The 54,588-nt window shown below is 37.7% G+C and overlaps 2 protein-coding genes across 5 annotated transcripts; one reads left to right on the top strand and one right to left on the bottom strand.

Annotated features, from left to right (window-relative positions):
• Window positions 1-745: 745 nt before the first annotated feature.
• Window positions 746-12,417, bottom strand: LOC126818657 (geminin). 4 transcript variants are annotated; one of them, XR_007679297.2, is made up of 7 exons: window positions 12,298-12,417; window positions 7,429-7,515; window positions 6,182-6,458; window positions 4,875-4,957; window positions 3,395-3,484; window positions 2,762-3,011; window positions 746-1,183 (listed from the first exon to the last, which is right to left on the bottom strand). XR_007679297.2 is itself a non-coding variant. In XM_050546184.2 (7 exons), coding segments are annotated over exons 1-7 (921 nt in total). In that variant the 5' UTR covers window positions 9,013-9,211; the 3' UTR covers window positions 746-1,181. The 4 variants fall into 4 exon arrangements, 1 of the variants encoding a protein (XP_050402141.1); XR_007679299.2 differs by lacking the exon at window positions 12,298-12,417 and adding an exon at window positions 11,738-11,822; XR_007679298.2 differs by lacking the exon at window positions 12,298-12,417 and adding an exon at window positions 11,677-11,799.
• A 9,042-nt stretch (window positions 12,418-21,459) lies between these two features.
• Window positions 21,460-51,193, top strand: LOC126818607 (D(2) dopamine receptor). Its single transcript, XM_050546114.1, has 3 exons — window positions 21,460-21,623; window positions 31,048-32,467; window positions 49,723-51,193. Exons 2-3 carry the CDS (start codon window positions 31,660-31,662, stop codon window positions 50,550-50,552), a joined length of 1,638 nt encoding a protein of 545 aa, XP_050402071.1. The 5' UTR covers window positions 21,460-21,623; window positions 31,048-31,659; the 3' UTR covers window positions 50,553-51,193.
• Window positions 51,194-54,588: the final 3,395 nt, after the last annotated feature.

Genomic DNA, 54,588 nt, shown 5'->3' with positions numbered 1-54,588 from the left:
CCAACACGCATGCGTTAACCATTCGGCCACCCACATGGCAGGACATCGACTAAATGAATGGTATGTGGTTTAATTTCCTGCCAACATCAAACATTAGTAATTTTGAACAATTATTATTTCTATGGTTACGTTTTTTGGCCTTCAGCTATGTGTACTCAGTTAAACATCAGCATCCAAGCATTCTTATTCATCAGTGAAAATTGATTTCATGCATAGGGATCTTCAGCTGTGGGGGGAAACCTAGAGGTGACCCGACTTATTGCCACATGTAACCCTAGGATATTGCCACATGTAACCCTAGGATAGAAACCATGCAACTGTCTCAATGACCAACTATTCGACACGCTCCTCCAACCCATCTTTGCAAATAAATTAGGCTTTACCATCCTACTGTTATGCATCAGCTGTCAAGAGTTCTTTTACACGCATGTCATGTGCCCAGGGTTTTTATTTTTCTGTCTCTTCCGAATGACTAGAAGTTGTTCCTTGACAGGCCCTTCACCCAGCATCACTGACTAGGTGAACCCACCCCGGAAAATCAGGAGGAACTTTCACGTCCCACACTGAGATTGAACCAGAGATTTTGTGGTTTGCGAGCCAGCATCTTAGTTACTGAGGCACCGTTGCTCCCCTACCCCCGACTTTTAAACCTGGAACAGTCATACCTTCAAGACTAATATGGTGTTTGTAATTTTTAATTTGTTGCCCAAAATGTCACGAGTTGCCTTCAATGAAAATCAGAATCAATGAAAAAAAACTTTATTACAAAAATGACAAAATGGATATGTTTATATACACAATGTAAATTAAAAAAATGATATAAATAGAAAAAAAAATCTTTGATTTCGGTTCTGCTAATTTCAATAAGAAAATCATTTGAAACATAAAAAAAATTATCTTGATTCAATAAATTATTTTGTAATAATCAATTTTAATATAATGTGATCTGAAAAAACATTAAATTATTTTAGATAATAAATTTGATCTGAGAAAAGTATTATATAATTAATTCATCCTACTTTTGTTTCATTACTGATTAATCATCAATATTTATAAAATTAACGAAAAAACATAAAAATATTTTCACAACTTAATTTTCAATTTAATTAAATGAGATTCTGCCTGTTTAGACTCAGTTTGTAAATCAATCAAATGATGGCTGAATGTTTCTTGTGGTGTTACTCTGAAATTAAAATAAAAGTGTTATTATCGTTTTTGCTCAACATAAATTGATTGACCTCTTAACTATTCAGAGAAAACATTCTGATATTTGACACGAGATAAATGTAGTGCCTTAAATTCGGAAAATGAAATGAAATGGAGTTTAACGTCCTACTGTTCTGCTCCTAACCTGGGCTAATGAAGACGGGCATACGCCATATAGTGTGCTATGAGGGAAATTTTGCCCGGACAGCGGCACTACGGCCTACTCTTGTATCGAATTCCAACTGCCAAGGGATCTTTTACGTGCACGCCAATGTGTACACGGGACCTCGGTTTTTCGTCCCATCCGAACGACTAGACAGCTTTCCTTGTCAGCTCCTCCGTCCTGCATCACTGACAAGGGAGAACCACGCCGGAAAATCTGGATGAACTTTCTCGGCCGATGCAGGGATCGAACACCCGACCTCCAGGCTAGCGAGCTAGCGTCTTACCCACTTAGCCACGTGATCCCCCTTAAATTCGGATGTTTAAATGTAGTGATTTAAATTAGCCTATTAGTGAATTTTTGACAAAATAAAACCCTCCATCCTGCATCAAATCTTGGTGGGTTTTTTTGTCTGGATTGGAGCAGTAGGAATCAAATCTGGAGAGGAGCTTTTATAATTGATTGGCTAGCTGTCTGTGTCATCTTTCCACAAGCAACATGCAAATCTGCTCTCAGCATGTCTTAATCATGTGCCCTATTTGCTACAACATAGCTTGACAATCACAGAGAAAGAAATGGGGTTTATCTTCAACTCAACACAAACTGGGTCATTTCGGTACAATTTTATTCAAATAATTCGCTTGCCCGTAGGAGTCTTTAGCAGTGGAGTAAAATGGATGACCCAGAGAAAATCTGCTAGGTTGGACAGGTGACCCTAGTTTGTACAACCTTGAGGCTTAAACCATGCCACTTGACTCAACTAAGACCTTATGTTCTAAAGCACACACGTTAAGAACCATCAACCACCCACCTTCGTCTCCCATAAAATAAAAACAGAGAATCAATAGTTTTATTTTATGTGAAGTTGTAACATAAAATGGCTGCTTATAAGTATAGATAAAGATATACTTATTTTAGGTACATCAAACCCAATCTATATTTCGTTCCGTTTTTTTTTTATACTTTTGATGGACTAAACTACATGAAGATCTGAGCTTTTGACCCCTATGACGTCAGACACTGATTAATCAATCAGCATTGACGTTTCTAGGGGTTTACCCACAGTTCCGTGCAGAGAACGCCAAGAACTCGCCGTAACAGACCGTTTTGCTAGAACGCCTGTTCTATAACAACTCTTCCCGATCCTAGTGTTGTGAAGACAAGTAAAACGAAATTTTGAAATATAAAAAACGAAACGAAATATGATCTGTGTTTTAATTAGATTGCATCAAACCATACAACTACATTATAAGCTAGTGGGCATTGTTACAAGAGGTAAATAGATAGTCTCTTGTTTATGTGTTACAGTTATAGACTTTTGAATTTAAATATTTTTTACAACAACTTTGATGATAATTATGGTACAGTATTATGTATTAAACCATTTCTTACAAGATTTCGGATTAACTGCTTCTGGTGTTGATGTCGTTATTTCTGTTGATTTTACAGTTTCTCCCTCCAGTTCTATATTCAACCAATCATCATCTCCGTTATCACTCGATGATTTCACAACCGGGTTCTTCTTATTATCTGATGAATATTCATTATCGCCATCCGAGGAATTTTCATTTTCTCTCTCTGATGAAATTTCGTCACCTCCATCTGATGAAATTTCTTCTTCACCATCATCACCAACAACAGACTAAAAAAATCAAAACATTGAATTCTGACGAAAGTTTGTAATAAAATATACAAAGAAGGTACTTCTAGATTTTGTGTATTTAATAATTTTAAATGTCTGAAAACCCAATCTTTTAAAACTGGAGCCTGACAACCTAATCTTTTAGAACATGATGCCTGACAACATAATCTTTTAAAACATGATGCCTGACAACATAATCTTTTAAAACATGATGCCCGAAAACCTGATCTTTTAGAACCAGATGGCTGACAACTCAATCTTTTAGAACCAGATGTCTGACAACCCAGTCTTTTAGAACCGAGACCTCCTACTTACTGAGCCACCGTGGCTCCCGAATCAAACAACGGACAATCTAGTTATAGAAAATACAGTTAAAAACTTACCTGTAAGAAGGAAACCATGTTCTCTGCTTGTGAGGCCACTTCAGTTAATTTTTCATTTTCTTCTCTTAATGATATATTTTGATTATGTAACTGAAAATACAAAATATAATGAATATTTTGTAACAGATTATCAATTAACAGAATGGGTTTATTTACCTTCTACCGGCAAAGAAATAAATGGCTAATGAAGACGGAGCAAAGAAATACAAACAAAAGAATATCCATTGAAAAAAAACTTGGCTGTAGAGTGAGCACAAGCCAAATGTGAATGGACTGATCGACGGACAGAATAGGTGATCACAATATACACCCATACTAAGTGGGCGTATAACAAAGGAAAGTATCAATGAAATAGACAATAACTCAGCAATAAAAATAAATACAAAACCCTCATATAAGATAGGATCCCTCCTTATAACCAGCCAAACAATTTACTGATTACAAGAATTTGGGTAGATATGACAAAAAACGTTGGGCACAGGGCAAAAACGGTTTATATAACATACAACTAGGGCAATAAAAAAAAAAAATTATTCTGGTTCTCAAAGAGTGAAATTAAAATTATGTTTTTTGAAATTATCGTTTTTTAAATTGCTGTGCAGATTGCGCTAATTAAAATGAATTAAAATCTATTTTAATCAAACAGATAAAATGTCTTTGTTTCTCATATTTCTCAGTGCAAGTCCCTATATACTCAAGTTTCTGGGGGGGGGGGGGGGGGGTCATTCAACCACAGAGTTAGCACCGGGAATCACCAAACTTATGTACTACTGCTTTGAAGCATTGGATATTGAAAGGTATCGTTTCGATAGAGAAGGAATTCTGTTTATTACTGATTTAAGGTTTTGGGCGATATTGGTTGACAGTTAGTTAGAACTAAGAGAACATCATGGTATAATCTTTGGTGACAATTGGTTACTCATGTCATTCATGGCTTCTAGTTCCTTGTGTTCACCCTGGAACTGATACACAGGAGATTTTGAAGTAATATTATTGCTGAACTCGCCATGCAATACAGCTACTGATATTCTTTTAATGAACTATTCAACCAACACTTCTTTCTCCGCAGCAGACCAGTTTGGATACCTTAAACACATTCTCTACTTATGAGAAATCATTATGGGTGAAGTCAAAGCCCCAGAAGATAACCACTGGGGCTTTTTAACTTCGCCCATAATGACATCTCATAAGTAGAGAATGTGTTTTAAGGTATCCAAACTGTATAACAGCTTAAAATGAGGTTTCCCAGTGAAATGGGTTTTCCCCTAAGAAAACCTTTTGTAAAACTTACACCCATTGGTTAAATTAAATGACCCAATTGAATGAAACTTTAAGAAATTCCCCATACACTAAGGAAATCTCGCCTCCGGGAGGATTCAAATTTGACCTTAGATTTAAGATGTTTTATGCATATGGGCCCGGAATATTTTTTTTCTATCTGACCAAACATACAACTAAATTCTGACTGTAAACAACATACCGATTCATTTTCTTCAAGTGTATCATTTAAAGCTTGACGTCTTCGTTCAGCAAGTTCTCGCCAGTAATGTTCGGATGGTTCACCTATAAATACATAACATTACAATTATCTCTTCTCCTGAAGCAAATTGGTGAAATTTAGTAGAAAAATGAAAGTCTCTGTATATTTGAATTAACAGAAAATATCAAATTTTCCCTGGTTTAACCCACACTAAAATGTACTCAAATTGATTCATTTAACTCAGGAAACAATCAAACAAGCCAACAGTGAGGCTGATGTCCCCGCCGAAATCCCAAAATAAATAGATGACATTAATTAATCGCACATTTATTTTTTTCAAAAGTATTGAGCAAGTTTCATCACTCTCTATCAGATAGAATCAAGATTATCTTGTCCCAAAGCATCGACCAAAGAAACTGCTTAGCTCTGTTTAGCTTTAGCTCCAAATGCCAATCATTGAACTCAGTCAAGATATTCACCTAATGAACATCTACATCAAGTTTAAACATTCTACCTTAATTAAAAGAAGAGTTATGTTCCGAAGTCTTGACCAATCAAATTGCTTCTTGCTCCTTAGCCTAAGCAGAAAATTCGCACCATCGAACTTAGTCAAGTTAATGATATAATAAATCTATCTTCGGAGTTTCATCACTCTCACTTCATTATAACCAAAGTTATCGTTCCCCAAAGCATCAACCAATCAGATTGCTTATCTCTGCTTACCATAAGCAGACAATGTTCATCATAGAACTCCATCAAGGCATTCATCTGATGAACACCTACACCAAGTTTGAACATTCTACCTCAATTAGAAGGAGAGTTATTGTGTTCCAAAGTCTCGACCAATCAAATTGCTTATCGCTCTGCTTAACCTCAGCAGAAAATGTTCATTATCGAACTTAGTCAAGGTATTGATGTAATAAAGCTATACACCACACCAAGTGTCCTCACTCTCACTTAATTAGAGAGAGAGAGAGAGAGAAATGGGTTTAACGTCCACTCGACACAGACTAGGTCATTTTGGGACTAACATATGGTTTAATTTTATTTCAATAATTAGCTTGCGCGTAGGGGTCTTTAGCAGTGGGAGGAAACCAGAGGACCCGGAGAAAAACCACGAGGTTGGACAGATGCACCTAATTAGAAATAAAGTTATGTCCCAAAGCATCAACCAATCAAATTGCTTATCTCTGTTTACCCTAAGCAGAAAATGCTCATCTTCGAACTCCATCAAGGCATTGACCTAATAAACACCTTGTCCTGAACAATACAACTTCCGTTTGTGTTCAAATGGTTTAAAATCCTACCTCCAAGTAAATCATCTTCTAATACACTTTGCTCACTAACATCTATATTGCGAAGTTTTAATGATGAGGTTAAATTTTCTTCTCGTGATCGTCCCAATTTCTCTAAATCTGTTTTCTGTATTTTAGCTTCGATTAAATCTTCCAATAAACATTCATCTGTTTGTGTTGCATTGTTGTCACATGATTTCTTTAACATTACTGGCGATATCGGTTTTAAGTCTGCAAATATTTTTATCGGTCTGGATGTGTGTTTAATACTCGTTTTACCGCCATTTAACTGGAAAGAGAAAAAGAGCGTAAATCAAGCTATATGTGGCACAGCAAGTAAGGCGCATTGGCTTACTAACTGGGAGATCAAGGTTTCCATACCAGTGTGGGACAAGGAAGTCCCTGGCAAAGAACAGTGTCAAGTCCGTCGGATGGGATGAACAAGAACATTGTGTACCAACGTTACGAACCAGGATTTGAGTATGACATCATTGCAGCCATCTCGAAATTGTGACATATCAATTTACTTGTGCAATTGTCCATGTAACAAGCATGCCAAGTTTCGGGTCGATCGTACATGAATTGACTGGGTCTTAGGCTTTTTATGAAGAGCTTTAACCCCAAGAAGAACAAGATGAGTAGCCCTTGAGGATAAATACCTGGTCAAATAAACTGTGTACATATATAATAGCATGAAATGAAATGAAATGGGGTTCTGCTCCGACTGGGCTAATGAAGACGGGCATATGCCAAACAGTGTGCTATGAGTATGAGGGAAATTTTGTCCAGGCAGCAGTACTATAGCCTACTCTTATATCGAATTCCAACTGCCAAGGGATCTTTTACGTGCACACCAATGTTGCACGGGACCTCGGTTTTTCGTCACACCCGAATGACTAGACAGCTGTCCTTGTCAGACCTTCCGTCCTGCAACAATGACAAGGGGAAACCACATCAGAAGATCCCTATGAACTTTCTCGGCCAATGCAGAGATCAAACATGCAACCTCCAGGTGAGCAAGCCAGCATCTTACCCACCGTGGCTCCCCATGCATGATAATCTGACGTTTACAATTACGCCTGGACGTAGTCAGAATTTGTCAGGTACAAATTATCACACAATGTAAATATTATAATATAATTGTTGTGTCACTGTGTGATAATTTGTGTCGGATGAAACCTGTTTAGAGGTGCCTTTTGCCCAGGCTTGTTTAAAAAATTAAATATTATTTAGTTAGACCAAAGATATATTCCATGTACCTTATTTTCATTATTCTGTCTGATAAGTTGGTTATCTCCCTTTGATGAATACTGTAAAGTTTGTAATGTTTTTCGGTTTGTCTTGTCCTAAAAAAAAAGAAATAATGGATTTGGTTACTAACAATTTAATAATCTGATTTTTTCAATAACTGGCAGGTGCACAGCCTCCTTTAAGATGTAGCAGACAAGTAAATCACACAGAGAAAAGGTTAGCAAGGCAACTGTACATATTTTCACGAAATGAAATTGAGTTTAACGTCCTACTGATCTGCTAAAACAGACAGGCACACATCACACAGTGTGCTGAGGGGAATTTTGCCCGGACAGCGGCACTATGGTCTGTTTTTATGCCAAATTCCAACTGTCAAGGGATGTTTTACGTGCATGCCAATGTGTTTTTCATCCCATCCAAATGACTATACCTTGTCCCTTGCCAGACTCTCCATCTATCACCACTGACAAGGGAAACGCAACCGGACGTCTAGGTTAGCAAGCCAACGTCCGACTCACGACAAGCCCAGATTAATCTTATTACCTCTGGACAGCCTGAAACTTCAGCTCCAGTTAGTCAATGGTATAGCTGTGAACTAGTTCTGTGACTGTCCATGGAACAGTGGTTTCTGGAGGTATCAAAATGAGCTACCAAATTCAATGGAAAAAAAAATCACTTGTGATTCAAAACTTTTTACATGCATACACTACACAATGTATATGAACACAAAACCGGCCATGATGTCACCGTATCCATCTTGACACTGTGATATCATTACTCATATCATAATCTACAATCTAAGCACAACTGTCCGAAGAAGAAGCCGGTCATGTTTCATGACGATCGTATTTGGACTGATGTCACCTCAAGAACAATCACTATGAGAAGAACAAGAAAAAGATGTATCAACCAGTTCCTGATTCAAAATTTATAGTGAGAAAATTGTCATGTATCGCATTTATCGATTTCCGAAGTCTACATGTAAATGAAGAGTTTGGAAAACTTTAATGTATCCCAGCAATATATCTGACAAGAACTCTGACCTATAGTCATACAGTATTTACAAGAAATAATGACTGGATTGACAGACACAGAGAGAACAGGTGATGAGCCTGGATGACAATCAATACCAACAATAAAGAGATAGAGAGAAAAATGGAGTTTAACTTCTAATCGACAAAAAATAAGGCATTTCTGGACTAACATTTGGTACAACTTTATTTCAATAATTCGCTTGCACATGCCACATAGGGATCTTTATTAGCAGTGACAGGAAACAGGAGAATCTGAAGAAACCCACAAGGTTGGATAGGAGACATTATTCCTAGTCAAGTACATGTACTTGCTGGGAATCGAAACCACCACACCACTTGACTCAAAGACAGACTTCATGATATAAAGTGCACTTGACCTGGCCAACCACCCCCTTACCGACAATAAAACTAGCAATGTAAGCCTACCTGTTTGTATGCCATATCACCTGGCCTGAATAAACCACTTAATACTTTAACAAATAAACACGACATAGTTAGTATATTATTATAAATAAAATCTTTCAAACTTCTACGATTGGAAACGATCTTTTCATCCATCAATCAGTAGCTACATGCACAGAATTAAATCCGTTTTGATCACGGCAACACATGGAATACCAGTTCACTACTACACAGATAATAGGTAAAAACATAAATCCAAATGCAGAGAATCTTTAAGACATGTTCACACAAGAAAAGCAAATTCACATTGAGAGAAATCTTATCCAACTTCAAACTTTTACAAGTCTTCACATGACATGATGTACAACTAGGTTAACCCTTTGCCTGTAACTAACTTGAAGAAAAACAAAAACTGTTTCTGACATGTGACTGGGTTTTGTATTAAGATCAAGGAGTAATTAATTAATTGAGAAGTATTATGTATTTATAATGATAGCCTACTGTAAGATTAGCAATTAGTACACTTCACCTGTAAATATTTAAGCCAAGGCCACACCAATCCATACAATTGCTTATAGCAAGCTTGACAAATGACAATTGAAAAACTGTTAAATCATAGGGGTTTTGATCTCAAATCTTGAAAATTGTCTGTCCCATCACCTTTGATAGATTCAGACGTTAAGCCCAACAAACACAGATTCTGAAAGCTATTAATTGTATAATTTATTGTTCAGTCACTATGCCTGGAAACAAGGCACCAATCACAAATATTGTCAGGCACAATCCATCTTGTGCATGACAAATTTGTTTTTTTGCTGTGTTTTATTGATATTTTATATTACATGTCTATGTCGATCAGGTTTTCATAATAGTGCTGGACATTTTATCATTTACAACTAAAAGCTTTATCAAAGCCTGCATGTCAGAAATATTAGGTGGTTCTATATTCACAAGACTAATAGTACAGAGTGTAGTATAATTAATGAAAACAAGTAATTAGTTTCTATTGGCCTAAGATATAAGAAGTATGTGTTAATTAAGACCAAAGCTACCTTATACATGTAGATAATTACACTATCTGTATTTACAGTAGAGGCATGTAGTTATTAGTATACCAGTATTACATCATACTGCCCTACATGTACCAGCAATGGTATTGGATTAAATATACACTTCTTGCATTAGTCAACAGCTCAAATACAAGATGGGTTGCCAGGCAACAAAACACATGCCCATGTAGGTAATCAATAATAGAGTTTTTCATCTCATGACCTTAAAAACTATATAAATTTCGTCAAGGCAATCAGACAACTTTAGCCTCTTCATCTACAATATTATTTAAATTAATCAAGGGCCGTAACTCAACCAGTAATTAGTGGAAATTGTTGAAAATCCAACAGGTTTCATGACCATAAATAGGGCAGTCCACGACCACAACCAGAAAAAAATACAATGAACAAGCTATATTTCAGGCTTATCTTAAAGTGAGAATTTCAAATTTTCTAAGAAAGTCAAAACATAATTATTTCTATGTCTTTTGCTCAATACGTTATCAAATCACTATTATACGATCATGGGCATTGTTTCCCACCCTTAAAAATCTATGACACAGGAAATAACAACACAATTACCTCCCCTGTTTTGCTATTGACAACATGGGGCAGCCATTTTCCAACGTTGGAATTTGAAGTTAAAAATGATATTTTTGCCAATTTCTCAGCTGGCAATAGCGAATTATAGGATTAATAGGATTATTCTTTAACAAGGTAGGACTGTTTATGGATACCATCTATTTTAAGGCTTTATTTTAATACATTTTAAAAAAATAACTTGAAAATTTTCAATTGCAACTTTAACATATATGATAAGACTTACCATAAAAAACACCATTCATGAACAATTAAAGTATTGCTAAGTTAGATTTTTGTGTAATGTTGCCATTTGAATGGGTTTTTTTTAACTTGTTGAAAAGTAGACTGGGACCTGTGGCATTACAGTGGTAGATTTTTTGTCACAAAGACTAAATAGATAAGGTCCTTCATCACATTAAAATTTCAACCTTCATCCTGTAATGAATACTTAATTACCTCAATCAGGATACTTTGTTTTGTTTTTTTAAGTACATGCAATTGCAAATGACTGAATTTGAAATTTGAACACATGCACAACCCTTAGTTTTTCAACGAGAGCTATATAGATCTAATAATTTAACTCTTTAATAATGAATATAGATGTATATGATGTAGATCTAATAATCTAGCCCTTTAATTCAGTACAACGGAACGTTCATATAAAAAAAAATTAACAATTAAAAAATACTGATGTGAGATTGGAGAAACGATGGTCATTTAAGAGACTAGAGAGAAAGAGAAATGGGGTTTAACTGTAACGTCCACTCCTGGTCTACCGCGATCCTTAAAATAATAAATGAGTATGACATTAATATCAATAATCTTTCCAAATATAATATAAAATCCTTGTTAGAATCTAAATTCAACTTATTTTATTCAAAAACCTGTAATATGAAAGATAACTATACCAGCCATTTATAAGCCAAAACTTAGAACATACAGCACTTTTATGACAAGAATTTCAAAACCTCCAGCATATCTCCTGTCCGTATCTAACAAACAGTATAAATGTTCAATGACATCCCTCCGCCTTAGCTCTCACCAACTTCAAATAGAGAGAGGTCGGTACCATAACATTGCCGAAAGAGACAGAATTTGTAGACACTGCTCTAACAATATTGGGGAGGATGAGTTTCATTTTCTAATGGAATGTACAAAACATGAAACCATTCGAAATAATATTTTGTACCCTGCCTTATACGCCAACAGTCTACCATTCTCCTTCGATGTCATGTTTGACCCACCCTCACCAGTTGAAAAATTTGTGTGCTCATTTGTTTTTCATGCTTTCAAAAACAGAGAGTGATGCATTATCTGCTACACCTTCTGCCTTATTTACAATAAATAACATAATTTAACTCTGAAACGAAAGAGTCCTAAAGGAAGCACATGCCTATTATCCCCCCTTGCTATTTAATTCATTTCTAGCTTTATATACATATAATACGTTTGTTATTTGCTACATACATGTATATGTGTTGCATTGTATTATTAGGCCTAATGTTCGTTTATTTGTTACATGTATATTTGTTGTATTTATGTAATTGTATGCTGCTCCTCGTGGGCGTTTTTATGCAATAAAATTTACTTACTTACTTGCAACTAGACTAGACAAAATCGAGGACATTTTGGGACTAACATGAACCTTCATTCAATTTTATTTCAATAATTAAATTTACTTGCACGGTCGGTTACGGGAGTCTAGCAGTCTGAACTGATATTTTATTCTGGGACAGTCGCAGTTCTTATAGCCTAAAATTATTTTGAATTCGGAATTGATTGGTTCAAGAACTTATTGAACATATAGTACCACGTTATTTTCTGCTGTTCGTTTTCCTTTCAAACGATTTAAGGCAGGGTTTTCAGCAGGATAATCACGATTTTCTGTTGTCGCCATCTTGAATTTCCCGCGAATGAAGACTGGATTATCAGGACGTGCAAAGAACAGCACAGGGAATACGTCTGGATAACCTAATCAAATGTAATGGGAATTAACTCTGGTTACCGTACAAGGATTCAGACTAACAATTATTTGCCCATTGACTTCAATGTTAAATGACTATAACAACACAGGGTGTAGCTTTTTGCTCAACATTCCGTTGGTTCCAATATTTATAGGACCATTTTTGGCAATCTTCTCATCATAATTTTGTAGGGGGTTGACCGTTTAGATTTTTTGCTTAGGAGATTTGATGTTGACTGGGGTAAAAATCTCACTTCCGACACAATGATTGCTCTGCAGAAAGACACTTTACACTCCCTATCAAGCCCTAATATATCGATCACCAATAATGATAATAATCAGTTTTTATTTGGAAAGGCTAACAAATTAGGCCTAGGGTATTTCAGACATTTTGCTCTTTTAACAACATCAAGATCAGATTACTGTTTGCTTAGAAGAAAATGAGATCTATTTACAAAAAACGACAGATGCAGCAATAGTTGAACATTTATTTAAACATCCCTAATAGAAATGAAATGGGGTTTATCGTTATATTATAGCCCGTTCAGACGCTTAAGTTAAACTGGTTTAAAAACCCCGGGGATCTTTAAACCAATTTAACTTTGTCGTCTGAACGCATATGTGCGGCAATTTAAACCAGTTTAAAACCCCAGTTCGAGAAGGCTTTTTAGTTTAAATTGGTTCATCTTGGCCGTCTGAACGACTTGGCTTAAAAATCCCGGCTCCAGCTCGCTTTGGACATGTGTAGTACGCAGTAAGTTACATTCCTGGGAAAATGGAGGCGTCATGCCGTGCCAATGTTATCGAAAGTGTGCAAAAACCGAATAAAGAATATGAAGCTACCCATGCGTAGTTAACTCTAACCTCCGACCGAAGTGGTCAGAATAGTTAAACTGGTTTGGCTTAAAGTACGTTTGAACGCAATAAGACCCGGTTCTTCGCTAGTCCTTAAACTGAATTTTTAAGGAGTTATTTGATAGGTTGGATAGTTGAATGGTTAGCGTGTGCGCGCTGTATCATAAAGTCTGTCATTGAGTCAACTGGCGTGGTTTCGATTCCCCAGTTGTACGTGACAAGGAGTAGGATCGCCTGTCCAACCTCGTGGGTTTTCTCCGGGTCCTCCGGTTTCCTCCCACTGCTAAAGACCCCAACGCGCAAGCAAATTATTGAAATAAAATTAAACCATACGTTAGTCCTGATGTGACCTAGTTTGTGTCGAGTGGACGTTAAACCCCATTTCTCTTTTCTTTTGAGAATTAATGTAATATTCTAATTCCGCTAAACTTTCATTCTATTTTATTGTTTGCTTATTTTTGTTGTGAAGTTTTCTTTATTCCTGAGATCAGTTACTACACGTTAGAATTATTCGCAGCATATACCTGACAAATAACGATAAAGTATTGTGTAACAAGAAAACAGAAAGAACAAAGAAATCGAAAAACAACAACAATGAGTTAGTGCATAATATCATGCACAAACACACTAGGCCCAATATTTTTGAAGTCAATGGTGATTGCATTATCAGCGACATTGAATGACAGAATCGAAAGATATATAAATTACTTCAATGACATTTAGTAAAAATAAACAGGAGTGACAGGATACAGTTCCATGGAATATAGCTACTGTTCATAATAGAGTGCCGTTTCCAGTAGGTGGCTCAATAGATACGACTTTGGCTCGCTAACCTGTAGGTCCAGGAAATCGGATGGGACGAAAAACCGAAATCCCGTGTACACATTGGCGTGCACGTTAAAGATCCTTGGCAATTGGAATTCGAGGTAAGAGTAGGCCGCTGTCCGGGCAAAATTGTCCCCATAGAACAGTGATTCCCAACCAGTGTGCACATTAAATATCCTTGGCAATTGGAATTCGAGGTAAGAGTAGGTTGAAGCGCCGTAGCACAGGTGTGCCGCGAGATCTTCCTAAGTGTGCCGCAAAATTTTGAACGGTACACTAAGAAAATGTGAAAAACCACGTAATCCCAATTGAGTATTCATTGGTGTCTACTGATAAGTTCATAGCTGGGTTTTTCTTTATTTAGTTTGACTCATTCTATGTCTCTATGACTATTCTCTATCTACGGCTGTGTTCCGTATGACTTACCATGTTTTTATTTTGCTAACTTCAAATATTTTTCATATATATTTAGCCAGGTGTGCCGCTATTTTTTCATGTGTTCCAAGGTGTGCCGTCGGCAAAAAAAAGAAAAAAAGATGAGAACCACTGCCATAGAACAATGTATGGCATATGCCATAGAGTTATATATAGAACTATATATAACTCTATGGGCGTATGCCCGTCTATTTAGCCTAGTCGGAGCACAACTGAAGGACGTTAAACCCCATTGCATTTCATTTCCAGTAGGATTCTCCAGTCTCTATCATCATTACTTTTATCAATTTCGGGCTAGAACGGTTGATTTGTGACAAACGAACAGCCCATAAGAAGAAATGAAAATGCAATGGGGTTCAGGGTCCTACTTTTCTGCGCCAATTGGACTTATGAAGACGGTCATACGCCATGCAGTGTGCCACGAGGGAAATTTTCCCGAAAAGTGGCACTACGGTCTACTTTTATATAGAATTCCAATTGTCAAGGGGTCTTTTAAGTGCACAACAGTGTGTACACGGGACATCGTTATTTCGTACAATCCGAAGGACTAGACAACTGCCCTTGTCAGGCCCACCGGAAATTCCCGAGCATCTTTCTCGGACAACACCGGGCTCGAATATAGGACTTCCAGACTAGGAACCAGCATCATGCTCACTGAGCTACCGCGGGTCCCATATAAGAAAAAGAGTAAGATAGAAGACCGACCGTAGACGGTAATATAGGATTAGATTAGATCATACAATCATGGACAAGTTAAAGAGTTTCCAATAAATCGATTGTAACGATATTTTGATTGGATCAGGTAATGGTGTAATCAATGATCCGTCAATAATGTTGTATTTACACTGTAAAACAATATCGATTAATGTCTACTGAGACGTCAATTTAAAGTAATAAATAACAAGAAAAAATTGAAATAGGGTGTATATCTTATTTGCATCAACCGAGATAATGAGAGAGATAAAGAAGTGGGAGAGATTAATGTCCTAAGTGAGAGAGAGAGAGAGAGAGAGAGAGAGAGAGAGATCATTTCGAGACTATCACATGGTGCAGTTTAAATGTCAATATTTCGCTTGCGCGTAGGGATATTTAGTAGTAATAGAGTGGGAGGAAATTGGAGGATCAAGAGAAAATCCACGAGGTTCGACAGGCGATCCTACTCCTTGACGTACAAATTAGGGATCGAAACAGCGGAACTTGACTAAGGACTAATCTTATGATCTAAGGCGAAGAAGAGCGCGCTTTAGACCCGGGCTAATGAGATCTTAAGGGTGGTGTCAAGGATGCATGCACAATACCTTTTTTGTTCGTTCGTTCGTTCGTTCTTGGTGTTTAACGTCTGCTTCCACATAAGTGATATCGCAGACAAGACATAGGAGAGCCGAAGCTGATTCCTGTTTTTTAGAATATGATTTTGCAATCTTTCCATTTGGCCTTAGGCCATGGATTTGGTTTAGTGGGAAGTTCTTCCCTTTATTTAATACAAAACATATCGTTTGGTAGATGATCTCGTCTGCTTCTGGATTGGTCGATGTCATCGTTTGGGGTTAGTGTTTAGGTGCCAGGCCCGTCTTATCGTGGCCTCCCCTTACTCCACTGTCCCACTCTCTGGGTTTGGTATCAGTTTTATTTGCGGAATAGTGTTTAGGTGCCAAGTTCGTCTGACCGTAACTCCCCCTTACTCCACTATCCTGCTAGTTTGGTAGATGTCATCTTTGTGGGGTTTGTGTTTAGGTGCCAGGCCCGTCTTATCGTGACCTCCCCTTACTCCATTATCCCACTCTGTAGGTTTGGTGTCTGTTTTTGGTGAAATAGTGTTTAGATGCCGAGTCCGTCTGATCGTGACTCCCCCTTACTCCACTATCCTGCCAGTTTGGTATAAATCCCCTATGTAGTTTAGTGTTTAGATGCCGGGCCCGTCTAACCGTGACCCCCTCTTACTTCACTATACTACTTAGTCCAACTGTGTCCATTAGGGAGTGGATTTGTTCGAAGATTTGCAGTTTCAGATCAGGTCTCGGGAAGAGTAGGTTCTTAGTGTTGAATGGTATGTTGTTGGTCTCCATTGTTCTCACTAGTTCCCTTCTCTCCTCCTCGTATACCTCGCAGTCTACCAGGACATGGTTGGCGGTACATTCTTCTCCGCACTCACAGATGATGACTTGGTGTTTGTAGTCTCGCAGTCGCTCTTTCACCCTTAGCTTCGATATAAGTCTACAAATATCTCTTCTAGGGTGATTGAGTGTTGTCTTTGTGTAGATCTTGTCATCCAGCCGGAATCTGTATGTGTCAAGTTCAACGAGATTTAATTCCCAGATTGAATTGACGTGTCTTTTGACCATACTGTAGATTTCCGTGGTGCTGTAGTCTATGGTGCGGAGTGGTGCTGTGTCCCTGAGACCTTCATTGGCGAGTCGATCTGCCTCCTCGTTTCCTCTAATGTTGACATGTGATGGAATCCACACGAGTTCTACTTTGCTTCCCTTCTCTAAAACCCTCTGGTACAGCTGCCTGATTTCCAAAATGACTTCTGGTCTTGAGTCCGAGTTGTCATTTTGGATTGAAATCAGACTGCTCAGAGAGTCGCTTGGAATGACGAACTTACTAGTCTTTTGATGGGAAATCCATGATATAGCGTCACGAATGGCCACAAGCTCTGCAGTGTACACCGAACAGTTATTGGGCAGTTTCCTGCTTATTCCCTGTTCCCCGTTTGGCAGGTATATTCCAAACGAGCTGGTGCCCCTTTCAGGATTGCGTGAGCCATCCGTGTACACATGGTCCCGGTCATCAGACGGCCAGTTGTCTTCCAGGTGTTCTAGAGAGAAAGCACGTGCAGCAGTGGGGTTGTTTTTCTTGTCGGTTTTCTGTAGTAGATCTAGATTAACCGGCGGTATAGGGAGCGTCCAAGGGGCGATCACTGGGGGGTCGTGTTCATTTATCACGAGCTCCCCCAGTCGCAGTTCCTTGATTGTTTCCCTGATACCCTGGCCGAAGCTTTTCTTTCTAGGATCTCTCACATATCTTGTATTTTTTAGACTGACAAAGGTTGGGGATCTTTCGCCCAGTTGCGAGATATTAGCCCAGTACCTTGTCGCTAGTTCTTTTCTTCTTAGGGATAGGGGCAACTCCCCGACTTCCTGCAGTAGTGCCTCTCTCCCAGTCCCTTGCCCTACGCCAGTCGCAATACACAGAGCTTTGTATTGGATGGTGTCAAGCTTCCTTAAGAGTAATGGCGCGCAGTTCATGAAGGCCAGAGAGCCGTAGTCTAATACAGCTCGTATTAAAGCACGATACACCATCATTAGTGTGACTCTGTTGGCCCCCCCAAGTGCTGCCCGTTATTTTCCTCATTAAGTTTAGGATTTTGGTGCATCTATCTACAGTCTCGTCGATGTGCGGTTTCCAGGTCAGCCTTCGGTCAAAGATTACGCCAAGGAACTTGGTTTGGTCTTTAAACTCGATGGTTTTCCCGTTCATACACAGAGTCATTCTGCTTATCCCTCTATCCCTGCTTACAAGCATTACGACTGTTTTCTTCTCCGAGACTTTGAATCCCCAATCGTTTGCCCATGCCATGAATTTGTCTAAGGCCTTCTGCATTTTCTTTTGTAGTTCACAGAAGTTCCTCCCTTTCCTCCATATGGTACTGTCATCAGCAAATTTAGCTAACTCAGTTTTGGCGTCGAGGTAGGACGATTTCTGTATGTCGTTGATCATGATATTGAAGAGAGTGGGACTGATAACCGATCCCTGAGGCGTGCCATTTTCTAATGTTTGTACGGCACTCAGGAATCTGCCAACATTCACCTGTATCTTTCTATCGCTCAGAAAGCTTTTGATCCATGGAAACATTATGCCCGTTATACCAATACGTCCTAACTTGAAGAGCAGCCCGTCTAGCCAGACTAAATCGAAAGCCTTAGTTAAATCTACGAACACGACACATAACAGGTTCCCAGAGAGGAGTGCCTGCGACATGACTTTCTGTAGTCTCACCAAGTGGTCCGTTGTTGAACGCCCTTTCCTGAACCCGCTTTGATTTTCGTCGATCAGTCGGTTGCTCTCCAGATAGAACTGTAGTCGTATGTTAACCATTGTTTCCATTGTTAACCTTTTTTGTCTTCACTCAAACGCTTTAATCTGTCAGATCCTGCGTCATTGACAAGGGGAACCAAACTGGAAAATTCCGAGGAACCTTCTTAGCCAATTAGAATTCGATTGAAAAGTCGGCGAAAACGCGTGACATATGTCAGTAGCTTACCCTTTTTGTGGACTGATTGGATTTTGATTGATTGATCAGCTTTAAGCCTCGAATCAAGAGCGGGTTGGTACGATGGGCATTTGAGCGCACTACTCGGTGGGCGGAAACCACTGGGTTAATAATGGGCCACTGGGCTTGAATAAAAGAAACTTCTGAAAAAGTAATATTTTGTGTGGTTTCTCATACCTCTCGGATTGGATTCAGTCAGATTTAAAAGTGGCTGATCACTTCTGCCCCCAACACCCACTCAACAAAATGACGACGGGCTTGGTTTGATGTTTATTTCTTGCAATCTCTTTGTAGTTTTTCTTGTCCACGGGTTTGTCTTATCTGTTTTGTTTTGCGTGTAGTGCGGCAGCCTGCGGTTATATAGGAAACAGCATAGATCGATGAAATTTCAATTCAACATATCTTTGTAAATATACTGGACCATTTATTGATTGATATTCGTTTTAGTGATTAATAATCTTTTACAATATTGTAGTTTGCAAGTGATTTCTATTACACTAAAATGACACAATGAAACTAATGAATAAGGTTCTGGCCTACATCTAGAAGGCGGAGGATGCCTAGACTGGTTTTAAGACCAAGTCCACCTCCTGACTTAAAAAGTGTCATTTTAATTTCTTAATCGAATCAGTAAATGAATTAAAAATCTTTTTTATTTTAAAAAAATAAAGTTTGTTTATTTGTGGTTTGGTTATATAGGAACAAAATGCTTGAACTCAGAAGTAACCAATTTTTACAAGGAATTTAATGGTGCTACTATTTTTGTACTTGGTTCAGAATGTTTGTGTGTTGGTTCATTATATAGTAAACCAAACGATTAAAGACACGATGCGCCATTTTAAGAAAATGAATCACTTGCAAATTACAATAATGTGAAAGATGAATCTCTAATACGAATATCAGTCCATGATTGTTCAATTCCGTTCAGTATTTACAAAGATGCGTGAAATTGAATTCCATAGAAGCTGCTCGCTTTGCAATAAGCCCGCCGCCATTTTGTTGTCCACGAGAATTTAATGATAGACCTGTTTTAAATCCGTTTAAATTCAATCCGGGACATTATCTAGCTTTAGTATTTGATTTTGTTTTCTTAATTCAATGTTAAATAATCAAGCCGCGTACATATTAGAGTGGATTAAGCCGTGAGAAATTTCATATTTTAGCGACAAATGCCAATGATGCATACTTTACTTTAAACTCAGGAGTAACCTATTTTATACAGGAAATTTAATGGGGCTTCTTATTTGTGTTCTTGTATTTAATGATACAATTGACAAATAATGCCACAGTCCTCATTAGCCCGGTCGCGGATTTTTTTCCCCAACCATCATAGCCATTGCACTTAGGCCTCTGATTGGTCAACCGTTTCCATGGAGTTCAGATTGTTTGTTGGCAGTTAGTGTGGAAGTTAGTGTGGTGCGGAACTGAATCCGAGGCGGCCTGGGCCCCGAGTCCGACTTGTTGATTTTTTTCTTATTATTTTATTTCATTGTATTTCCCTTTTTATTTCTTTTTCTCTCATTGTAAGTTTTTCTCCATTTTCAGTTATTTTTGCACATGTAATACGATGATAAAGACGGACTTTTAAATGTCCTACTTCAGTTCTAAATCGGATGGTTCTTATGCAATAGAGTGTCTACGAGTATCCTTCTTGTCTGTCATGGTGGGTTACATGTAGGTTTTTTTCCAAGTCAAGCCAGTCTAGTATAATTAGCTTTTAATACTTTTTAAATAACAGAGTTTGACTAATATCAACAAACATAAAAATCTCTTTGATAGACTCGACTGTCGTTCAGTAGTTAAGTGAGTACAAATGGTTGGACATTGGGGGAGGGGATGGGGTATACTATTACTACTACTAATGAAACAAAAAGTTGCCTAAGATTCACATGCTATACTCATAGCCTACATAACTGGACCATATAGGCCTAACATCATAGAAGCTATAATGCCAAAAGTTGCAGGCCTCTAGCTTTTTACTTGACTGCAATAAAGGCATAATGGCATAGTCAACACTATACTGTATGCGAGCGTAGTGCATCGCATGGGTAGTATAATTGCTGTAAATGTAATGTAAATGAGCCTTGGAGCAGTTGAGTCGACAAAATAACTTACCAAATTACACATTGTTTACTTTGAATATGACTTGAAAACTTTCAGCCAATCAGAGGCCGAATAGACGTACAATGGCTACGTCAGTTGGGAACAAAAATTCGCAGCCCGTTCGGTGCAGAAAAGTAGGACCTCAAACCCCATTTAATTACATTTCATAAGAAAGGAATATTCTATAATATAATTATATTATTTTATAATAATTATATAATAATTATATTACAATTTTACCAGTTGGTTCAGAAAAGTAGGAAGTTAAATCCCATTCCATTTCCGTTCCTTTCCTGTAATAATGTTATAATTTTCTATAATTTTTATAATTTTATAATACACGTGTAGCGAGCGCTTATATAAATTAATCAATGAGTTTGTTATACGTGATCTTTGATGCTAGAAATCGTGTAATCCGATTGGATGTTTGACTCTATTCAAGTCGTCTGCATTTATCTATATAAGGTAGGAGGTATTTATTACCAGTTATAATAGAAGCACTTCAAAATATTGACACAGTAACCATTGTTTTGAGTATTCTATAAAATCGCTTTATTGGAATAGGAAAAAATTACGCTTTTGTAGTTGCTGTGTTCAATACGTATGAACGATGAAGTTTTTGTAAGCTATATCATTTACGATTGCAAGAAGCTTGCACCAAAAGGAGTTTAAACCCAGTACAGTAAGTCCATTTATAGATCTCGTTTCGAAGTTGTCAATTATTCATCGAGTTAGTTAAACAAAGATTACTACTTTATAATCAGGTTTGCAGTAGGGAATTCTACTTTATAATCACCTTTGTATATGAAATGGTGATTAACGTCCTACCGTTCTGAACCAACTGAACTAATGAAGACGGGCATAGGTTATATTATATGTCATGAGGCAAATTTTGTCCGGACATCGGCCTTTCCGCCTACCTTTCCCTGAACTCTAAGTGTCCAGGGATCTTCTACGTGCATGCCACTGAGTACAAGGGCGAATCTCGGTTTTTAGTCCGATCCGAACGACATGACAAGGAGACACCGGACAGAAAAATCTCAAAGAAATTTAGCGGTCAACACCGGGACAAAAAACAGGACCTCGTGGTTAGCGGACCCCATGGTTAGTGAACTTGCCCTATTACCGAGCTACCGTGGGTCCTTTAAAGGCGAAAAAATAGATTATCTTGATTTGCTGGGACAAGTATATGCCTACTATACTTTCATTTCGGAAGAATAAAATCACTGGACCTCTTTGATTTAATTGTGGGATGTCAATCGCTCTTAAAGCCAGTGTCGCAACATAACCGATTTTGCTTTCCACTTTCGACAAAAGTAAGCTCAAATGTAGGTTAAAATTTAATCTTACGGAACTTTCCCATCACTTAAATCAAAATAATACGCCAGATCACTCCGGGAGTCACGGTGGCTCAATGAGTAAGGAGCTGGCTCACTAACCAGGAGGTCCGTGGTTCGATCAAGGTGTTGGTCTAGAAAGTTACTCGGGATTTTCCAGCGTGACTTCCCCTTGACAATTGTGCAAAGGTTTCTTTTACCCGCATGCCAATGTGTACATGGAATTTCGGCTATTCGTCCCATCCGCAAAAATAGACACTGTTTCTCGCCAGGCCCTCTATCATGTAGCACTGACAAGGGGAAACCATGCCGGAAAATCCTGCGGACCTTTCTCGAACAGCGTCTTACTCACTGAGCCACCGTGGCTCTCATGTCTTCACTAAATTCAAGGGCGTCTGTATTTCAGGTAACGCGTCCCCTCTTCATTAACCCAGTCGATGCAGAAAAGTAGGACGTTGCACCCCATTTCATTTCATTTCATATCCCAAAAGTATCGACACAAAAACCCGATTCACACTTGTTCGGGGTATCCCTTGTCTTATTTTTAGGATGGCACTAGACCAGTGATTCTCAACCAGTGTATCGCGGCACACACGTGTCCCACGAGATCTTCCTAAGTGTGCCGCGAAATTTTGAACTAAGAAATTGCGAAAAACCATGTGATCCCAATTGAGTATTCACTGGTGTCTACTGGTAACTTCATAGCTGCGTTTTTCTTTATTTACTTTGAGTCATTCTGTGTGTCTATGACTAGTCTCTGTCTACGGATCTATGCCGTACATGACTTGCCATGTTTTTATTTTGCAAAATTCAAATATTTCTCATATAATATTTAGCCAGGTGTGACGATATTTTTTCATGTGTTCCAAGGTGTGCCGTTGGCAAAAAAGGGTTGAGAACCACTGCACTAGACTCTGAGATTCTACTGACAATTGGAATTAGATTAGGAGTAGCTGGAAACGACCGGGTAAATTCTCTTCCAACGCTTTGCACACATACCCCCCCCCCCCCCAACTTTTACTGTAAAAATGACCGATATAGGTATTTAAGTTTACATAACATACAAAATAATCAAAATAAATTAAGACTCCGACTGGACGTTAACCTCTCGTTCTATTATTTATTTTGTTGCGTGAACGTTTCGATTATGTGCTAAGCCAATTTCATGACCCTGAGATCGACGATAAATAGCCTCCAACATACAAGATACAATTCTTTACATCAAGACAATTTCATGACCCTGAGATCGATGAGGGCAATTATTGATTACTGATTAGCAGAGATTGTAACCGGATGATATTAATTATATTTCGATTAATTAGTAATCTATTGATCGATTATAGATCAATTGATTCTATTCGTCCCGTTTCGTTTATTAATCGACTGATCATAATAACTCTAGTTTCCATTCATGTAAACCCTTTTGTTAGAAGAATTATGAGAATTCCTTGCCTTCATTCATGACGTTAGAACCTACTATGATTTCAAATTAAATGTCATACACATCCATGAAGTTAGAAGCTACAGGGGCGGTCTGGATAGCTCTGGGCACTTGGATCACGTCCGACGGTCCGAGCCCCAGTCCGCCACTGAGAACATATACTACTATGATTCCAGATTAAAGGCCATACACATTTATGAGGTTAGAACCTATGATCCCAGATTAAAGGCTTGCACATCCATGAGGTTAGAACCTACTATGATTTAAAGTAGCTAAGTCTCTAACTCAATATCATCCAAAATCTTCAACTTTGAAAACACGAATTATTTGTCAATTTAAATCAACATTGATGCTGTGATCTTACGGAAAAAGATGGGCTTCTGATATCGAATATTTAAGACAAAATAAACATTTTACCATTGGTACACGAATCGTGTACCATAATGCGTTTCAGCCCCAGTTCTAGCAAGAGACTCGGGGAATGAGGCTAGACACATTGCACCAAATCAAACGGCATATGTAGACTGGAATAACCAGACGCTAGAAATTTGAATTCAATTGAGACTGCTGGCTTATTTCGTGGAACATAACTGATTTGAAATTAGAGTAAAAACGGAAACCATTGAATGTAAATCAGTTTATATACATTCATATTACAGTATTATGTTGCAACCCGCTTCTGTCAATTTCTAGGTCCCAAATGTTAGCGATTTAGCTCCTTTAAGATTAAAGGCCATACACTCATACATAGTAGGTTTGTCGCACTATGTTTGAGTGTGGCTAAGGGGGCGCCCTACAAGACACCAAGAATCACATAACGTAGACCCCATCACGAGACACCATTCTATTACACAAACAACTTGAATCCGACCTATCCAAAGTAAGTATTGTTACACCATTGGTTCTTCAAGTCACATCTCTTTTTAATTCCATAAATACTTTTATTCTTCCAAACATATAATGTACACGATTTCTTAGTTTAATGACCCCTTAGTTAGCTTGTGTTGTGGGAGCTCTGGTCCTAACTGGGCACTCTGACCGTAACTAACGCTCTGGTCTTAACTCGGTTGTTGTTCTTAGTGTTTAACACCCGCTTCCACCGAGGGTGATATCGCAGGCAATGGTTTTCACTCGGGACCTGGTCCCAACTTTTAAACCCTTAGGGTCAGCTGTCCAACCCCTGATTGGATATTCTTCAGTCGAGGATGGGCTATGCTCCGATTGGGTAGGAAACGTTAGCTAATCAGCTACAGACAAAAGTTGAGCGTGTGTCTTCGGTAACTACTTAAGGATGTCAAAACGATTACTTACCTGGGGGATTGGGATGACCTAGTGGTCTAGAGTGCCGCGCTTCGACCTCTAGCTGGCCGGTCACCTCTGGCTTGCGGCTGTAGTTTCGATCCCTCGTGTGAGTGTATGTGGAGATAGGGGCGCCTTCTCAACCTCGTGGGTTTGCTCCGGGTGGGTTTCCTCCCACAGGAAAGACCCCTGTGCGTGCGCTAAGATAATAAAAATTAAAAATAAGACTTGTCTGCGATATCACCTTCGGTGGAAGCGGACGTCAAACACGAAGAACAACAATATTACATAAATACAGGTCAACAGACATTACATAACTCAGTCTAACCATCTGGTAATGGGTCAACCAGCTGTTCGTGAAGCTTTCTGTACAGGTCAACGTACATTACATATCATATCAGCCTAACCATTCAGTCGTGAGTTATTTTTAATTAATACCACCCTTTCACGTATCACAGCTGACATAATAAGGATATTTTATTAATCCCGCTTTCATGTGTAAAAGCTGACATGACAACGTTTCCATAATATCCCCCTATTGTGTAACAATCATTTCATCCTTAAAGAAAAAGTTATAAAATAACCTTTTAAGATCAATAGCTAATCAAAAATAACTGGAGATTTTATAAACGGAGTTGACAATAACTACACTCTTTGAAATAATATAAACAACAATAAGAAAAGAATATACTCTGATTAAAAGTCATATAAATAAAAGTCAGTATTAAGTCAAAAGAATAAAACACTGATTGAAAGTTATAAATACAGTTTTAAAACGGTCACGGTACCCGTCTGTTTGTTTGCTTTGTCTTTCAAGATCACTTATAACTTTTGTTCCACGATCACTTTTACACATCACAATGCCACACATGCGATGAAGAATCGCGGGGTATTTCAGTCACATAATAAAAAGTTTACTAACGGCCATGATTGACATGATAAGGATATTTAATTAATCCTGCTTCCATGTATCAAAGCTGACATGATACCGTTTCCATAATACCCCCCTATTGTGGAATAGTGTTCTAGTTGTTTGAATGGTCTACAGTCATGGATTGTTTGGGTGATTTCCTGAGCGCGCTAGCATTCACCATATGGACCCACAAAAGACATCATTCTGATTTCACATAAACAACATGAAAACGTAAATTGGAAAGTCCGACTACTGTTCTCTAAATTACTACTAACCAACGGTCGATGTTTAGATTTCTGTAATTCCCCTCTTTAAGTGCGTCAAAAGGCGCGTTAGAATTCACCCACACATTATGTGGACTCTATCAAGACATTCTGATATCACCCAAACAACTTGAAAGTTTGGAAAGGCCAGCGTGTAGATAACCCCATGCTTCCACTTTAAATAGAGATTGTTTTTATTAATTATCCCTGTAAAAATATTAAAAAATCAACATTTACGATAAAGCGTTATTAATTACATATATTCTAACAGAGAAGTTGCTAAGCAACATAATGTATAGTTTATGAAATATTGCATGATGCTTATTGACAGTCTTATTTCTGGCTTTCCGAAGGTGTTCACTGACTGCCATTTCAGACAATAATATAAAATAATTGAGTTAGTCGGATAAACATACCGCAATAAATTAAAACTAAACGCCCAAATTAAGTTCCTCTTGCTGAAATAATGAGCTTATTTTCAAGTTGAGTTCAATCGCCCCCACCCTCACCGGTTGATAATTTTCTACTAGTTCAGAAAAATGGCAACCTTAAATCTTTTGGAGAGAGGGCTTTTGAAATTGCTGCGCCTAAACTTTGGAATAAACTTCCACACAATATCCGCCGCATTTCATCTTTAGAAAAATTTAAAACTAGTCTCAAAACTCATCTTTTCACAATAGCCTTTAATTGATATCTAATACATGTATATTTATCCATAGTTTATTATCTGTGATATATGTCTATTTTAAGCGTATTTTTTCTATTCTTTTGTAATTTTTTATGTACATTTTTGTTCTACCTTGGTAACTATTTACGTTTGTATTTTATGTGTATTTAGTTTTGATATCTATACTTATGTTTTTGTATTTAATTGTAAAGCGCTATTGAGCACTATAGTGGAAACAGCGCTATATAAGTGTTCTTATAATAATAATAACAAATGTGGTATCACCGTAAACCAGTTTTTGTATATTAATAACATTTTAACTTTGCCGACGTCATTAAAGTTTGATTATTAATAACATTTAACTTTGCTGACGTCATTAAAGTTTTGTCTATTTATAACATTTTAACTTTGTGACGTCATTAAAGATTTGTCTATTAATAACATTTCAACTTTACTGACGTCATTAAACTTTGCCTATTAATATCATTTTAACTTTGCTGACGACATTAAAGTTTTGTCTATTAATAACATTTTAACTTTTAACTTTGCTGACGTCATTAAAGTTTTATTTATTAATAACAATTAACTGCCATCATTAAAGTTTTGTCTATTAAAATAACATTTTAACATTAAAAGTGAGTTTAATTAAATACATATATATATTATACAGAGACTTCCAACAAACTGTTCTGTCGTCCAATATCCATGTCTAAACTATCTATCTTATCAAATTAAACCCTTGACAGATGCAAATCGATGAAAAATATGCCGAAACGCCCCCGTCCGGGAAAAATACCCTCATAGCACACTTCGTAGCATATGCTCGTCTTCATTAGTCCCGTTGGTGTAGAGAAGTAGGGTGTTAAATCCGGCTTCATTTCATTTCATGTCGCGGGGTTTCTCGCATAAGAACCCCAACAGTTGGAATTCGATATAAGAGTAGGACGTAGCGCTGCTGTCCGGGTAAATTTTCGCTCATAGCACACACTGCATGGTATATGTCTGTTTAAATTATCCCGTTTGATGCAGAAAAGTAGGACGTAAAACCCCATTTCATTTCATTTCAAGTTTTATACAGTTTTGGAGCTTGTCACTCGTGTCCTTCTGTGTAAAGAAATACAGAGTAACGCAATGACAAAATTCCAGGAAATAAATCAATCTATAAATTATCTTGGTTACACTCATTAAGGCCGCGATTACGATGTATTATATTTGAAATGAGCTTTAGTAATATGTTTTCGGTATTTTTGTTTGGCAGTCAATTAGAGGCTCGCCAGTATAAATCATTCTGTTAACCGCCATCTTGGGTTACACTCTTGGAGGCCGCCATATATAACTGCCACCTTGGGTTACATTCATGGAGGCCGCCATTAAAGGTGAATAATATTATGTGAATGTAATATGTTTTAGAGAGAGAGGGAGAGAGAGAGGGGGGTTAACGTCCACTCGACACAAAATAGCTAGGTCATTTCGGGACTAACATATTCAATTTTATTTCAATAATTCGCTTGTGCGTAGGGGTCTTTAGCAGTGGGACCCCAAGAAAACCCACGAAGTTGGACAGGCGACCCTACTGCTTGACACGTACAAGTGAAGATTCGAAACCACGTCACTTGATTCAATGACAGACCTTATGATTTCATAAACCACTAGACCACCTGACCCCCTAGAGATAATGAATGAATGAAACGGGTTATACCGTCCTACCTTTCTGCTCCAACCAGAATGATGAAGAAAGGCATAATTAATACAGTGTACAGTGAGAGATATTTTGCCCCGTAGGCAATGGAATTCCAAATGTTAAGGGTTAGTTTATGTCAATAATTTTGTTTTACAATCCGAAGGACTAAACACTTTTCCTTTCAATATCCTCCCATCGGAAACACTTACACCGGGAATCAGCTCGGCCAACACCTGGATCGAACAGTGGCCCTGCTTTAGTAATATCTGAGATATTTTGGGGTTTTCGGTGGTGTTTTGAGTTTTTGTTGGGCACTCCATTACAAACACCTGGTACCCCTTCTCCACCACTCGGGTAGTCCGTATAGCTAAATATATAGACATAAGCGTTGAATATTGATATAACCAGATTTTATTTCTCTTCACGTATGGGATTAGGTAATGAGTTTGACATTTTCGGATTTCGGTGTTTTTGGGGTTTTTTTTCTTATGAACACCTTGTACCACCCCTCAGCCATAAGGGTAGTCCGTAAAGCTACATTTATCGACTGTCCTTTGACATTGAATTGAATATTGATGTTATCAATGTTTCTTTGTCTTGACGAACGATTTTTATAGGTTATTTAAATATTTAGATGTCAAACAAAGAGAAGGACCATATTCATCGTCTCATGAAACAAAAACACTTTAAGAAATTTAATATTTTAACGGATGCGGCTTTTCAGCCATAATATTCAGAAGGCTGGTAGAAATCTGAAGGTGACTGATGTCTATGTCCCCCCGACATTTTAAACATCTATCATGGTTGTGACAATAACAAGACAGGGGGTCCACAGACAAAGAATGGAGAAATATGATGGCTAGACCAATAGTGTTATCTTTTATATTATTGATTCTAACTTCATAACCACAAATATAGAAAGTATATTTTGATACGGTAACTAAGCTATAGATTAATGAACATGTTGGTCGTTTACATTTTTCTTTGTTATAAAACATATATCATATGTTGACTAAATTAGGAAGCAATATTTGTCGATATACAGGTTTGGGGTGAATGTCCATTCCATATTTTGAATTTAGCTGTTATCAGTTGTTTACGTAAATAACAGAGACAAAAGAATAAACAGAGACAACAGAATATGCACCTATATAAGGGGGCGGGGCTAGAATAATTGGGAGAGATCATGTGGATTCTTTAGACGACTATTTCATGCGGTAGTGTTTTCCTGGGTCTAGCCATGCTGGCTAGATTTTTTTTGCAGGACTGGGGTTGGAGAGAAAGAGATGTTAATTTTAAATATTGTAATGTAGACCACTGTGTAACTGTTGTGACATAAAATGTTTAGCAAAAACACTATCGTTGTTCCTGTTACTTATTTGAGTCAGTATCGTGAGAAAACACAATGATGAAGTCCTTAAGAAGAAAGATACAACAGTAGCAGTCCAGAGCCACCACCCCCCACCCCCCAATTAGACGATCAGGCCAAAAACTAAGATCTGTAGTCAGATAGTACTATATACACCGTCTTCATTATCTCAGTCGGTGCAGAAAAGTAGAACGTTAAACCCCATTTCATTTCCTCTCTGGGTTAAATGTCGAGCTTCGAGTTCTAGCTACGGCCCCACCGCCTTGGATTATGGATAGGGGCGCCTTCTTAACCTTCCGCCTGTTCCAGAGCCCCCAAATGTTTAAGAACTACATAAATTAATAGACATTTGAGTAAAAAGAAATTTATCTAGAATATATTGAAATAACTTTATTTTATAAATGTGACTTTATTCAGAAATTGGACTTTTCGGATATCAGTGATTTCTTCAGTACAGTAAACAACTTATTTGATTAAAGTTTACTAAACTAAAACAATCCCCGGTTTTACGTGACAAGGAGTAGGATCACCTGTCCAACCGCGTGGGTTTTCTCCGGGTCCTCCGGTTTCCTCCCACTGCTAAAGACCCCGAAATGACCTAGTTTGTGTCGAGAGGACGTTAAACCCCATTTCTCTCTCTAACACATGGCGGATAGGTTTTTAGCAGTATGAGAGAACCGGGGTTGGTCAGATGGCCCTACTCCTTGTCACGTACAAGTGTGGGAACAGAACCACGGCACTTGACTCAATTATGAACTAAAGCACTCCGATTAGACATGCTGTCCTCCAAAGTAACCAACCTGAGACGGACTGGTGGCTCAAGGCCCATGATGCTGGCCACATGAGGGTTCACCACTTTAAAGCGGTCCTATTTTTGAAACATTGACTGTCCATGGTGCTCTCTAGAGTATATCCTGATGTTTCTAGCCCGTGCAAAAATTTGGCGTTTGGCGAACTGACCAATTTATCACAAAAGTAAATTCAAGACTATAAAAAGGGCCGCCAAACTGAAAAATAGCCCCCAAACTACGGGAGAAAATCAACTTCGCTAGGGGCAAACGGGTCTACCAACCGCATAATGAACTAACATTTTTAATTCTAACAATATGCTTTTTATTTTTATTATTCTTTTACAGATTTTCCTGAACAAGGCCAACGCCCACATGCACAGAATAGCCGCTAGAGGCTTTTTAACAAATGTACCCTAAGTATTATTGATTATAATCCTCTACGTTGCGATCGATGGAATGTCTGACAATATAATCTGATTACCTAAGTTTGAAACCAGGTAAATTGGTTGTGATGCACAGTGACAGATTCAGTTCAGTTGACACAAGAAAAACAGACAAAGCTCACATAATCACGTCTACATTCACAATGTGTACAAAACAAACCGTGGGATCAATCATTCGAAACTGCGAGAAGTACGATATAATCTCAACAACTAAGAATGCGCTAGTGACGCGATTAAACCGTGGTAAAATCATTCGAAACACTGTGAGGAGTATGATACAACTTCAACAATAACTAAGAATGCACTAGAGACGCGACTAAACCGTGGTAAAATCATTCGAAACACTGTGAGAGGTATGAAACAACCTCAACAATAACTAAGAACGCGGTTAGTGACGCGACTAAACCGAAAGTGTGACTTTAACTAAAGACCAAACTTTATTTCCTCTGGATCAAAATGGCTAACATGGAGTAGACTTTTTCATAGCCCGATCCATTTTTTCTATTTGAATGAAATGGTTGTACGCGCGGATACCAACTGTACATTGGCAACGTTTTGTCATGTCAGTGATGATTCTAAATTCTTCACATCCAGTGTTTCCATTTCTTCTCAAATATTCGCCATTAGTACGCTAATATTCACGTGTCTCCTCGGCAACTGTTTATTATGTTTTGCTGTATTTAAAAGTCCCGCGAGACGGAGCGCTGCGTCGATCCTGTTGCTAAATTTAGCTGTTGCCGATTTTCTTGTCGGGGTATTGGTGCTACCGATGTGGATACTGCCTACGGCTCTTCTGGGGTGGCCTTTGTCGGATAACATGTGCGAGTTTGTAGCCTGTACGACAACCGTTCTAATGTTGTGTTCGGTGTTTTCGCTGTGTGGTATTTCAGTCGATAGATACTGCAACATCGCCATGCCATTGCGATACCCAATAGAAGTGACCTTAGAGCGGATAACTCTGATAGTAGTCGGTGTGTGGATTTATTGTATTCTTGTAGCCAGTTGCCCTTTGTTTGGCTGGGGAGACTATCGTTTTCAGCCGCAGACTGTTCCTATTTGTAATCCAGTCTGGGTAACCGAGATATCATTTGCCGTGTTTCTCGTTTTGTCGGGGATGGCAGTGCCTGTAGCTTTAATGTTGTTTTCTTATATTAAAATAGTTTTGATAGCACGTGATCACATCAGACGTATTGATGCAATACACAGACCCACAGAACTTCCTATTAATGAAAATAACAATAAAGTGAAAGATGAACTTCCGGTATCACAGCCGAAGTTTTCTAAAAGTCTGAAAATGGTGCAAAGAGTTTTTATTGCTGTCGGTAAGTGTGAAGACAGAATAAATAAGAAATAAGAATACCATGCATAAAATTAGCATAAATTTAAATTGACCCATTGCTGACGCATGTTTGACAGATGACGTCAATAGATACTTACCAATCAGCATTATTTACCTACATTCACAAATTTCACCGAGCATAACAAAGTCCCATTTTTAGGGACCGTTTCTTGTTTCATAGCACATTTCGTATATTCTTAGCTGCGATTTGAAATGAAAATTTAAAAAGTAGAAGCCAACGTAAAGTAACATTAGCTACCAGTTTCTCATCAACGTGAACCAAAAATTAGGAAAGTATTCTTTCATTAAAAGTTGCACATTGCTCGATAACCGCTTTCGAAGACAATTTTTTTTCAATACCAGTATTTTGTTGAACGCGGGACTGTCATTGCACTTGCGCTACTTGTATAAACAAACACTGAGCCGTGTTCGGTGTTTATCGAATTGACTCCCTACACCAGGTGGTCCCGGTTCGATCCCGGAGTTGGTCGAAAAAGTACCTCTATATTGTCGGGGCTATTTCCCAGAGTCGGGGTGGGCAAGGAAAATCCGTCTATTCGTTCACCCCCACCCCAAGGCCAACCGATGTACTGGTTGCAGTTCACGTAAAAGTACCCTTGACAGTTTAAATTCGATGGTGATTAGAAGGAAAAATTGCTGTCCCACGAACAATGTCAAACATAACACGTTTCATTTTATTTTATGAACCAAACATTCAGCATGCAAGCACATTGAATTTCATCAAAGTTACTGGTCGTCAATTTTCAAGATAAAATGTGCTAAAATTTATGATATAAAATCAAGTTAAGAAAACAAACGGACTAAAACTATGTGCGAACGGACTGAAAGTAGTAACAACCGTTTACGATCTGCTTATGAACTTCATGGACGGGAAGGTGCTCTGGAATTTTAAGTCTGTTCAAAATTTTCCCCCTTCCTGCAATTAGACGGAGTGACAAAGTGACTACGAGCGGAATTGGAATACTATGAACGGAATTGACGTACTTCGATCCAACTAGGGACCTGTTACAACGGGTTTAACCGTACTACGGACGGCTTGGAAAAGGCAAATTTACACGGTCTGAGCTTGATATGAACTAACTGTGGACGGGGTACAGACGAGATAGACGTATTGTCATATTGAGGAAATGAAATGAAATGAAATGGGGTTTAACGTCCTACTGTTTTGCTCCGAACTGGGCTAATGAAGACGGGCATACGCCATACAGTGTGCTATGAGGGAAATTTTGCCCGGACAGCGGCACTACGGCCTACTCTTATATCGAATTCCAACTGTCAAGGGATCTTTTACGTGCACGCCAATGTGTACACGGGACCTCGGTTTTTCGTCTCTTCCGAATGACTAGACAGCTGTCCTTGCCAGGCCCTCCGTCCTGCATCACTGACATGGGGGAACCACGCCGGAAAATCTGGATGAACTTTCTCGGCCAATGCAGGGATCGAACACCCGACCTCCAGGCTAGCGAGCAAGCGCCTTACCCACTTAGCCATCGTGATCCCGGTCATATTGAGGACTGTTAACTTTATGAACGTAATAGGATCGTATTAAAGATAATATTCACAGATTGTACTCCGACCACAACCCGTTTTACGATTTTCTAAGGCCTTTTCAAGGACTGACAAGGGCTTAAAGTTACAATTTCATATTTCTAAGAAAGTCAAAAAATAATTATTTCTATGTCTTTTGCTCAACAGGTTGTCAACTCACTCGGTTATCTTTCTCACACTTAAAAATATTCACACCGGAAATAATAGCACAATTACCTCCCAATTATAGGATTAATAGTATTATTCTTTAAACATACATTATGCAAGAGCTAAATCTGATTATTGCAAGTCTTTATTTAGGCTTCAGATGTCATAGAAATTATAAATTAGATCTTTATTTACACAACAAGCACAAAATCAACTCTGTAGATCCACGGATGGCTTGGATTTAGCTTGGATTTAAACGGGATTTCGTTGACCTATTTAATTTTAAATGATGTCGTGGGCGGAGATTAACCGTTACGTTGACGTCATACTCCCGGATCGAGGCTAAATGATAGAGTGTACGAAGCGAGGTCGCTGTTGAGCGATGCCTTAACAAATGACATCTAAACTATTTAAAGTGCAATAAACTAAACACAGATAATGACAAATTATACAATTCCTGGAGACTGTGTGCTGACTAATACAGACGGGCAGGTCTTCTGTCTTAATAATATCAATAAAAATATTTTTATTTCCCCAATAGGCACGACGCCACTGGTGTATACCTATAGATTCATCATAATTGTATTATAATATTGTGTCCTATATTCAATTGATTTAATGCATGCCCAAAATACAAGTAAGAATGAAAATTTACCCTCTGACTCATTTTGTCCAATTGTTATAAAAATCCAAAAAGGAAACACAAATTCAGATATGATGACAGCAGACAGCAGAGATTATGTAGGTAAAGTTAACGCCTGTCAATCAAACGATCGGCCATACTAAGAATCGGTGAAGATGGAATTCAATCCCATTTCTAGTCATAAATTACACTGGTGATAACTATGTTTAGAATAATGTAATTCGACTGAAATTTTCAATATAGTCTTCCTTCATCATCTTTTTTTGAATTGTTATAGCAAGAATGGCTAACTCCTTATAAAATCTCCCATAATGTATCTTTAACAAGGTGGGACTATTTATAGATACCATCTATTTTAGGGCTTTATTTTAATACATTTTAAAAATATAACTTAAAAATATGAAATTGTAACTTTAAGGAAAGACAATATTTTACGTGAACGCCAGTGTGTATATGAGACCTTAGCTGGCTAACCCGGGGGTCTCGTGTTCGATCCCGGTGTTGGCCGACTACGTTCATCGGGATATTCCGACGCGGTTCTCTCTTGTCAGTGTTGCAGGACAGAGGGCCTGGCAAAAGTGTCTAGTTTTTCGGATGGAATGAACAACTGAGTTCCCGGGTACACATCGGCGTGCATGCATCATAAACCTTAACAAATGGAATTCAATATAAGAGTTGGACGTAGCGTCGCGCACCGGGGAGACTTTTTCTCATGTCACACTGCATGGCGTAGGAACGTCTTAATTAGCCCAGTCGGAGCAGAACAGTAGGACGTTAAGCCCCTATTTATTTCTTTTCATTTCGTATCACTTTAAATCCAATGGGACTTTGGTGTTTCGTCCCTCAATATAAAAGAGGTCTCGCCACTTTAAACGTAAAATTCACGCGCAATGTATTTAGTAAAATGTAACTATTACTTCAGTTAGAGTACTCATGATTATACATTAAATATACATTTTAATATACGTCGATTTGATTCATTAAGAGTATAAAATAAATCCAGCAATTAACCTTTTACCGTTATAATAAAACTATACCCCATATAAACATTGGTCAAGCCATTAATATAAAACAAATATCAGAGTTAGTTAGATCGAAAGCTAATGGGCCTTAAAAGCAAAATATTTTAATCATAGATCGCGTCACGTACCGTGTATGTTTATATAGATGTACTTGATTGTATCTTTGTATATGTCGCGTTGGTTGCGTGCGTGTGTGAAGCAAAAGTGCGACGAATATTCTAGGCTGAAGATTAGGGGATTTAGGGTGACTTAGACTAGGTCGGATGGACTAGCATTCAGGCGAATATTCTAGGTTGAAGATTAGGAGATTTAGACTAGGTCCAGTGTAGTCACGATCATTCAGACGAATAGTAAAAGGAAATGGAATGAAATAGGGTTTAACGTCCTACTGTTCTGCTCCGACTGGACTAATTAAGACGGGCAAACCCCATACAGTGTGCTATGAGGGAAATTTTGCCCGGACGGCGGCACTACGACCTACTCTTATATTGAATTCTAAAGGATCTTTTACGTGCATGCCAACGTCATGATGTCGGTTTGTTATCCCATCCGAACGACTAGACACTGCCCTTTGCCGGGCCCTCCGTCCTGCACCACGGTCAAGGGAGAACCACGCCGTGCAAATTATGTGGTTCTGTTCGGTAACTGAGAATAGGAAGAGGACTTATGTAAGAGATAAATCTACTTATTAAATGTCTTTTATCTAGCATCAAACGATATAGATTATTGTTTATTAAATGGAGTAGAACACGCACCATCTAATAATTAAACGTTAAAATGGTTAAAGATGAATAATCTAAGGTTTAAATAAAGAGCTGATCGTTTTTGCAATAAAAGTTTTAAAAAAGAGAATGAAACATTAATAAATTGAAAGTTTCATTAAAATTACATTATTCTGAGCAAAGTGATCAGTGTTTGAAGTTTTGACAACATGTAGCATAGATTATTTATTATCGCAGCAGCGGTACTTGAGGATTGCGACTAAGTTTCGATTTTCCATTTGATCGTTGAATGTTTAAATCTCGTGGGTATTCAAATCCATTTAAATCTCGGTCATCCAATGATCTAGAGAGTTGATTATGGACTTGTAGTGTAAATGCATGTCTAATTAATGTTTTATATTTGAGGCCAAACGAAAGATCTGCAATTGACAGATTTAGCTGTTACATATATAATGCATCTTTAATTCAGACTTTGTTTATTATTGTAGCAGTGGTACTTGACATTGGAGTCTATCTACTCTCCATCATGCCAATACTTTCATAAATTCGCTTAGAATCATGCGATTTGTCTGAAATATTCATAGTTCATTATCTACTTCATTCATTATTCATTATCATAGTTCATCTTTAATTAACACTAAACCTCTAACGCAATATTTTCCATAATATTTAAATTAATAACACGAATAAGAATTCAATATTGGTTCATTACAATCAGTAATGATGTTGTTATCTTGCCGTGAAAATATGGGATCCTAATATACAATATATAACACATAATGAACATTTTAAAATCAGTACAAGAGTCGTGTACTGGAAGGTTTCGGTAGCCATCAGTAATGAACAAAGAAAAAACACCCCACAAGACAATGCGGAAGTAATTAGTAATGGCCGATTCACAAACGACAAAATAATAATAGAAAACAACGTGCAGAATGGAATAGACATACATAAACGACTGCCGTTCAATTTGGACTGTTCACGTATTTCACCGACATAATTGGTTAGAAATTACAATAAAAGTTTAAACTATTGAATATAAATCACTTTATATTACATTAATATGTGCATTTTGAACAATTTTTGTTCAAAAAATAGACCCATACGTCCTCTTTTAAAACAACCTTCACTAGCCCCATTTTATTGCATTTAAAAATGCATTATGTAAGACTTAGATAAAGAACTGACTATTCATGCTATAATAGTTCAAAAATAGATAATGAAAAATGAATCTATTGAAATTTCATTCAAATTACTCTATTCTGAGCGAAATGATGACAATCGAGGCTAACCCACATAACATCATTATGTAATAAAATTTACGTAAATTCTACGTTATAATGGTCGATCAGTTTGCCATCATTTTGCTCATCTTTTTAACAATAATTTTACGCCAGGAAATGACGTTAATCTAACGCAAAATGTACGTCATTTTTACGTTGTATTTACGTGCTAACGTAAATTATGCTGGATTTACGTCAGAAAATGAAGTAAACTTTACGTTAGATTTACTTCATATTTTCGTTATATTTACGTCATGTCAGAAAATGACGTAAATCTAAAGTAAAAATGTCGTAAAATGTACGTTTGATAAAACTCATTTCCTGATATTAAATTTTCCGTAAAAAAGATGGGCAAAATAATGATAAACTGATCGACCATTTTGATACAAATATAAATTTAACTTTTGACATTAATCTAACATTTAAACAATAAGCACAATGATGAAATCTAACCCACCATTTTATTGTTTTTGAAAGAATGATAGCCCAATTAATAATCCATCTAAACTGCTTCATCTAGAGCATTCACTAGCAATTTTTAACATTGTTAGTTATCAGGCATTTTAATGTCTCACTTAATCTAGGGTTGTAATTTTTGGTGGTGATGGATGTTTTTGATGCACATCTTCTTCATCACTAGAGGATTCAATGAACCGAACAGGTTGCCTAAAATAATAAATTTAATAAAATTGTGAACAATAAAATCGTCTAGCTCAGTGGACAGCATAAACTTAAAAATGTATATCCATGAATAGTTTCAAATGGTTCATAATAATCAATTTCATAATTTTGCACCAAGAAAGCTTCAACATCTATATTCCTAAGTAAAATGTCTCAAGCGTTATATAAATATTATTTTTAAATATACCCTCTTTTCATCTGCTGGATCTCTTCTTCTACATCCGATTCCTTTCTCTGGCTTCGCTGTAGTCACCTACAATAAATATGTAAAATCAAACGTTGTGACAAGACAAAATATTTTTTAGAAGAATTTAATTTTATGTATAGTAAAGTTTTGCAAGGTCAAGTCAATCATTACATACTAAAATTTTATTTTTGTTATTAACAGTATTGATATGAGGAAAATACATGCTTATACTGCGCAATAATGAATATACTTACTGGTCTCTGAGAATTTCCGTCCTTTTAGTTTCGGCCAACTTTCATTAGGGTTGGGACTATCTGACTTTTTTTCCTACCTATAAAATGGGAATTTGAAGGTTTCTTTTACCTAGGACGGGTTTTTAGGTTGGGATCGGTGCCATTTTATAAAATGGCGGCCAAAATCCTGAAAATCGAATATTTTGGCCATTTTTGGTCACAAACACATTTTTAAGCCTTTCTGATGGGCTTATTGTTGGGATTTTGGTGATCGAGAAATTAATTGGAATGCATATCGATGATGTCATCTCAAACAATATGGCCGAAATCCAAAATGGCGTCCAAAATGACGTCACAAAGTCGAAAAAACGCTCAGATTCGTTAAGATGTGTGGCATGTGTCGTTTAACTTAGTTTTGTACCAACTTCTATGGTACCAATTTGAAATTATTTATTTGTGACATCACAAATGATGTCACAATCAAATGATGTCTTAAAATATGATGTCACATAGCAACGGCCACAAAAGTTTCCATTTTGTATGCTTTTCTGTTCAGGATGAGTAGCATAAAAATTAGGAGTGCTGATATCCGAAAGGAGTTACTGGGTACCACCTATTCAGAAGAGGAAACCTACTATGTTACTGGACGCCTTCCTACAGGTCAGTACCTTCTGGGGCGAATGATGGCATTATGCAAGAAGGGAAGCCAGGTCAGCAGAAAGGACGCTGGTAATATTGTTGCTGATGAAGTTCGAAACGATTGGATTTCTAAAAATGTTTATCCCATCAGCTCAGTATCTGTGGCCAAACGAATAAGAGATAATTATGAAGAATTCAAAAACCTACATAAAATAGCAGAGCGCTTAGAAAAACCGACAGAGTTGATAGATAGGGAAGTGACTGAAAAGCAAGCAGAAGAGAAAAGACAGAAACGAGAGAATTTTATCATCAAGGTGAAAAAATTCAACCAACGGATGACTGAAAATGCTTTTGACATTCGATGTTTGGACAGCGCATACGAGAAGCAACTAGAGAATGAATATGGGGTGAAAATGACCAATGATGACAAATTATTCTACGAGGATAATTGCCATGAAATGTACATAGCTCGGTGCACCAACAAGATACCAAGAAGCTGGGTTAAACATCAGAAGAGAATAGAAGAACGGTTTATATCTGAACAGAGACCTAAGCAGGAAAATGAGGCAGCTGAATTAAGACAGGCGGAAATCAACTTGAACGAATTGAGAGATTCCTTGAAAGAAAGTGATGTCGAGATGAAAGAGAACGAAGAGTCAGTTATTCAGTTGGAGTGTTTGCCCCCTTCTCCTCAGAAACAATTGTCTAGCTCTTCTTTCCCGCAAGTAAAAGTACGACACAGCAAGAAATACTTCAACGAATCATTGATCCGATGCATCGTGCATTGTCATTCAAAGTTTAAAGTTACTACTGGTGACCTGCTAGGAATACTGGAATGCTTTGCTAATATGGTCTTTGATCAGAAATGGAGTAGACAAGCTGAACATTGTGTTGACACTGATGAGAAGGATGGCTCTGATGATGAATATGAAGAGGAATCACTTGGTGGCAAACGACGACGAAAAATTAGCGACTACACAAATAAGCTGCCAGATACAAATAAGCTGCCAGATCCAAAGACGCCGAGAAACTACCTTGAAGATGCAGCATATCTAAACCTTGAAATGGTAGGCCGGCATGTGCTCGAGAAAGGTGACAACACAGTAACTATTGGAGTAGACGATACGACCAAGGCGGTAGGAAATAGAGTTTTTAGCGTGAAGACCGACCATAAAACCATTGCCGGACCATCTAAACAACGAGAAACCTTAACCACTGGCTACCTTGAAAACCCCTCACATTCTGGAGCAGATGCCGCAATCACATATGAACATAGTCTCAGTGTTCTTGCAGTTCTCACGGACAGTACTGAAGTGGAGATAAAGGAGCAAGTGGACTTCTGGGGTGGTGACCGAGCACGCGATGTAGCCAAGATGTTTGGTGAGATGGGGATTAACAAGAACAAAATTATCAAGTGTTGTGCACACGTTGTTCTGAGCGTTGACAGCGCTATTGAAAAAATATTTAAACATGCTGAACAGCGCGTTGGAGTGGAAAAACTTATTGACTTGGCAAAATCCTCCGAAATTCATCCAGCCTTTTGACTGTAGGGTTGATTGCCCTCGCTAAACTACTGTCTCCAAGTCATTCAGCACATTCTGTTTCCCTTTATGACGAGTTTGTACGCTGGCTCGAAATCAATGATCTAGATAGCAACTTCTTTAAGTTCAAGGGCTTTACGGCAAATCGTTTTGGCCGTATAGCTCATTTAGCAAAGGTATACCTGGTTCAGAAATCAAACATTCAGAACTTTTTTGATACAGTAGTTGACGCTAATGCCAGCAAGCTAGTTCTAGCAGTTTCCTGTTTCTTAGCCAACGACTGGTTTCAATGTTGTGTTGAAGTCTACTCCCTCCTCGGTGAAATAGCTATCTTTCCTATCCTTGATTTCCTTGGTATTGACAAGAAGGATACAACCAGTGGGGCTAGTTGGCAGGAGGCGAAGGTATTCTTTGACGGCTTGCTGGAAAAACTGACAAAACTGGGTGTGAAGTTTAGTAATACAACAACGGGCAAAGGTAAACTGATTGGAGCCATTCTAGTAGAGGTCATCGAAGTAATGCAGAGGCAGCTTGGTGAGGTGGATTTTCTCTCTGGAGCAGATTCGACTATGGACACAGAGAAGCTTAGATACGCCCCACTCACAAACTTGGGGTGCGAATCTCAGTTTGCTCGTCTCGATAACCAACTGAAAGTGGCGGGAGGCATGACTACTGTCAAAACGCACTCTCTGCTGACACATGAAGAATTTGTAAAACTAAGCGAAGATGAAAAGAGAAGACGATGGAAATGGGCACGAAACAGTGAAGAAAGCGAAGGAGTTAGAGAAAGAGTTTACAAGTAAAGTCAAATTCAGCAAAGCCCTAGCCCTAAAAAGAAAAGGAGACTTAAATAAACAGAAAATGAAGCGGCTCCTGAAGATTATTGTTGAGTGTAACAGGCACGGTGGGCCCGACATTGAAGATTCAATGCACCTCGTTGGCAGCTTAAATGAGAAGCAACTCTTGAGTGAAATCGCCTATCTCCGCAACACCATTGCCCCCGATATCCGACAAAAGCGCAGAGTGAAGTCGACTGATGGGAAATACCGCTTTCAGAATTTCACACGTGCTGAACTGAAAAATGAAATCAAAGCTGTTTTAAAACCAGAATTTGTGAAGTCAGATGATCTTGACTCTCTATTACGGAATGTTCTTTGCGGCAATACATAGGTTATTGATAACTTTAAGACAAAACATTATTGTTATGTTTCATCGTACTTGGTAAACTCATTAATAACTCATAAAAATGTAATGACTATTAACAGATCATGCAAGTCTTTGTAAGCAGATGTTGGTCGAAGCGTGTCTGCAAGAAGAGTGAGATGTACAAGATAAATGGACCTGAGGTCACAAATTAATTACCACCCGAGTAACTCATCATACGAGTAATAATATACCACCCGAGTAACTCATTATACTATAGTTGACAATGTACATATTATGACAATTATCTATATATTTTAATGCCCTTTTTTGATTAAATAATTGAAATAATTGTTAAACTGAATTTTTATGGTTTTGCTTTCAACTAAGATATGGAAATCTTCTCAATTTGCCCTTGTAGTACAATTGTGACGTCATAATGTCAGCCATTTTGAATTTCCGCCATATTGGTTGATATGATATCATTAATATGCATTCCAAATAATTTCCTGACCTAAAAAATCCTGTAAACAACTCCATCAGAGACACTGAAACGCCATAATTTGACCCCAAATCAGCATTGATTGGCAATTTTCACGATTTTAGCCGCCATTTTGAAAATGGCACCGATCCCAACCTAAAAACGTGTCCTGGTTCGAAAATATCTCCAAATTCATATTTTTCAGGCCTTTTCGCTTCAGAATCACCCCAACAGGAGTTAAAACTGACAAAAAACATTGTTTCGTCCTAACCCTACTTTCATCAGCTTCCATACAGTTCATGGCACACTTGTTCAATTTACTGGCATTTTTAAATGGTGGCCAACAACGAAACTCATTTTGCACACCCAGCTAGCATTCACTACCGCAAATTCTCTATCATCAAGGAAGTCAACAACTGCATACATTTTAAACTGTAAAATAATACAAGTATAAATGCAATTGCTTAAAATTAAAGTTTGTAACATTTACTCTATAACGATGGGCTATAAGTATTTATATCACACAATATTTTGGAAAATAATTAAAGATATTTGCTGTTATGATAATTAATTACAAATTGATAATGGGTGCATGTACAAGGTTCTACAGAGTTTGAGGATAACGTTTAGAGGATCGATCATAGTTTTTTTTTTTATCTTTCTGCGACTTTCCATTCGGAGAGAAAGAGGGAGGAAATGGGGTTTAACGTCCACTCATCACAAAATAGGTCATTTCGGAACTAACATATGGGTCGATTTTAACTAATTTTCTCGCAGGGGAATTTACCCGTGGGATGAAACCGGATTACCTGGGAAGAACCCCATGAGATTGGTTGGACAGACGAATTGAAACGGGAAATCTTTGGGTTCATGAGGACTTGTTTTATACTTACATGTATCTCCCTTTCCTGAAAACCTGGTGGGAAACATTGGGTTTTGCATTGGGTTATGAGATAAAGAACCCTATCGATATTAAGCGTTCCTAGACCTCCCGTTTCACAGTTATGCCCCAATAACAGTTTTTAACAGATTTTTTTTTAAAGCAAACATAAAGTCAAAAGAACAAATCATGTATAGTTGCCTTGGTTTCATATTATTCGATTCACACAGTCCTATATGTTTTTGGACAATTTACAGTAATATACATACATACATATATCATTTACAAAAATCTTGGAAGTTTTAATATTACATGTACATTGGCTGAAAGATACATTATGTTAGAACTTAATCTACCTATTACAGGTCTTTCGTTTTGCTTCAAATGTTGAATAATTTATAAACTAGACATTATTTACACAACAAGCTTATAATCATCTCTCTGTACAATTGAATGGTTGGGATTTAAATTGATTAAAACATCGGCGAAATTTAAAAATGGTTGTCAAGTGCCGTTGCTATGATAATGAACAATCTACGCTAAATATTGTCAAACGCCCATATGTTTGCTCAGAATAAAGTATTTTTTTTTAATTAGTTATAAACTATTATAGAAAGAACAGGCAGTTCTGTATCATACATTCATGATTAAGCTGTATAACAATTTACTTTATTTTGAATGGGGGCATAACATGTTTGTTATTTATTTCATTTAATTTTTTGTAGAAAGTTTTGCACACCGCTCAGAGACAACATAACTATCAAGTTTTGATGAATTTAGAGGATATTTGAAAAAGTTGCATTGTTGACTGAATTTTTGATATATCAAAGCAATTTCATCTTCAGAACAATGTCTAATTAAGTCAAAATCACCCCCTATGTTTGCACAATTGTTAGGGTCATTGCTCGATAACCTGAAGCCATTTAACTTGACTTCCCTAAAATGCTTCTGAATGTGCTTATTTATGTCGTGAAACCATTTCGGTACTCTTTACATAACTGTGGAGATGATGCTGTTGGGTTAGAACTTTTAGCATAGTTGAAGTTTTCATCTAGCCTTCCTACAATTTGTTCAAGAACATTTGAAGGTTTAAGCACTAATGTTTCCAGGCTACCTAAATAATTTTTAAATTGAAATGCTGATATATTAATTAACGAACCATAATTAATAGCATCATCGGGTAAATGTATAAAATCGTGTATATTGTATACAACCAAATCAGATCCATATATGGCAGAAAAATGTCCCACAAAAATGGCTAGTAATTCCCGTACAAAATCATTGTGTTCAATGCACATAGTTTCATGGAGCAACATATAAGTACTGGCAGATAATAGTAAAACGTTCTTGTACATGGCATCAGGTATGTTAACCAATACAACAGGACCTGTGTGTACAACAAAAACTGACGAAATTCTGTGCCTTTTCACCTTTTTTGTTCATTAAGAGTTCTCGGGTTTCGAGCAAATTCAGATGGCACACAGTTTTTATAAAAATTGAGAAATCAAATTAATTTTCGTAGCACTTTGTCTTGTTTTTAATGGTCCTTTTGCCCACAACAGCAATAGCCTATTCATAACACCCAAGCCAACCAAATGCACGTAGTCCAATGGAAACTGACTGACCATACCAAATCCTTAGCAAAAGGAGGGGGTTCATGATGATGATCGTAATCAACCATTTCATTGAAGGCTACATCAGTTCTTAATACGAAATCCTTCCATTGGACCACACACCTGTCTGTATGTAAAGCTCACATGAATGGTATCGAGCAGGGACATCACAAATAAATGCGTTTTCTTTCTATCCTAAATTGTGATGTATTGTACTGTACTCATCTAGAAATTCAGAAAGGAATTCTAGACTGCTCGTTTTGGTAATTGAATAGAAAAGCCTGATAACAAAGGGGCCAGAGACAAATGGTTACTGGATCTTTCCTAGTATGGGCCAAAATTGCCCGTTGGTAATTTTAAAAAAACGGGACACCATCAACATTAACTTGGATGATTATAACATCTTCCTTCAGACAGTCATTTTGTTTAAAATGGGGTTCAAGATTAATTAATTAATGGGGGGCACTTTGTTCATAGATAACGTTTGAAGAAGAGTTCTTGCTTCTTTAGGAAGTTTGGGATATTTTTCCACAAGAATTTTTATTTTTTATTTCAACAAAGATGAAAGTGCTGAATGTGTGATGTTGTGTTACATAGTTCAGTTAGCAATTATATCTGCTATATCATTGTCAGAATCGGTACTTTTAGATGAGGTATTATCACTATCACTCTCATTTCATCACTACAGTCAGCGTTAAGTTCGTTACCAAAGTTTGTTTCTATTAAGTCACGTGATTATGTGTCGGTTCTCATGGAGGCGTCTACGCTTTGTCCAGTATGAAGTGATGTATTGGTATAGGCATATTTCTCTTTTATCCATTTTATCTTTAATAATTTAAATCCTGTGAGTGTTTTAATCCAATTAAATCTCGGTATACCCATGGTCTATTGAGTTGATTATAGCTTGTCATATGAATAAATGTCTAAATGATAGTTTATATGGCATTTGAAGCCAAAATAAAGACCTGCAATAGGAAGATTTATCTCTTACATATTGCATTATTAACGTAATTCCAATTCCTAATGATTTCTTAATGTTTTCTTCCTTACATTTATCCACGATTCCGTGATTCTTAATTCATGTTATTTGTCAATTACTAGTGTTTATTGAAAAACCTAAAATATTTATATGCCAAACTTCACAATATCCGATTTACTCAGCCCACTGATATTTGTCAGCATAATAACGTATATCAACATATATATACTGGATAATCAACATCATAAAAACAAACTCCCGATTACGCATGGGCAATGGAACTTTTCGTCAAATATTGACAACGGTCCCAGACCCTCCATACGTTGAAGACTAGGAGGTTCTGGCTGGCCGAGACTATAAAGTCTACAACTCTCACCCTTCTACGTATCTTTGAATGACAAACTCTCTAAAACACACACAGGAAGAGTGTTACAGTAGAGGGCATATGAAATGAAATGGGGTTTAACGCCCTACTGTTCTGCTCCGACTGGCCCAATATGTGTGCTATGAGGGAAATTTAGCCCGGACAGCGGCGCTATCGCCTACTCTTATATCGAATTCCAACTGCCAATGATTCTTGTACCTGCACGCCAATGTGTTCGCAGGACCCGCGATACTTCGTTCTATTCGAACGACTTCTTTTTTACCAAAATATTTTGTTTCATTCCATTGACCTAAGATTAGAGTAATTAAATTTCCTGCTACGTCCCTTGAATAAAATCTCACAAAAAGCCATGCAAGTCTCTTATACTTAATTTTCATTTAACATAATAATTTTACGATAGGCGACGAAAAGAAAATGAACTTAAAGATACATTATGGGAAATTAAATAAAGAGCTGACAGTTCCCACTATAATAGTTAAAAATTAGATAATGTAAAGGGAATTTGCTGAAAATTTCAGTCCAATTGATCCACTCTGAACTGAATTTTTGCGATTGAATTTTCGGCCTAGCCTCGATCATCATTACTAAAGTCGATACGATAACAAACATAGTCTCGATTATCCATTTCATGATTAAATCATGAATGGACGTCGAACAGCAAATCGGAACCTAATCCAATAAATATCGCAGGCTAGCGATGACATCGAGAGTTGATTATGGTCTGGATAAGTTAATTAATGTCTAATTAATAATTTGGATAACGTTTCAGGCCTAAAGAAAGACCTGCACTAGGCAGATTTAGCTTTTGCATAATGCATGTTTAAAGTTTGATTTACAAATTAACACAGTTCAATAGATGAACATAGGATCGGTGATTGAAATGAAATAGGGTTTAACGTCTTAGTTTTCTAAACCAACCGGGATAATGCTAACGGGCATACACTATAGAATGTGTTATGAGGGACATTTTGCCCGGTCAGCGGTGTTCTCGCGTTTCTGCCATTTTTTTTGTTTTGCGTGCACATCGGGCCGCGGATTTTCTTCAGACTCCTGCGACTAGACGAGAGAGATGGGATTTAACGTTCACTCGACACAAACTAGGTCATTTGGGACTAACATGATTCAATTTTATTTCAAAATCTCGCTTGCGCGTACGGGTTGGACAGGCGACCCTACTCCTTAGCACATAACCACGCCACATAAATCTATGGCAGACCTTATGATCTAAAGCGCACTCAGCCACCCAACCTATAGAAGTATAGAAAGATAAAGAATTGTAATAATGTCTATGACACAAAATTCCTTTTACGCCAAGGCCTAGCTTCTAGAAGCTTGAACGAGTTCGTGTTCAATTTATGGAAGGATTCTCAGGTACTTCAGATGAAAACATTGTATTTCGATTAGGTTTTTTTTTTCGCAACCACAAACATTCATCGGTCATAAATCAACGCCATTGATCTGAAGCCTATTTCTGTTAATGTCGCTTGGAAGTCATATCGTTTATGTTTTTTTTGTTTTTTTTTACTAAGAGAAAAAAACCTAGCGCCCATGAGTAGAAATCGATCATGGAAGTGATGTCGGTTTTTTTTCCCGGAGAAAAAAAAACTACCCTAGAACCCATCAGTGGAAATCGATCTTTGGTATATAATCAATTATATCGTTTTAAAACAGTCGTTGCTATCAACACGGCCCGGTAATTTGATCTTTTCTCTTGGGCTGTTATACTAGTTTTATGATCACGTATCGATCAATGACGCTTGCAATTTTTAATACAAAAAAACTGTAATAATCCAGCTTGATTAATCTATGGCGGTGATCTATGAAATTCTTTCAATAAACTATATTTATTTAATGAAAAATGGTCCAATTTGCTACTCAATCAATTTATTCTGCTTTCCGACCATACGATCATTAATTGATCAAATGTCTACATTTTATATTTTATGTTCTCCAGGCTTTCAGCTTATTGTTGATTCTACTCTTTCATAGTTACCACAACTTCCGGTCACGTGCTATCATATAATCATATGATCAATAACCGTGTATTGATTGGTTCATGAATGACGTCTTATTTTGTGTCCAGTGACAATATTTTCGGAACTGAAATGATTCTTCTAACAGAAAAGAATATCAAAAGTCAACAGTATTTTTAGCCAAGAGCATCTTGCACCAAACGACTTTGAAATTTATCTATAGACTCTATGATGCTTGCGTTTCTTTATAGGATACTTATACGCCTTTTTTTTATCATGAAATGTTATAACTACGCTATTTGATTTCGAATACTTTTCCTCATTATCGAAGATGATGGGATATAATTTGAAATGAAATGAAATGAAATAGGTTTAAAGTCCTACTTTTCTGCTTTATCCGGGCTAATGAAAACGAACATGCAATGAGCTATGAGGGTAATTTTGCCTGGATAGTGGCACTATGGCCTACTCTTATTTCGAATTCCGTATGTGAAGGGTTCCATTATATACCCACCAATGTGCATAAGGGATCTCGGTTTTTTTGTACCATCAGAACTAATTTCTTGATTGTTTTGAATATTGATAATAATGTGTATATTTATAATGCGCATCACTATGTCAAAAGGACACAAGTGGGGTTGGATGGCTGAATGGTTAGTACGTGCGCGCTGTATCATAAAGTCTGTCATTGAGTCAACTGCCGTGGTTTCGATTCCCCGGTTGTACGTGACAAGGAGTAGGGTCGCCTGTCCAACCTCGTGGGTTTTCTCCGGGTCCTCCGGTTTCCTCCTACTGCTAATGACCCCTACGCGCAAGCGAATTATGGAAATAAAATTGAACTATATGTTAGTCCCGAAATGACATGGAAGTTTGTGTCGAGTGGACGTTAAACCCCATTTCTCCCTCTCTCTCTCCCAAAGGACACAAGAACTCGACGCACGATTCGACACACGAACCTGTAGCTGTTTGGTCACAAATTCTACCCTTTAACCGTTGCGCCAAATCAATCCCAACATACATACCTGTCGATGCAACTCGATATAAAACTGGCGCGGGGGTCTCGTCTCCCAATCATTCGAAGTTTGTTTTGACAATTGATTCTTTTTTGTTTTTTCAGGTGTATTTTTCATGTGTTGGGGACCGTATGTTATTTTAAACTTCTGGTCTGTAAATCACGAGGAGGTACCGGTGCCGTATATAGCCGATCTGCTGGTGACACTTCTTGCCTTCGCCAACAGTTCCATAAACCCGGTTATCTTCATCATCTTGAACAAAGACTTCAGACATTCCATCCGAAACTTAAAAACACAAATACAAAGCAAGTGTCTTTGTTTCCAAAATCGCGTCATCGCTCTGGATAATAATAATTCTTCAAATCAAGACGACCATGTATTAAAGGATAACCAGAGACAAGTAGACAGGGTAGATCCAGTCTTAAACAACGGTGAAAAGAAATATGAAAAAACCGTGTTGCCTTTTATGCAACCGACGCCCAGTTACGTCAATGGCACAACTGAAGAAAAGCAACCGGATCTGATGCGCATGTCAAGACCTTCCACGGACGACTTTTTAAAAAAATTGGTTGTAAGTCCGCTAGAACGTTCCAATAGTAAAATAATTTCCCGCACAAAATCTTTCCGGAAATTACCGGGAGTGACCGACTCGTCCGTTCCGAAGTCGAAATTTGGCATAAAACGCGGGGAACATTTGAGGAAACCCGGTTTCAAGACGTTAATTAACGCATATTCAGTGTTTTCTCTTTCAGAACTTAAAAAACGGGATACTTTGAAAAGACTGAACAATTCTAGACAGGTTCTGGGTATAGACACGGACTCCAGTGACCGGGGATCTATTAGGACTCTCGGCATGAACTCGAGAACAAGTTCTGAAAACCAAACTCGATCAGAAATACTGACGTATGATCATGTGGTTATTGATGACTTGTGAAAGATCATATGACGCTGAAACCATATTTAAGCGAAGCTAAATCTTCCTTTTGCAGGCCTTTCTATTAACTCCCAATTGTTATATTAACTATTATTTAGACATATTCACCTGGCAAGCATATAATCAACTCTCTGGGTCATCGGGTGGCCGAGATTTAAATGAATTTGATCATCCGCGAGATATAAAAAATATAAGTAGATAATCAAGGCTACTAATAAACGATTTACGCTACATTTTACATAATGAATCATTAAACTTTAGGTTTTACTGATAGAGCAATTGAGCTGCAATCGATCTGTACTTATCAGTCCGGGACGTTCCGAGAGAATACGCCATACATTGTGCCATGAGGGATATTTTGCCCCGACAGCGGCATTGCGGCCTACACTTATATCGAATTTTAACTGCCAAGGGATATTTAACGTGCACGAAAATGTGTACACGGGACCTCGGTTTTTCGACCAACCCGGGCGACTATACGTCGTCCCTTGCCAGAGTATCCCCTTAGTAACAGTAACAGATCTCGTACTTTTTAGTCATATCCGGAATGTACGATTCGCCGTAATGGACCAAATCTGTTTAACCTATTCTCGTTTCATAGTTACCGGTGTTAATTTACCTGACAATGGTCAATACTTATATTCTGTTCGTTTTATAGAATAAAATATATTTGTTATGAAAGAGTTATTTCCCTTATTATCTTAAACCAGTCGGTCAACGTTGTAAATTATAACGTTACTTTTTCCCAACTGTCAAGTCTTCTTTTAACTCAGATTTTTGGTCCCACCCGAACGACTAAGAGCTCAGTTAATTACAACTCTACGTAAGTAATAATTTAACACAGTAAGATATCATAAACCTTTCTAAAAAACAGAAGCCAATCTACATAATTAAACTAGAGGGATGAATCAGTTGTCGTCTTTAGATAGCTAGGAGGCCCCGTTGTCGATTCTGGTGTTGGCCCAGAAAGTTAATTAACACACGAAAATATTAACAGTTGTCACCAATCAGATGTGAGAGGTTATCACGTGTCTTAATTAAACGCACAGCTACCCGTAGAGATGAAGGGATCAATGTCTTTGATAATCTTTCGTTACAAGTTTCTGACCGAATTACACGTAGAGTAATGTGCACCGTGATAATGTATTAAGAAAAACATTATAGCAAGTTCAATGATCGAATTAGAAATTGTAATTTATTAGGACGTCATAGTGGCTCAGTGATTAAAGCGTTGACTCGCTAACCAGGCGGTCCCGACAGTGTTGTAGTTTGCTTATGTATAGATGTGTCATATCAGTGGATACCAACCTAAGTAATTTCACCACCCCTATTTCGTGTATGGTCTTTGTTATCTCTAGAGTTCCCTGTTGGCCGGTGTTTTCCTTTCGCACTGGCATAGGAAGGAGGGTCTGGCCTATAACAGCGACTAGTTGTTCGGATGGTACTAAAAATTTGAAATGGCGTTCAGTGAAATAGAAATTTCAGGCCACTGTGCAAAATGACGTAATCTTCTTAATAAATGAACCCAAGCGAGCACCTATGCAAATTTTAGTGCCTGCATCCAGAATTGAACGATTGCTACCGTTATCTGCCTTTTTAACATAGATTATACTCTGAATAATCTATCAAATATGAGTTAACCCGGTTTCACCTAAACTTTCCGATTTGAGTTTATTGAGCCCCGTTGAAGATATGACCTTGAAGATACTGCCACATGCAAACTCATCGGCAGTAGATATTCGCTTGGCCGCTTCTATAACTGAATTTAGTTTGAGCTTGGCGACGCAATAAAATGAACAACGAGGAAAACATTTGTGGTCTGTATCCATTGCGCCACTAGATTTGTCCCCCTTGGTATAAGCTCCAGACGATTGAAATTGACTTAATAATTTGCATCGAGCATTTGACTCGTAGTCAAGCCAGACAGCAACTCCAGCTTTTCACGAAAACTATAAAAATCTATTATCCCCTTTGGCATATGGGGATCTGGAAAGGTTGTCTTCCCAGGGCGCCAGGGAATGTTTGAATTTCGGCATACTTAAAGATAAGTATTGGAATGTTAACGCCGTGCTTTATGTTACAAGTGTGATGTTTACCAAAATATGCCACTTTCCATCTCTCAAGTAGTACCTAAAGCGTGTGATTTGCAGAGCGATAAAAAAATTGATTGGTCGAGATTTTGGAGCTCGACAACTATGATTCTAATTCAATGATAGTGGTGCAACTTCGATACCTTACTTAACAAAGTTCGATGCTGAGCATTTTCTGCTTAGTCAAAGTAGATACTTCAATCTGATTGGTCTAGGCTTTGGAACGCAATAACTCTCCTTTTAATTGAGGTAGAATGTTCAAACTTGGTGTAAGTGTCAATTAAGTGAGACCTATGAACTTATATCAATACCTTGACAAAGTTCGATGATGAGAATTTTCTGCTTAGGCTAAGTAGCGATAAGTAATTTGATTGGTCAGTGATTAAAATTTCCCACTAAAGCCAAGCAGAGCTAAGCAAGTTCATTTGTCGATGCTTTGGGATAAGATAACTGATTCTAATGTACTTCAAAACGTTAACTGGGTCTGATCGTGAACATTTTCTGTTTAGACTAAGTATAGATAATCAGTATGAAAAAGATAAATGTGCAATTAATTAATATGTTTTATCTATTTATTTTTCGGATTTCGGCGGGGGACATAAGCCTCACTGTTGGCTTGTTTTACATAGCAGTGGAACAATTTTTGTTCATTGGATATTTTTATAATGTGACTGTAATAGTAAGTGCAGGGGGACTGCACCACACAGAATTTACACAAACAAATACACGGACAAGACATCATACTCAGGAAAACACAAACAGACAGACAATTAAAAAAAAGTGAATGGATCCGGGGGCTAGTCGTAAACGTCCACTACGATGTACAGTCCCGGGTCTGTAGTGACACAGACTTCACTAAATATTATAAAACAATCAGAAATACAACCCAAAGAAACCATTGTGCAATGCCAGCATGAGTCATGATCTGCCATATGCTACACGAAATACGAATGTAAGCATATGTAGTAAAATAGCATCTTTATACATTCTTACCCAACTCCCGTTACTTCTTTTGGTCGCGGGTTCGGTCCTGGTGTTGGCCGAGGAAGTTGCGAGAGAGTGTTTAACGTCCACTCCTCAAAAACTATGTCATTTCAGGACTAATAATATATGGTTCAATTGTATTTCAATAATTCGCTAGCTCTTATGGGTCCTTTAGCAGTGGGGGGAAACCGGAGGACCCAGTAAGAAAAAGCGTACAAGCGTTGGGGCCTTTAGCAGTGACAGGAAATCGGAAATCACCCACCTGGTTCGAGAGGCTTCGGAACTCTAATAATAATACTAACCTTTTTGGGAAAGTGTAGGTTAGAGAGATTTCGGAACTCTAATGATAATGGAAAGAGTATATTTATTATATCTTTATTTATTTTATTCAATGGGTGTTACGCAGTGGGAGAAATCCCCACGAAGTTAGGAAGTCGAGCCTACTTCATACCACATGCGAGCCTGAGAACTAAACCACCACAACTGAATCTATGACGCTATGAGCAGAAGGTAAACTAGAGGTCATAACCACCAGGGCCTCGTATCTTTAGAATTTAAACTTTTTTTTATTGGATTTGTACTTATAGAAAATTGGAATGCAGTTCTTTTAAAATTAAATGAATTTAAAGATACATTCCCACGAAAGTATTTATAGCTATATGATAGATAGCTAATAACATTCTGACATATTTCGTACATGCAGAAAGTAGACACCTAATCCTACTAGAAAAATACCGGATTCCCTCAAAACATCCATGGTGCACCCACATGAAAGAATAAACGGAGTCATTAATATTGTTTATACAAAAATGGCAGCCTGTCTGTTCATGTGACGTAATGGGCGCGTTTTATAAGCTAATGGTTGCGAGACATTGAAAGACTTAAACATTCCTTAGACTCTGCGATTAAACGGCATAGAAAAATGTTGGCAGATGATAAATTAAAAATTTACTAAGGCTTCG

The sequence above is a fragment of the Patella vulgata genome, chromosome 4 (genome assembly GCF_932274485.2).
Source record: "Patella vulgata chromosome 4, xgPatVulg1.2, whole genome shotgun sequence".
In the NCBI taxonomy this organism is placed as follows: domain Eukaryota; kingdom Metazoa; phylum Mollusca; class Gastropoda; family Patellidae; genus Patella; species Patella vulgata.
The sequence above is the reverse complement of the archived record's forward strand: the minus strand, read 5'-3'. Positions and strand labels throughout refer to the sequence as shown.

Excerpts from the sequence above, each read along its gene's own strand:
- LOC126818657 (XM_050546184.2), bottom strand. The coding sequence starts at position 9,012 with ATGGATGAAAAGATCGTTTCCAATCGTAGAAGTTTGAAAGATTTTATT. Across the intron at positions 6,459-7,428 it reads GACAGAATAATGAAAATAAG|TTAAATGGCGGTAAAACGAG; the intron begins GTACATGGAATA and ends TTCTCTTTCCAG. Across the intron at positions 3,012-3,394 it reads ACATGGTTTCCTTCTTACAG|TCTGTTGTTGGTGATGATGG; the intron begins GTAAGTTTTTAA and ends TGATTTTTTTAG.
- LOC126818607 (XM_050546114.1), top strand. The coding sequence starts at position 31,660 with ATGGTTGTACGCGCGGATACCAACTGTACATTGGCAACGTTTTGTCAT. Across the intron at positions 32,468-49,722 it reads AAGAGTTTTTATTGCTGTCG|GTGTATTTTTCATGTGTTGG; the intron begins GTAAGTGTGAAG and ends TTGTTTTTTCAG.